General features: G+C 47.0%; 4 protein-coding genes across 6 annotated transcripts in view; 3 read left to right on the top strand and 1 right to left on the bottom strand.

Moving 5' to 3' along the window:
- Positions 1-1,022: 1,022 nt before the first annotated feature.
- Positions 1,023-8,808, top strand: LOC132591802 (vomeronasal type-2 receptor 26-like). The gene is made up of 6 exons (XM_060272241.2): positions 1,023-1,351; positions 3,261-3,552; positions 4,442-5,245; positions 5,808-6,035; positions 7,343-7,469; positions 7,907-8,808. The coding sequence occupies exons 1-6, from the start codon at positions 1,137-1,139 to the stop codon at positions 8,806-8,808; spliced, it is 2,568 nt and encodes an 855-aa protein (XP_060128224.2). The 5' UTR covers positions 1,023-1,136.
- Positions 8,809-8,814: 6 nt separating this feature from the next.
- Positions 8,815-14,287, bottom strand: LOC118081376 (uncharacterized). Its single transcript, XM_088664159.1, has 2 exons — positions 13,706-14,287; positions 8,815-12,485 (listed from the first exon to the last, which is right to left on the bottom strand). Exons 1-2 carry the CDS (start codon positions 13,721-13,723, stop codon positions 11,268-11,270), a joined length of 1,236 nt encoding a protein of 411 aa, XP_088520285.1. The 5' UTR covers positions 13,724-14,287; the 3' UTR covers positions 8,815-11,267.
- A 17,801-nt stretch (positions 14,288-32,088) lies between these two features.
- Positions 32,089-40,597, top strand: LOC118080171 (vomeronasal type-2 receptor 26-like). 2 transcript variants are annotated; one of them, XM_088664155.1, is made up of 5 exons: positions 32,089-32,427; positions 33,687-34,490; positions 36,496-36,723; positions 37,964-38,090; positions 39,508-40,597. In XM_088664155.1, the coding sequence occupies exons 1-5, from the start codon at positions 32,089-32,091 to the stop codon at positions 40,407-40,409; spliced, it is 2,400 nt and encodes a 799-aa protein (XP_088520281.1). In that variant the 3' UTR covers positions 40,410-40,597. The 2 variants fall into 2 exon arrangements, with proteins under 2 accessions (XP_088520281.1, XP_034960990.2); XM_035105099.3 differs by lacking the exons at positions 32,089-32,427; positions 33,687-34,490 and adding an exon at positions 35,817-35,991 and having other exon boundaries at positions 36,491-36,723.
- Positions 40,598-53,889: 13,292 nt separating this feature from the next.
- LOC118080170 (vomeronasal type-2 receptor 26-like) overlaps positions 53,890-60,948 on the top strand; it is an 8,603-nt gene continuing 1,544 nt past the window's right edge. The window contains exons 1-3 of one of the 2 annotated variants that reach the window (XM_088663838.1): positions 53,890-54,175; positions 56,891-57,685; positions 60,006-60,132. In XM_088663838.1, the coding sequence (XP_088519964.1) occupies positions 54,029-54,175; positions 56,891-57,685; positions 60,006-60,132 (1,069 nt within the window). In that variant the 5' untranslated portion in view covers positions 53,890-54,028. Of the gene's footprint in view, positions 54,176-56,890; positions 57,686-58,086; positions 58,315-60,005; positions 60,133-60,948 lie in introns of those variants that run through there. The other variant, XM_035105098.3, reaches the window with a different exon arrangement.

Raw genomic sequence — 60,948 nt, 5'->3', positions numbered from 1 at the left:
ATTTCATGCTCTTTATTGCAGCTTGTAAAACAGTGGTTGATTCCCCCCCCAAAAAACCTCGGGCTTTTATATACATTATTTACACAATGAGCGTAGCTGTCAAGCTTTCCCTTTTCTCGCGAGGAAGCCTATTCAGCATAAGGGAATTTCCCTTTAAAAAAAGGGAGAACTTGACAGCTATGACAATGAGTCCCATCTGATTGGCTGATTCTGCTTCCCTCCTGGAGCCTGATTGGTCTTCTCCTGCAGGCCAATCAGTTGTCTAGGATCCTACCTGTCTATTGTTCTAGGACAGGCATCCCCAAACTGCGACCCTCCAGATGTTTTGGGCTACAACTCCCATGATCCCTAGCTCCCTAGCTAACAGGACCAGTGGTCGGGGAAGATGGGAATTGTAGTCCAAAACATCTGGAGGGCCGAAGTTTGGGGGGTGCCTGTTCTACCGGTAGGATCCAAGCTTAGTACATAACAGTAGGGCAGGGCTTACCTCCCCCCCCCAAAAAAAATATTTTATTCAAGTTGGCATCTCTGGAACCAAGAATGAAGTTGGCTTTGCGTACGTTCCTATATCTGTATTACATACAGCACCAAAGTTGGTTACTAAGAGTTCCCAGTGCAAAAGACTGAAAGGGAACAACTTTATGCCCCTGATCACCAAAGTAAGCTTTCGAAAGTATTTCCTCCATTGCAAAGTTTGCCAGGTCCACTGGCCCATCTCGACCCTGAAACCCCGTTGGTGATTTCTCGAAAACATGTTTTCTCTCCAGCTCTGCACCTGCCCAGGGAGCCAAGCAGAGAACCCACGAGGTTGCAGACAGAAAACTTCTTCCCCCATATAATTATCAAAATCATAGTGGTGTATTCCTCTACTCACACCAAATCTTGTGGGATTCCCCCTGAGACCAATAATCTAAACTTCAGAATCAAGGAGAAAATGAGTCAACATCTTGTAAGAAGAAGAATGATGCCACAAATGCTTCTCAAAATATTAAGCATCACTGAGAGACTGGCCTGAGGTTCAGGGCAGGCAGGGACTGTGGAGGTGGGAAGCTTTTTGTCGCTAGCTTTAGCTCTAAATCCGTGGCTAGAGCCCAGGTGGGCCACTGAAGTCACTGTTTGTCACGGTGACTGCTAGGATGATATCACTTTTGCTGCTAGTGCTGCTGCTTTTGCCCGAGGCCGTCTGTGGGACTCAGGCGAGGAAATGCTCTGGGAATCTGATGCGGCTTCGAAATGAACCAGTGAATTATTACAAGCCGGGGGACCATCTCATTTGTGGGATCATCTCACCCAAAACTGCTTTATTTAAACCATACAACTTCTCTCAGCCCCCGTTAACCATGATTAACGAGTAAGTAACTGCATACCACCTGATTGCTGGGGGGAAAACATCAAATCAGTTAGCTGTTCATAACTTTCATGAGTTAGTGTCCCAGATGTGGCTCACCTTATGTATTGAGAGTGAGGAGACAGAGGTTCTCTCAGAGAGATTTATTTTTGTTTTTGTTTTTTTGTTAATGATATATGCAACCTTAGAGTCATAGAGTCATAGACTCATAGAGTTGGAAGAGACCACAAGGGCCATCCAGTCCGACCCCCTGCCAAGCAGGAAACACCATCAAAGCATTCTTGACATATGCCTGTCAAGCCTCTGCTTAAAGACCTCCAAAGAAGGAGACTCCCCCACACTCCTTGGTTGCAAATTCCACTGCCGAACAGCTCTTACTGTCAGGAAGTTCTTCCTAATGTTTAGGTGGAAGCTTCTTTCTTGTAGTTTGAATCCATTGCTCCGTGTCCACTTCTCTGGAGCAGCAGAAAACAACCTTTCTCCCCCCTCTATATGACATCCTTTTATATATTTGAACATGGCTATCATATCACCCCTTAACCTTCTCTTCTCCAGGCTAAACATACCCAGCTCCCTAAGCCGTTCCTCATAAGGCATCGTTTCCAGGCCTTTGACCATTTTGGTTGCCCTCCTCTGGACACGTTCCAGCTTGTCAGTATCCTTCATGAACTGTGGTGCCCAGAACTGGAAACAGTACTCCAGGTGAGGTCTGACCAGAGCAGAATACAGTGGTACTATTACTTCCCTTGATCTAGATGCTATACTCCTATCGATGCAGCCCAGAATTGCATCTAGCAATCTATACCCTGCTAAGGAGAAGGCACTGCAGACTGAAGATTTCTTCTCTAGTGCCAAGCATAAACCCACCACATCCTTAAGACACCCCCCTCACTGCTGTGGCTGTCAGTGAATTTCACTGACAGAAGGGAGATGCAGGGAAATGGCTCAAGAAGTCTTTAAGGCCATCTGGGGGTTTCCTTCAGCTAAGGACTCCATTGCCCATAACAAAGGGTGAAAGTTACATTACTCTTTGGTCAGCCACTTAGAAGTAAATCCCAATAAGCAAACTGGAGGTCACTCCCAGTTAAGTGGAACCCGGGAAATCTATAACATCCTTTGATCAGCTTCCAAGCATATCGCAAACTTCTGAAATAAATTTGGTTCTGTTCTTTGAAAGCTGCGGACCTTCTATCCCAAACTATAAACTCTCCAATGTTTTTGGGAAGTGGCAAATTAATATCCAACTTGCAACCAGGGCCTTCTTTGGAGGTCTTTAAGCGGAGGCTTGACAGCCATATGTCAGGAATGCTTTGATGGTGTTTCCTGCCCTTGTGGTATCTTTCAACTCTATGATTCTATGATTCTGTATTTGTCCCCCAATAAAACATAGGAACAATTATTTGAGGATGCACTGCTTCGAGGCGCATTGTAAGGGGGAGGGCTTATAGGGAACAGCCCCCCCTCATCAGGTCGAGTTCCTCTCAGAGCAGCAAGTCCAGTAGCGGATCAGATTACAGGAATCAGGAAGTAGAGAGAGGGGGGGAAGAGGCTCTGACAGCATGAGAGAGCCTCAACACCGAGTAGGGAAGGAAGCAGCTGGGGAGGAAATGACAGGAGAGCAGTCATAAGGATGGCCCTCCCCCCCCCCCCGGACGCCTGAATTGAGGCGCACGGCACCCCATAGGGCGAGAGGGAGGCGCTTTGGGGTTCCCAAGCTGTTATGTTGGGCGCGAAACAGAAAGAACCCATTGCGAGGTTCTGACTCGGACTAAGCAGATATGTTTTCCAGACTCTTTGCACTGTAAATAAGATGCACAATAAAAACACCTTCAAGACAAGCAAGTGTGGAGCGTCGTTACTCAAGAGTAGCCACAAGCAGCCTGTCACAACTGCTGTATTTAATGCTTTGCAGTATCTCAGAACAGAAGTACTGGCACATCCTGTCTTTTTTGCTTGCTGTTCAGGAGATTAATCTGGATCCTTCAATTCTACCCAACACCACTTTGGGCTACAACCTCTTTGAAACCTATTTCGATGGCAGAGTGGTTTCCAATGCAATGCTAGATGGATATTGTGGTGGGGAAAGCAATATTCCAAACTACAACTGTGGAAGACGCAAGAACCTCTTGGCTGTTATTGAAGGGGCTGGATCGGACATTTCTACCCATGTTTCTAGCATGTCGGGCATCTTCAAAATCCCACAAGTAGGTAGGGACTAGGATGGTCACCAATCAGGGAAGCTACAGTGGTGGATTTCCTGCATTGGAGGGACCTCTGAGCTCCCCTTCGACTCTAGGACTCTCCATTTTTGGATTCTCCTAAAATCTATATATATATATATAAATGTAAAAGGTCCATGTTTGTGTTTTATGGCCTTTCTCCGCAACCGCTTGACTGATTGCGTTCAAATTTGGACACAACGTCACATGCTACCGTAATATCCGATGGTTTGCGTACCGTTTGTGTAGACAGATGTCAAACCTACGGCAGGTAAAGCAGGTAAAACCCACTGTTTCCGAACACAAAACTCAGACAGCCGGGGATTCTGGGAGCACAGGAGATGTTGCACAACAGCGGCCTCTAGTGGCGACTACACTGGTACTGCAGGTAGGAAATTTTCTCTCTCCACAACATCTCAGCTCGGCTTTGCAGACTAGGCCGAGTAGAGGTGGGGGCTCTCCTGGGTGGGAGATGAGGGGAGGAGGGGGCGGGAAAGGTCATGGCTTGGGAGAGGGTGGGGCCAATCACAGGGATGAGCCACAGCAATGCGTGGCGGGCCAGCTAGTGATTTATAATAGCCTGATAGAAACACCCTGAAGCTGGTTTAGCCTATAAGTCCATCTAGTCTAGCATCCCATTTTCAGCCAAGCAGAAGCCACTTCTGGGAAGTCTGCAAGTGCAGTCTGAGTGAAAAAGCCACTTTTCCCACTTTTGATTCCCAACAACTGGCTTTCAAGACCATGGTGCCTTCAACAGTGGAGGGAGAACATGGCCCTTGCGGCTAGTAATCATGGATAGCCTTCTCCTCGTCAAGTCAGTCCCTTTTTTTGCTTGTTATTAACATATATCTGATATTCTTCCTTTCCTCGCTAGGTCAGTTATGGCTTTGCTCTTACTGATAAAACTCACTTCCCTTTTGCCTACCAAATGGTTCCCAAAGAAGAAATTCAGTACTGGGGGATTGTCAAGTTGCTCCTGCATTTCAGATGGACATGGATTGGCCTTTTTGCTCCAGACAATGACAGTGGAGAAAGGTTCTTAAGTTCCTTAACACCTATGATGATCAGCAGTGGAATCTGTGTTGCCTTCTCAGAAAAAATACAGCAAAGGACTCTGTATCAAATTTCAATACTGAGTGAGCCACCTGTTACGCGGAGAAAAGTCAATGTATTTGTCTACTATGGGGACGCTTCCAATAGATTTGACCCAATCATCATGGTACAAAGGATACTTAAGAAGGTACAAACTTGGGGGAAAGTCTGGATCACAACAGCTTTTCAGGACATCAACATGAACTTATCTTATGGTATTAATACCTTCATGTATATCCACGGTTCTTTGTCTTTCATAATGAAGACTAGAAAATGGACAAAATATGACTACTATAAGCCACGGTCTGGCATAACACTACAGTTCTGGGATGAATCATTTCATTGTTTATGTTCGGAGGCTGTATTGCCCATGAAAGGTTGGATAAGATGCACAGAGAAAGAGAAACTGAAGGTTCTTCCCCAAGAGGAGGTTGAAAGGGCCCTGTCACAAGACAGCTACACTACTTACAGCAGTGTCAAAGCCGTGGCACTTGCCTTAAATTCTGCCTATTCTTCCAGATCCAAGCAGGTGTTGATGATGGGTAGAGGGGACAGGTTGGGACTTGAACGACTGCAGCCATGGCAGGTATTCCTCCCCACCCCTTGAATCCTGGTCCTGCACCCAGAATCCAATCCAATCCAATTGCCTCACCCGTGCCAGCATTTCCAAGGGATATCTAAATTGTATTTCTCCTATGCTATTTGGCTTGCCTTGGTGACATCGGAAGACATTCCATGGTTCAGTCATCATTCTCTAGTGATAAATTAAGAATGCAACTCAGCTTTCCCCCAATTCTCCACACACACCCCTACTTCCCTAAACTTCCTCTTCTGTTTTTTTTTGGGGGGGGTATCTTGTTAATTTTGATGATCTGATATGTTGGAATATGATAAAAATGTAAAATCCAATAAAACTATATATATATATATATATATATATATATATATATATATATATATATATATATATATATATTGTAAAGAATGCAGCTCAGCTGTGACTGTCAAAAGCCAACAACATTATTCCTGTGAGTCCAGAAGTGCACTAGCCCTAATTTGGAGGAGACCAGAGTGAAAAGTGAAAAGAGATCAAGTATCCAATAGACTTCCATGTTTTCTCAGTTATGTTTTTTCTCCTGTCAGTTCAGCTCCACCCTTTCTTAAGAAACATCCAGTTGTTTAACACCTCCAGGAGCGGATTGTATTCGGATGAGAATGGAGAGCTGGCAGCTGACTATGATATTGTGAACTGGGTGCTGTTTCCCAATAAGTCTCAAGGCAGAGTGAAAGTCGGGAGCTTAGAGAGACAGGCAGCCTCACATTTAAAGCTCACCATTAACACAGAAGCCATTGTGTGGCCCTTGCAGTTTAAAGAGGTAAATGAATTTTTTATGTGCTTCTTTCCCGCTGAGATTTATTAAACCCAAATTATTTACAGGGTTTATCTATAATAATAATAATAATAATAATAATAATAATAATAATAATAATAATTTATTATTTATACCCCGCCCATCTGGCTGGGTTTCCCCAGCCACTCTGGGCAGCTTACAACAGAAAAATGAAATAAAACAATTAAACATTAAAAGCCTCCCTAAACAGGACTGCCTTCAGATGTCTTCTACAAGTCTGGTAGCTGTTTTTCTCATTGACATCTGATGGGGGGGCATTCCACAGGGCAGGCGCCACCACCGAGAAGGCCCTCTATATGATGCTGTAAATTATTTTATTTTATTCATATGCAGACTATAATCTAGGCCTCACCTGCCCCACCCAAATTCGCACCATAAACTCTACAGTGTTGGGGAAATTGATTTGAACTGGAAAATTTGGTAATTTCCCACCAAGCTGGAGCTCAAACTGCATGCTGGAGTGGGGTTGGGTCCCATACACTGTCCCCAACCTAGTTTCCCCATGAGTCACTTTAAAGCCCTTTTTAAAAGCATTTTAAATTTGTGAAAATAAACAAGGGCAAATAATGGGTTTTTTTGTGAGAGTGAATAGTATTACAGTGGTATCTCTGGTTAAGAACTTAATTCATTCCGGAGGTCCGTTCTTAATCTGAAACTGTTCTTAACCTGAGATACCGCTTTAGCTAATGGGGCCTCCTGCTGCCGCCGCGCCGCTGCCACACGATTTCTGTTCTCATCCTGAAGCAAAGTCCTTAACCTGAGGTACTACTTCCGGGTTAGCAGAGTCTGTAAACTGAAGTGTCTGTAACCCGAGGTACTACTGTAACTCTATATGATATAAATCTGCAAGATCCCAGTGGCATCCTGATTTGATTGGTGATGAAAAATGCTGTAACAATAACCAATAACATGCATCCCTGACCATCCTTGTTTAACATTTTTAATGAAGTTTCCATGCTCCGACATCCAGACATTTTTCTGCATAAAGTCATCAATCACCCTCTGGCTCAGTGCCCTCTACCCAGTGCCAATAAAAACTGCACAGATTCCCTTTTCTTAACACCTGTTTCCTGTCCTATCAGGCCTCTGATATTTCCTTCATCCTTTGCTCTGCCATTGTTGGAGCAGCAAAAGTTGTTTCTAAACTAGATACCGTACTTGTGCATCAGCAGTATTTACCTGGGGGGGGGGTTTAGGGTCCCTCCACACCTCATGGCTCAATTCCACATCTCTAACCCTTTCCCCTTGATGCTCCTTCGCTTAATTGCCAGATTGTGCCTTGTGCCAGGTGTACTGAAAGCTGTCGCCCTGGATATGCCAAGGTAGTTCAAGAAGGACAACCGGTTTGCTGCTATGCTTGTGCACTGTGTGCTGAAGGGACAATCTCCACTCAAGAAGGTGGGTGACGTAGAGGGGAAGGGCATTCCTTGGGAGAATATGAAGAGATTTACTCAGAGATCTAAGAGGCCAGCATGTTGAAAACCATCAGAAAATACAGGGAATAAAGAGAAGGGGGATTAGAGAGGGAATTTGCTATATAAACAAAATGTAAATGTAAAAAGGCACAAGGAGAATAATAGAATCAGAGTTAGAAGGGACCCCGAGTCCAAACCCCTGCAACTAAAGGAAGCTCAACTAAAGCATCCATGGCAGATGGCCATCCAACCTCTGCTTGAAAACCTTTAAGGAAGGGGAGCCCACAAACTTCCAAGAGAGTTCGTTCCACAGTTGAACTGTACTTTCAAGCGTATATATTTTGGAATGTAGCAGAACACGTAATATTATGGTTCTAAGCTTCATGTTAGGACTACTGAACGCTCTCCTCTTCCTTTCAGATGCAGACTATTGCACCACATGTCCAGAAGATCAGCACCCAAACGAGCACCAAAATCAATGTGTCCCCAAGGTTATCACCTTTCTTGCCTATGAAGAACCTTTGGGGATCACATTGGCTTCCTTTGCCCTATTCCTCTCCTTAACCATGGGCTTTGTTTTCGCCATCTTTGTTAGATACATGGAAACTCCCATAGTCAAAGCCAATAACCGAGACCTCTCCTATATCCTCCTCTTCTCCCTTCTGCTTTCCTTTTTGTCCTCCTTCCTCTTCATCGGCCGCCCAAGGAAAGCGACCTGCCTTCTCCGTCAAACAGCCTTCAGCATCATCTTCTCTGTTGCTGTTTCTTCTATGTTGGCAAAAACCATCACGGTGGTGCTGGCCTTCCTGGCTACAAAGCCAGGGAACAAGGTTAGAAGATGGCTTGGGAAAAGTCTGGCCAACTCCATTGTCATTGCCTGCTCTAGTGTCCAAGTTCTCATCTGCACCATCTGGCTGGGGACCTCTACCCCATTCCCAGTCTCTGACATGCACTCCCAGCCTACAGAGATTATCCTGCAATGTAATGAAGGGTCTGCTGCCATGTTTTATGGTTCCCTCAGCTATATGGGCTTCCTGGCTGCCATCTGCTTCACAGTGGCTTTCCTAGCCAGGAAACTGCCTGGGTCCTTCAATGAAGCCAAGCTGATCACCTTCAGCATGCTGGTCTTCTGCAGTGTTTGGGTGTCTTTTGTTCCTACCTACCTGAGTACAAAGGGCAAATACATGGTAGCTGTGCAGGTCTTCTCCATCTTGGCCTCCAGTGCTGGGCTTCTGGGCTGCATCTTCATTCCCAAGTGCTACATTATTGTGCTGAGAGCTGATCTGAATACGAAGGAGCATGTCACAATGAAATCGAAGTGAGACATCTTATTTAAGATATCTTTATTTTCATTGTCCCCTTGCGGGAACAACGAAATTACTCTTCTTCTTTTTAAGATTGAAGAGATTATTTTTTGATGTTCGTGTTAGCTGCCCTTTTTAGCAAGCAGTTCTCTTAAGTTGAGATGCCACAAACTGGACCTGAGGCCTTTATTCACCATTAAATTATGATGTTAACTAAATGAAGCCTCTTATTCTCAAAATTTCCAGTTATGCGGATAGATTTGACTTTAAAATATTTCTTTCTTAAACCCTGTTCAGCTGATGGGCTGTCGATGAAATGTGTGGGGTCAGGCCACTGTCTAATTTACTCGTCACAAGCATGTCAGAAGATAGATGCTCCTTTTTCCCTGGTGGGGGAGGGAGAAACTGGACAGAAGTAGCTTGGCAGCGAATTTGAAAGGGAATCCCTTAATCAGAGGAAGAGTGGAGAGATGAGGACTTACAGCCTTAAGTGATGATACTGAGCATTAAACAGCTCAGGATCACAATACTTCATGGACCACTCTCTCCTATGAACCTATCTGGACCCAGAGATCATCATCTGAAGCCCTTCTTCGTGTGGCTCCTCCAGGAAAGGTCCAGAGCAGGCATCCCCAAACTTTGGCCCTTAAGATGTTTTGGACTACAATTCCCATCATCCCTGACCACTCGTCCTGTTAGCTAGGGATCATGGGAGTTGTAGGCAAAAACATCTGGAGGGCTGCAGTTTGGGGATGCCTGGTCCAGAGGGTGGCAACAAGAGAACAGGCCTTTTCTGTGATGGCTCCTTATTTGTGGAATACCCTCCCCAGGGAGGTTCGGCTGGTGCCTTCATTATTTATAATTTAGGTGGGGCCTACAGGGGGGTCTGAAGGAGGACTTTGAAGGCCCATTTAGGGCCTACAGGGGAGTCAGAAGGGGGACTCTGAGGGCCCATTTCACAGACTAAGCCACAGGGGGCCTACAGGGGAGTCTGAAGGGGGACTCTGGGGGGCACATTTAAGAGACTAAGCCACAGTGGGGCCTACAGGGGAGTCTGAAGGGGGACTTTGAGGGCCCATTTAAGAGACTAAGCCACAGTGGGGCCTATAGGGGAGTCTGAAGGGGGACTCTGAGGGCCCATTTCACATACAAAACCGCAGTGGGGCCTACAGGGGAGTCTGAAGGGGGACTTTGAGGGCCCATTTAAGAGACTAAGCCACAGTGGGGCCTACAGGGGACTCTGAGGGCCCATTTAAGAGACTAAGCCACAGTGGGGCCTATAGGGGAGTCTGAAGGGGGACTCTGAGGGCCCATTTAAGAGACTAAGCCACAGTGGGGCCTACAGGGGACTCTGAAGGGGGACTCTGAGGGACCATATAAGAGACTCAGCCAAAGTGGGGCCTACAGGGGACTCTGAAGGGGGACTTTGAGGGCCCATTTCACAAACTAAGCCACAGTGGGGCTTACAGGGGAGTCTTGATTATTGCACCTTATACTGGATTTTTAATACTTCGACCATGAGATGTTGTAAACATTTGTAAACATTTTTAATCCCGTTGTATATGTAAAGGTTGTTGGTGCATATACATTTAAATATTTGCTCTTCACAGTTGTTTACCTTTTCATTGTTTTGCATTTCAAAGACTAAGCCACAGCATCGCGTGGCAGGGCCAGCTAGTATATCTATAAATCAAAAGAATAGATGAGGGGCTCAAAATTACCTTGGGCATATAAGGAGGTGCTTTCAGTCTTTCTGTGTCTTCATGCAATTATAACAGTGGGAGTGATGCTGCTATTCCTATACAGTGGTACCTCTACTTACGAATTTAATGCGTTCCGAACACACAAGTCGAAAAAATTTGCAAGTCGAATCCCATAGGAATGCATTGGGAGAAAAAAAATTGTAAGTAGAAGCAACCCTATCTAGAAAAAATCCTATCTAAACCGCATCCAAGATGGCGGACGGAGCTCCGTTCGTAAGTAGAAACATTCGTAAATAGAGGTACCACTGTAGAAACATTTCCAACTCCCTCCCCCAAACACCAAAACCAGCTCACTCTCAGTCCGTCCTCATTCAGAAGCAACACTCCAGACTCACACACTCCCCCTCCCTATCGAACAGTACATTCAATATTATATTATGCTTACTATTGTGAAATGTTACCCTCATTACTTTAAAAACATGTCTAGACAATGTTACATACAAACAACAGAAGCTCACATACGCTGCATGCCTTTAAGATGGAATTCCTGTCACTTACGTGAAGGAAAGTGTCCATTCAGAGAGAAAGAGGTTCTACACTTTAAAAAGCGTTCCATAATAACCAAAGCAGAATCTGCAATCCTTCTATTTAAACCATTTCCCTTCTTTGAGTTAATTCATGGCTTGTAGAGTTTCCACTCCTAGAGCTCTTACCCCTCAGAGTCTTTAGGGGATTTGTAAGACTTCCACTACAACTGAACCTCTATCCACTTCCCTAACACTTATATGGTTTCTCCCCAGTATGAATTTGTTGATGTTTTGTAAGACTTCCACTCTGACTGAAGCTCTTTCCACACTCCATACATTTATAAGGTTTCTCCCCTGTGTGTGTTCGATGATGTGAATTCAGTTGCCCACCCATACAGAAGCTCTTTCCACACTGCATACATGTAAATGGTTTCTCCCCAGTGTGAGTCCGTTGATGAATTCTAAGATGTCCACTCCTACTGAAGCTCTTTCCACACTCCATGCATTTAAATGGTTTATCCCCCGTGTGAGTTCGTTGATGAATTCTAAGATGTCCACTCCTACTGAAGCTCTTTCCACACTCCATACATTTAAATGGTCTCTCCCCAGTGTGAGTCCGTTGATGAATTCTTAGTGCTCCACTATAAGGGAAGTTCTTTCCACACTCCATACATTTAAATGGTTTCTCCCCAGTGTGAGTCCGTTGATGAATTCTTAGTGTTCCATTCTCCGTGAAGCTCTTTCCACACTCCATGCATTTAAATGGTTTATCCCCCGTGTGAGTTCGTTGATGAATTCTAAGATGTCCACTCCTACTGAAGCTCTTTCCACACTCCATACATTTAAATGGTTTCTCCCCAGTGTGAGTCCGTTGATGATTTCTTAGTGCTCCACTATAAGTGAAGTTCTTTCCACACTCCATACATTTAAATGGTTTCTCTCTTGTGTGAGTCCGTTGATGAATTCTTAGTGTTCCACTCTGACTGAAGCTCGTTCCACACTCCATGCATTTAAATGGTTTATCCCCCGTGTGAGTCCGTTGATGAATTCTAAGTTTTCCACCCTCTGTGAAGCCCTTTCCACATTCCATGCATTTAAATGGTTTCTCTCCTGTGTGAGTCTGTTGATGAATTCTAAGATTTCCACTCTGACTGAAGCTCGTTCCACACTCCATGCATTTAAATGGTTTATCCCCCGTGTGAGTTCGTTGATGAATTCTAAGATGTCCACTCTGACTGAAGCTCTTTCCACACTCCATGCATTGAAATGGTTTCTCCCCCGTGTGAGTCCGTTGATGAATTCTAAGGTGTCCACTCTGACTGAAGCTCTTTCCGCACTCCATGCATTTAAATGGTTTTTTAACAGCTTCTTCATTATTTGCATTGAAATGCCCCCCCAGATTTCTGACGGCCTTCTCCATTGTCGCCTTTGGAGGGTGAAGGGGGGAGGAAATCCTATTTGTTTTCTAGGAAGAAAACAAAGGAATATTACACACATCAATCAACATCTGCTCTTATTATAACATCTCATACATTCTCTCCTGCCCTCCATATGTTCCAGATTTTTAAGAAAGGCAAATGAAATAATGTTAAATAATTGTAATGCATCATCAGCCTTTCATAACCCTTAATCAGCGTTAAGGAAGCAGCATTATCTTAGAAGACGCTTGAACTGTGGAGTTTACTTTTTATTTAAAAAAGTGGTTTCTCATAGGAAAGGGGGCTGCTCTATGTCCATGAACCTGCCCACTATTCATCAGGGTCCTAAGTTAAATTAATACAATTTTGTGCACTGGAAGCAACATTAGTGCTTCTAGAAGCAAGAGAAGTCTTGGAAGCTACAGTAGTACCTCAGGTTATGAACTTAATTCGTTCTGGAGGTCCGTTCTTAACCTGAAATCATTCTTAATCTGAGGTACCACTTTAGCTAATGGAGCCTCCCGCTGCCGCCGCCACACAATTTCTATTCTGAAGAACCTTCTACCTGGGAGGAGATGCCAACTGCAGAAGCCTCTCTTTGGAGGAAGGCCACACAGAAGGAGATGTTGTACTTCATCAGAAGAAGACCTGGACCCTTTCTGACCTACCTCCCGGTAAGAAGGCCATACGAAGGAAGTGGGTGTTTCAGATTAAGAAAGGGGCAGAAGAGGAAGTGCAGCGCAAGGCTTTTCTCAACGCTATGGGGAAGATTATGATGAAGTCTTTGCGCCAGACTCCGCCCATGTGCTGGAGGGAATGGTGGACAATACCATCAGCTCCGCTTCAACGGTGTTTTTCGGTGACTGTCTTGGGAGTAAGCAGCCTCCCTTACCCCTCCCGGGATGACGGGAGGGGCCGCTGGCCCGCAGATGCCCCTTAACCCACCCGGACCCTGCGGGGGTGGGGTGGGGTCTGGGCTGAGCACCCATTGGAGTGCACTCCTGGAAGCCACCCAACAGGAACATGGGTCCCATTACTTGTAATTTTAATTAGAGGAAAGTTTTGGGCATGCCTCAGATGATGAGTGAAAATTTATTGCTTATGGACACAGCCCTGAGTAGCAGAGAAAACTATTTGAATTACGGCCACTGAGAGATAAGAGGGAACATCGCAGGAAAGGAATGAAGATGGATTATCTGGAGAATCCGAGACGCCTTACAGGGAAGTGCAACCTTTTTTGTTTTTTCTTATATAATATATCAAATACCTTTCCTGGACGGAACATCGGACTTGATCTAGAGCAGCAGGAAAATAGAAAGGATAAACTGTGTGGACATGGAATATAAACAAATATGAAAATGGAGGAATTATATATATCTTGACAATTTTGCAAAAACCTCCCTTAAAATCCTGGTCCTGGTTGAGATGCTTCAAGATTTGAGACTTTAATGAGGATTTAAGATCTGTGTCGCAGTTCGTAATTAAGAGAAGATGGCTCTGGAATGGAATGCAGCTAAAGGCGGGGAAGAAGCCAATCGGTATTTCAAGAGGAGTGATAATATTTGACTGGCTGAATCTCCGCTGGAAAAGCTGCAATTCTATTTTTGGAGGAGCCATGGAGTGGAATTTGGACATAATCTGAAGTTTTTCTAATGAGTAATTTATTGCCTCATTAGAGCTTTGCCAAAACATTACAACAGTCCAAGCACGCTTCCTTATCTGTGCCACTCCTGGCAAAGAAATGCAGAATTTTCTCCTTCACAGCGGAAGGTATGTTGACCACAGAGGGCAACACACAAATAAATCACAGAGGACTATTCTTTCCTCTAAGCTAAAGTCTTTTATTTACACATTATAAATCCTGGCGAGCGGCGAGCAGATTGCAAAAACGAAACCTAATTACAGCACACAGAGAACAAAGAGAACAGATTCCCGTATGTAACATGTAACGTAATCCCCCCCTGCTCCCTCCTCCCAGTGGCCAGACGTCACACAGCAAGCTGCTTAACCCTTTAGCTGCTAGCTCTGATACTCCTCACACATAATTTATGATTTAAATGGTATTAGGGGCCAGCGAACAGAGGGAGTTTAAAGACAAAGTCCACACAGAGACAGAAAATATTTGGATAACATCCGGCTTGCAACATAGACTCAGAGGCCAAAAAAAGGATTGTAGATTTGGAAAATACGTGAAGTTTATATCAGAGGCTGTTTAATAAGGGACAAATTTTAAAAAGCAATTGGTATTAGTGATTAGCAGGGAGCTCTGGAAATCTGAGGCATGGGAGTCCGAAAAATTAAATATAATTGGCTATAATTGGAATGTTTTCTTTAATTGGAATTGTATAATTAATTTGGATGTCTAATATAAAATGTAATTGGGAATCATTTCAATGTGATTTGATGTGTTTTAATTGGAAAATTTAATAAAAATAATTTTGAAGTCTTTGCGCCAACTGTGAGGTACAGCAGCGTAAGAATGCTTTTGAGCATTGCAGCCGCCAAGCAAATGGAAATGAGGCACATTGACATTGCAAGTGCCTTTCTTCAGGGTGAAATTTCAGAGGTTTTATGAAACCACATGAGGGACATTTAGTGAGCAAACTGCAAAAGGGACTTCATGGACTTGATGCTAGAGCCTGGAATCAGAAATGGACCATTTATTTTTCATACATTTTAGCTTTTGCTGATGACTCGATTCTTGCCACAGCAAATGAGACTATGCACAGATTGTGAAACACCTAAGTAAAGAAGTTGAGGTCAAGGAACTGGGAAAGATCCAGAACTACCTCGGAATCCAAGTTGAAAGAAAAGAAGATGGGTCATTTATTCCAAATCAACGGCAAAAGATCCTTATCCAGAATTTGCAAATGCAAGATGCACTCCCAGTTGCAACGCCCATGGCTACTGACTTCTTAAAGAATCAGCAGGATTTGAAACCATTACCTGACAACATAGAATACAGGTCAGCAATTGGTAGACTTTTGTATCTTGGTACCACTTGGAAACCTGACTTAGTTAATGCTGTGGGAATTATTAGCAGGAAGGTAAATGCCCCCCCCCCTGAACAGGACTGTGTGGGTGTGAAAAGGGGGGTACGGTATTTGAAGGGCACAATGAATAGTAAATGGAGGTTGCCAGATGTTAGTAATCCTGAAAAGTTTGGGTATATTGATGCATATTGGGCCAGATGTACCACTGACTACAAATCCACAGGTGGATATGTATTTATGTTTGAGGAGGGATTCAATAAATAAATAAAAATAGCAATTGTAGTAATAATTACACAGGTGGGGGGGGGGGACCATTAGCAATCTTTCCAATCCCTTAAATCCCACAGGCATGAGAACTGATACAGTGGCAATAATGGAAACCTGGTAGAATGGAGAGGAGTTGGGCACAGGTATCTCTGGGTAGGAACCCTTTAGATGCTTCTCCCCAGAAACACGGGCATGTGGGTGAGACTGTAGTTGCCAAGACAGAAGCCTCAAAGGGCGGAAAGAATAAAGTGGGCTTCCTCCCTTTCCTCTCTCCCCCCCCCATGGTTAGATTCCCTATAAGAGCCCCCAGCGCCCCAAGCAGGAGCTGACCTGGGACTTCTGGCAGGGCAAGGACTGAGCTTCAAGGGAGGAGAGGGTGGGTGGATCAGGCCTCCTGTTCAGGGATCTCTCCGTGGTCTACTCAAAGGAGATTCCTGGGCAGGAGGGAGAAGTCAAGGCAGGCAGCCCCCAAGTCTCTCTCTCTCTCTCTCTTTCCCCACCTCCTGCCAATGCTGGCTTCGATTCCACCTCCATGGATGCTTCCCTCCCTCCCTCCCTCTGCCCCCCAACTTCCTCTGCCCTCCACCGACCCCCCAGTCTGCCCTTCGCCCAGAGGTTTCCCTGGCCGGCTCCCCCTTCGCCCTGCCCACCAATTCTCTCCCAATCTAGCCTACCTCTCCATGGACCTTTTGAGGCCCTAATCTCTCTGAGTTCTAAAAAAGGTCAGCAACTTTGGTCTGCCCTTATGCATCTTCACTTCATTAAATCTGGCTCTCTTTGACAAAAGTTTGCCCCCCCCACCCGCTCTAGACAAGAGGGACCCACCAAGCCTTGCCCCAGAGATGCCTGCCAGGGGGAACCCAGAACATGCAGAGGGATGCGGAATGGAGGCCTCGCTTCAAGTCCCAGCCCTGCTTGGGGATGGGGGTCCTGGCGGGGGGGGGGGGAGCAGGGGAGCTGAGCACCTCTTGACAGCTGAGCATCTCCTTGCGCTGCAAAGGAGACCTTGCAATGCAAACCCTGCCGGTGCTCCCTCTGCAGAAAGGCCCCCCTGAACCCCCATAGTAAAAGGCAGGAAGGCTGATTTCTTTTGGGGGGAGGGGCTTGCAATGAGAACCCTGCGAATGGAGGGTCCCCGATCTGCAGCAGGATTGCATGGATCGGGGCCTGTTCAGATAGCGCCCAGGAAGGGAGTTGTTCTTGGGGGGTGGGTCTCTGCCCCCTTTCCTCCCTCCCTCCCCCCACAGCTCTATCTCTTTGTCCTCCCTGCTCCCCCCTCCCTTGCTCGCTCTTCTCTTCCCATTTCCTTTCCCTCTGGGGGAGGGACTCCTTTATCCCAGCAGGGCCTGAATCAGCCCCTCCCCCGCTCGACTGATCCACAGAAAGGAGAGGGAGGGGGAAATCCCTTACTTGCCTTTCATTCCCCCCCCCCCGCCCCAAATCCTGACCTCCCTTCCCAACAGTCCTGTTTGCAGATTCGGGGGGGGGGGGAGGAAAAGCGCATCTTTATCTCTCTCCCGCCCCCCACAATATATATAGATATATATATATCTATATATATATATATATTTTGCACCTCTTATATATATATATTTTGCACCTCAATATATATATATTTTGCACCTCTTTTTCCTCCTCCTTTGCAGACCTGCTCCTCTTCCGGGAATGTGGATGGAGGCCCCCTCCTATCCTTCCTGCCTCTCTAGGAAGCGGAGCTCACTGACCCTTGGGGAGGAATGAGTGACGCCCCCCTCCCTCCCAGAAGACACAAATTCTCCTCCTTTCAAACAAGCTCTGAATATCCTGTTTCTTTCCTGATAATCTCCCAGGTTCGATCCCTGGAGGCGGCAGGGAAAGAGACCCCCCCCACCTCCCAAAAAGTCCTTAATCTCTTTTCATCCCTTCCCAGGAGGGGGATCCGGTCATTTCCCCACCCATTTCCCAACGTGGGGGAGGCAGGGCTGTGACGTATGGTGTCCCCGTTACAACAGCCCTGCAGAGTAGACCGGAGTTGGGATGCGGGTTTGGGGCTTGGAAAAGTGACTTACGACAACCCTAAATGGTGTTCTCCCTCGCCATTATATCTATCATCTATCTATCTATCTATCTATCTATCTATCTATCTATCTATCTATCTATCTATCTATCTCTTCTATCCGCTTATTTTATGTGAGCTGCTTGGAAGACAGCTTTGGTTCAAAGGCAAGATTGAAATACAATGGTTTTCCCTGTTCGCAACAAAGAGATATTCCACCACCCTCCTCTCCTTGGGCTGGCGATCTCCAGATCCAGGGCTCTCCCCCTTCATTTCCCCTTCTCCCCACTGCCCCTTTGAAGAGCCATAGCATCACAGAATATGATAACTAGAAGGAGCTGAAGAGTCATAGGAACATAGAGTTGGAAGAGACCACAAGGGCCAACCAGTCCAACCCCCTGCCAAGCAGGAAACACCATCAAAGCATTCTTGACATATGCCTGTCAAGCCTCTGCTTAAAGACCTCCAAAGGAGGAGACTCCACCACACTCCTTGGCAGCAAATTCCACTGTCGAACAACTCTTAATGTCAGGAAGTTCTTCCTAATGTTGAGGTGGAATCTTCTTTCTTGTAGTTTGAATCCATTGCTCCGTGTCCGCTTCTCTGGGGCAGCAGAAAACAACCTTTCACCCTCCTCTATATGACATCCTTTTATATATTTGAACATGGCTATCACATCCCCCCTTAACCTTCTCTTCTCCAGGCTAAACATACCCAGCTCCCTAAGCCGTTCCTCATAAGGCATCGTTTCCAGGCCTTTGACCATTTTGGTTGCCCTCTTCTGGACACGTTCCAGCTTGTCAGTATCTTTCTTGAACTGTGGTGCCCAGAACTGGACACAGTACTCCAGCTGAGGTCTGACCAGAGCAGAATACAGTGGTACTATTACTTTCCTTGATCTAGATGCTATACTCCTATTGATGCAGCCCAGAATTGCATTGGCTTTTTTAGCTGCTGCATCACACTGTTGTCTCATGTCAAGTTTGTGGTCTACCAGGACTCCTAGATCCCCTCGGAACTGTTGTCTTTCAGGATCCCCCACGAATCTAAGCCACATTACTGTAATGTAAACATTTATCCCAAGAAAATAAGGATGTTTTAAAGGGTAGAGGTAAAGGGCCCCTGGCCATTAGGTCCAGTCGTGGACGACTCTGGGGTTGCAGCGCTCATCTCGCTTTACTGGCCGAGGGAGCTGGCGTACAGCTTCCAGGTCATGTGGCCAGCATGACTAAGCCACTTCTGGTGAACCAGAGCAAAGCAATGGATTCAAACCACTGACCTTCCGATTGGCAAGCCCTATGCTCAGTGGTTTAGACCACAGTGCAACCCACGTCCCATTAAAGGGTAAAGGTAAAGGGCCCCCTGACCATTTATCCCAATAAATATCCCAAAATAGGATGTCCTATTTCATTACTACTCCTCCTCGGTGCGGGGCTGCCGAGGGGGGGAGAAGCGGAGCATCGGATGGCTTACTTTTCACCGGCTTACCATCACTGGCTTACCATCTCACCGCTTACTTTTTCCTGTAAATATCATTTGCAGTCGTTTACAGTCAACAGCTATCATCAGTCAATCACCCATTTCCACCACCCTTCTGAGTGATACCCCCTGCCCACCCTTTATATATAAGCGTCTGGGGACTTCTATTCCAGTGTATCTGAAGAAGCTCATACCAAAATAAAAAACCAGGTGCTGCTGGAAGGAAGTTTTTGATTTTGTTTCGCCTATGTCAGACCAATACGGCTACCTACCTGTAGTTAAAATACAGGTTAATACAATTTAATTTTTTAAAATGCAGCCTCATTTAAAAATGGCCCAAATCAAAACCATAAGAGAGGAAAACATAGGGGTCAGACTGAGTCCAGGCGGAACAGCTCCATCTTGCAGGTCCTGAAGAAAGATGTAAAATCCCGCAGGGCCCTGGTCTCCTGTGAGAGAGCGTTCCACCAAGTCGGGGCCAGGACTGAAAAGGCCCTGGTCCTAGTTGAGACCAATCTAAACACCTTATGGCTCGTGATCTCCAAAATGTTATTCTTTGTGGACCTTAAGATACACCGTGGGGCATACCAGGAGAGGCGGTCCTGTAGGTACGAGGGCTTTAAAGGTCAAAACCAGCACCTTAAATCTGATCCTGTACTCCACTGGAAGCCAGTGCAGCTGGTAAAACACTGGATGAATATGGTCCCGCAGCAGGGACCCCATAAGGAGCCTCGCTGCGTCATTCTGCACCCGCTGGAGTTTCTGGGGCAGCTTCAGGGGTAGCCCTGTGTAAAGTGAGTTACAATAATCAAGCCTGTAAGTGACCATCACATGGATCACTGTGGCCAGATCAGGGTGAGAGTGGTAAGGGACCAACTGTTTAATGTGGCGGAGATGGAAAAATGCCACCTTAGCTGTGGCTGCAACCTGTGCCTCCATGGAAAGGGAGGCATCGAAGGTTACACCCAAACTCTTGACAGAAGGCGCTGGCACTAATTGAGCCCCCGCAAGTGATGGGAGTTGGCCCCCCAACCCCATGTCGTCCCGACCCAGCCAGAGGACCTCTGTCTTCGAAGGACTTAACTTCAACCGGCTCCCACCTAGCCATCCAGCCACAGCTTCCAAACACCTGGTCAGTGTGTCCGGGGCCGAGGCAGGGCGGTTGTCCACCAGCAGATAAATCTGGGTGTCATCAGCATATTGATGACAACCCAGCCCAAAACTCTGGACAATCTGGGCAAGGGGATGCATAAAGATATTTAAAAGCATTGGGGGAAGGACTGTGCCCTGCGGGACTCCACACACCAAGGAGTCCCGCGGCCACAACTCCTTCCCTAGCGCCACCCTCTGTCCCCGACCTGAGATAAAGGGGCGCAGCCATTGTCGGACTGTGCCCTGAATCCCCACGTCGGCAAAGCGGTGGTCTAAAAGTTTGTGATCGACCATGTCGAAGGCTGCTGACAGAGCTAAAGGAATCAGCAGTCCCGACCCGCCTTGATCCAGCTGTCTACGGAGATAATATGTTAGGGCGACCAGAGCTGCCTCGGTCCCATAACCAGGGCGAAAGCCGGACTGAAATGGATCCAGAGCCGAAGTATCATCCAGACACCAACGCAGCTGATCGGCAACCGCTCTCTCAATTACCTTACCCAGGTAGGGAAGATTCAAAACCGGGCAATAATTGGAAAGATCTAAATAATAGGTGCTTTCAGTCTTTGTGTGTCTTCATGGTTCCATTATTGCAATCATAACAGTGGGAGTGATGCTGCTGCTCCTATAATATTAACTCTGCTTCCAAAGCAACACCTCCAGTCTCAGCTCCACTTTGGGCAACTCTCCATTCCCATATACAAACATTTCCAACTCCCTCCACCAAACACCAAAACCAGCTCACTCTCAGTCTGTCCTCATTCAGAAGCAACACTCCAGACTCACACACTCCCCCTCCCTATCTAAAAGTACACTAAATATTATATTACGCTTACTATTGTGAATTGTTACCTTGATTACTTTAAATACATGTCTAGACAATGTTGCATACAAACAACAAAAGCTCACATACGCTGCATGCATTTAAGATTCATTTCCTGTCAACTAGGAGAGAAACAGGTTCTACACTCTAATAACCAAAGTATATTCCACATTCCTTCTATTTAAACCATTTCTCTTCTTTTGATGGCCTGTAGAGTTTCCACTCTTAAAGCTCTTAACACTCCGAGTCTTTTGATGGTTTGAAGACATCCACTACAACGGAACCTCTATCTAATTCCCTAGCACTTCTATGGTTTCTCCCCTGTATGAGTTTGTTGATGTTTTGTAAGAAGTCCACTCTCTCTTTAAATAAAAATAAAAAAATAAAAATTTCCCAACTACAAACCAATTATATCATATCAATTATTTCAGATTATACAAATACATATCAATTAAACCAAATATTATGTTAAATCATAATTATTTTTATTTATTTATTTTTGGACTTCCCATGCTTCAAAGTCTGGGGATTCTGAGTAACGCTACTCCCTGCCATCCTAGTCCAAATTTCAAAATCTTATCATTATAATCCATTATAGTCCAGATCTTTCCCCAGCAATTCTTCTAGTTGTTATCATCCTCTTTTGTCGCAGCTTTTGAGATAGACATCAAGCGAGATTTAACACAAAATCATTCTTCCTGTGTGGGTTTTTTGTCCAGTCCAGCCTCCCCATAAATCCTCCTTTTACAAACTGGAGTGCTTCTCCGGCCGCTCCGACATTCAAGCACGAGCAGACGCCATCTTGAAGATCTCAGATATCGTATTCCAGCTTCTCCTCAAAAAGTCCACCGATTGCAGAAATGCAGCTTTTTCAGGCGGGGAACAGCCAAATAGAAATATTCACACTCTTCTTATAACAGATTTATGGCTCCCCCGCCCTTTAGCTGCTCTCTGCCTCCTGAATCTTCAATTAGGCAGCTCTTATCTTGTTCGAATTCAAAGTGCGTCACGGCTCATAAATCCACTTATAACTGTCCAGAAAGTATTTAAGCGAGATCCAGTGAAAATATAACCAGCTGGGGAGGTTTTGCTCTTGCATACTTAGCAGAACAGCTTCCAAAAATATACAGAATGTCAATCTTCTATTATAGAAACTCCAATAGCCAGACAGTTTATTTCCTAATTTCTTCTTTGTTCAAAATATTGAGGACCATCCATCCAGGGAAGGTGGTTAGTGCTTCTTAAGGTACAGAAAATAAAAAGTTTCACTTCTCTTTTCGTTCCGTCCAGATCATTCCCCCCCCCCTTGATGTGGTATTTCCTCGATTCTCTTATCACTCAGAAGCTGGAATTCCTGGCAGTATCTTCTCCCCAATCTTTTGAAGCATGTCCATGAATTTTAATCCAATTATTTCTCTTAAATCATGGAACTCGCGCCTGGGCCGAGCACCCATGGGGGCCGGAACTCGGGGGATTATTGGTTTTTGTTCTTATTTCTATTATGTATTTTGTGGGTTTTTTATATTGTGATTTTATGTTGAGAACTGCCCTGGGATGAAGGACGTTATACTACTACTAAAACAAAATAAAAAAAATCCTTCCAGTAGCACCTTAGAGACCAACTAAGTTTGTCATAGGTACATAGCTGCCAAGTCTCCCGTATTCCCCAGGAAACCCCCGTTTTTCCAGCTGTTCCCAGCCGAAAAAACGGATTTATTTTTCCCCTGGTTTATTCTGGTGTGCCGGCCATTTTGGAACTGGGCGGAGCATGCTCAGAAGTGACTTTTGATGCTGCTCTGCCCAGTTCCAAAATGGCTGCGGCGCAACTTCTGGTGCGGTGGACATTTTGGAACAGGGCAGAGCAGCATCAAAAGTCGCTTCTGAGCATGCTCCACCCAGTTCCAAAATGGCGGCAGCGCTACTTCTGGTCTGCTACTTGCGGTCCGATCCCTTATTTTTCAGGCAGGAACTTGGCAGGTATGCATAGGTATGAGCTTTCGTGTGCATGCAGACTTCTTCAGATACACTGAAGCGTGCATGCACACGAAAGCTCATACATATGACAAACTTAGTTGGTCTCTAAGGTGCTACTGGAAGGAATTTTTTATTTTGTTTTGACAGTGTCAGACCAACACGGCTACCTACCTGTAACTAATACTACTACTAATAAATATAAAAATAAAAATAACATACATCCAGTTTTCATATTCATACTAAGCATGCCCTCCTCCTTAACACATAATAATACTCCTTCAGGAGATACATTTTCTTACTGTCAGCAGGCCCTTCTTTGTGTGCCTCCTCTAGGAGAGGTCTGAAGGATGGCAGCACAATAACAGGTGTGTGATTGACACCAGAATGATTATTAAAGTGGTCTGGTAGGTAAACGACCCCTGGGCATTTAAGTCTAGTCATTTGTCCACAGCCGACGTCTGTCTGCAGACCACTTTCCAGGTCATGTGGCCAGCATGCCTAAACTGCTTCCAGCTCACAGGACAATCTGTGACAGACGCCAAAGCACACAGAAACATTAGGAGACGGCTGCACATGAATAGTTCACTTTTTAAATAATAAGAAATGCATGTCACCGGGGGGGGGGGGTGTCAGGATTTTAGAGATCCTTAGGTGGGGCATGGCCAAAAAAGGTTGGGAACTACTGGTCTGAAACAAAGAGCATTTTCATCCAGCCTAATGTGAAAGTGTTTCATTACCACAAAGTTTGCCAAGTTCACCTGCTCCCTCACAGGTCCATGTCAGACAATGGAGCCCCATTGGTGATTTCTCAGAAACACATTTTCTCTCTAGCTCTGCACCTGCTCATTGCACCATGCAGAGAGCCCAAGAGGTTGCAAACAGGAAACCTCTTCCCCTTTATAATTATCAAAATCATAATGATTCCTCTCTTCACACCAAAGCTCTAGGAATTTCCCCTGAGACCTATATTCTAAGCATCACAATCATGGGCAACGTGATGTAACGTGATGTGCTATTGCTGTATTGTTTTGATATTCGATTGGAAGCCGCCCAGAGTGGCTGGGGAGACTCAGCCAGATGGGCGGGGTACAAATTTAAAATTATTATTAATATTATAACTTCTTGCAATGAGCTTGGAAGAATAACTGCGACATAAATACCTCCTAGCCTACGCTTCTCAAGATAATAAGTAAATATCTTGCAGCTGAGAGCCAGGTCTGGGATGGAGGGCAGGCAGGGACTGCGCACATGGGAAATTTCCTCTTCCTACCTTTAGGTCTGAATCCGTGTCTTGAGTCCAGTTGTGTCACTGAAGTCATAAGGGAGGACACTTGCCGCTGACATTGCTAGGATGATATCCCTCCTGCTTCTGCAGCTGCTGCTGCTAATGCCACAGGCTGCCTGTGGGACTCAGGCGGGGAAATGCTCTGTGAATCTGATCTGGCTTCAGAATGAACCAGTGAATTATTACAGGGCAGGGGACCACCTCATTAGCGGAATCATCTCACCCAAAGCTGCTGTGTTTGAGGAACACCTCTTCTCTCAACCTCCATTAATCAGGCCTCGTGAGTAAGTACCAGGATCCAACACTGCCCCACCTGTGCATAGACTGTTCCCAGGTACCAAGGACAGCCCTTAGTTTCTGATACCCCATGTCAGGTTCTCTCCCGATATTGAGTGTGATGGCTCCTCATTTCATATGAGTTGTTTATCCAGCATTCATTGTGGTTTGCTTGTACAAAGCTTAAACAACCCTTAAATTATATCTTAAATTAATTTAAGATACTATTTTAATATCTTATATTAAAATATTATCTTATTATATCTTAAATTATATCTTAAATTAATTAAACAACACTTAAATTATCAAGCATTCTTTCTGATTTGTTAGGTCCTTTGGAGCTCTTCACAATCTCTTTTTGTGTTACTGACCCTGAAGAATCTACCATCATCAGCAAACTTGGCCACTTCACTGCTCAGTCCTAACTCTAGATCGTCCATGAACAAGTTAACAAGTGCCTGTTTCTCTTACCCAGTGTAAAAGGTTGAACATTCAATTTCAACATAGGAAGATGCATGAAGCCACAACTTTTTAACACACCCTTTGATCAGCTGCCAAGCATTTCACAAACCTCTTTAAAAAGTCGATTTTGTTCTTTAAAGACTCTCTGAACAATAACCTATCTGCTGTTTTTCAAAAAGTGGCAAATAACTATCCAACTTGTAGCCATGATCTGTATCTCCCCCCCAATAAAAACATAGAAACAATTACCCAGAGATACCCTGTTTTGAGGTGCTGGGAAGGCCTTTAGAAAGAATATGGCATTTTGTTTTCACTGAATGGATAATGGCAGCCTGTCACGAGTGTTTCATTTGATGCTTTGCAGTATCTCTGAAGAGAAGTATTGGCACATTCTGTCCTTCTTGTTTGCTGTTCAGGAGATTAATCAGGATCCTTTGATTTTACCCAACATCACCTTGGGCTACAACCTCTTTGAAACCTATTTTGATGGCAGAGTGGTTTCCAGAGCACTGCTGGACGGGCATTCTGGTGGGGGAAAGAATGTTCCAAACTACAGCTGTGGAAGACGCAAGAACCTCTTGGCTGTTATTGAAGGGGCTGAATCGGACATTTCTACCCATGTTTCTAGCATGTTGGGCATCTACAAAATCCCACAGGTAGGAACCAGGATAGTCACCAGCCAGGGAAACTACAGTGGTGGATCGATTGGACTATGTGAACCCTGAGCTCCCTTCCTACTCTAAGGATTCTCCATTTTTTGAAGGATCCCCTTAAAACTATTTACAATAGGCTCAAACTTGCCTGAGGTGCCTTAGAGCCAGTGTGGTGTAGTGGTTAAGAGCTGTATACTTGTAATCTGGGGAACCGGGTTCGCGTCTCCGCTCCTCCACATGCAGCTGCTGGGTGACCTTGGGCTAGTCACACTTCTCTGAAGTCTCTCAGCCCCACTCACCTCACAGGGTGTTTGTTGTGGGGGAGGAAGGGAAAGGAGAATGTTAGCCGCTTTGGGACTCCTTCGGGTACTGATAAAGCGGGATATCAAATCCAAACTCTTCTTCTTGTTGTTTATTTTCACATATTTAAAATGCTTTTAAAAAGGGCTTTATTTTTAAAAAGTGACTCATGGGGAAACTAAGTTGGGGACAGTGTATGGGACCCAAATCCAAACTCTCATTCTTCTTCTTCTTAAGAGCATAAGCATCTGGATCAGGTTATAGGTCCATCTATTCCAGCATCCTGCTTTCAGAATAGCCTACCAGAAGCCACTTTCAGGAAGCCTGCAAATGGACCCAAGCGCAACATCACTCTCCCCATTTTTGATTCCCAACAACTGGAATTGAGAGGCAGACTGCCCTCTGGCTAGGGATCATTGGTAGTCTTATCCTCCCTGAGTCTACCTACTCTTCTCTGAAGGCCATGAAATTTGTGGACATATTGACATCTTGTGGGGGCAAGTCCACAGTTTGACTATGCACTTTGAAGAAGCATTCTAAATCCTCCAAGATTCAGGTTTATTGGATGGCCTTAAGCCCTAGTTTTATGAGATACAGAGAAAATGGTCTTTTTATCCTTTCTCCACACCATGAATACTGTTATGTACTGAGCTGAATCCTAGAACAATAGGATTCAGAATCAGCGGGAGCTACCCAATCCAACTCCAGGTGGAAGTGAATCCGCAACCTGATTGGCCTGCTGGAGCAGCCAATCAGGCGGCTGGCAGAAGTGAATCTGCTACCTGATTGGCCTGTAGGAGCAGCCAATCAGGCTGCAGGCAGAAGTCAATCCACAATATAATTGGCCCACAGGTGTAGCCCTGAAGTAGCCAATCACGCAAGGCCCATTGTGTAAATAATGTATATAAGCAGATGGTTTTGGGAAAAGAGCCATTCGTCTTCTCTTCTCCTCCTTGATGACTATGAGCTGAATAAAGAGCATGAAATTCACTCTCGACTCCGAGTATATTTCACTGGCGACGAGGGTGGGATCCTGCTGAGCTGACCGCCACCACGCACTGCACCGCAGCACCGCCACCTGCTGCACCGCTGCATCGCACCGTGCATCCAGGCTTCAGCTCCAGGACCCAAGGAACCCAGAATGGCAACCGACAGCAGCTTCTTGCCATTCAAACCAGCATCAGGAGACTGGGAAGGGTACGCCGCCCGTTTCAACTTCCTCCTGCAAGCGAAAGAAGTCACCAACGATGCCATGAAGAGGGCGACATTCTTCAGCGTCTGTGGAGAGGAGACGTTTGAAATCGCCCGGGCTCTCCTTGCACCTAGAGATGTCGCTACCGTCTCTTACAAAACAATAATGGAACGGCTGAAGGAGCACTTCTCACCACAGCCCTCGGTGGTAGCTTGCCGAAATGCCTTCTACGCAAAGCGGCAAGCCCCGGGGGAAACCATAACTGGGTTTGTGACCTCCCTCCGCCAAGCCGCCCGGTTATGCAACTTCTCAGAATTGGAGAACATGCTTCGTGACCGCCTCGTCGGTGGCCTGAGGGACGAGATGTTGCAACGACGCCTCTACGCCAAAAAAGACCTCACGTTCCAGATTGCTCTGGAGGAAGCCCTGGCAACCGAAGCCGCCGAGAGGTCAACGCAAGAGGCACGACCGGCCCCGCCATCCCAACCGAGGGTCTACCACGAAGACCTCACCGACGAATCCGAATCTGACAGGGAGGAAGTACACAGAGTACAGCGGCGCACTCAAGCAGCACACACACCACAGCAGCCTCGACGAGAAGGAGGGAACTGTGCAAGCTGCGGGGAGAACCACGAGAGGAGGACCTGTCGTTTCCGCAACGCAGAGTGCAGGCAGTGCAGAAAATTAGGACACATCGCCCGGGTGTGTCGGGCTCGACTCACACGTCGACAAGCATCAGATGACCAACCCAGGAGCCCCAGCTCACACGGCACCATGCACCAAGGCAACTCGACGGAGATCACGGACTACCAGGTATTCCAGTTGCCCCATCCCAGCACAGAGAAAATTTATATAGAGGTACAGATAGAGGGAGCCCCATGCCGCATGGAGCTGGACACGGGTTCAACTCTATCCATAATCTCGGCCCGAACATTAAGGGAACTGTGCCCTAATGGGGGTCCCAAACTAAGGCCGGCCCCATTCACCCTCCGGGACTTCCAGAAGCGTAAGGTCCCTACTATGGGGGTGGGGACCTTCAGGGTGCAATATCGAGGGCGAAAGCAACAATTGGACTTGCTGGTAGTTAAGGGCCCCTACGTTAGCTTACTGGGACTGGCATGGTTTGGACCTCTGGGGCTAGCCGTTACCGGGGTGAACCGCACTAGCTTACAAGTGGACGTGGACGCCATATGCAAAGAGTTTCCAGGGGTTTTCGATGGGGCATTGGGACGATATACAGGACCCCCCATTGCCCTACAGCTAGACCCCGCTGTACGACCCATCAGGCACAAGGCCCGCCGGGTCCCGTTCGCCCTGAAACCCCGCATAGACGAGGAATTGGACCGGCTCGTGGAGCAAGGAGTGCTGGAGCCGGTGCCCAACGCCCCCTGGGAAACTCCAATTGTCACACCCGTCAAGCCTAACGGTTCGGTCCGCATCTGTGCAGACTACAAATGCACCATAAACAAGGCTCTCACGGCCCATGCATACCCAGTGCCAGTGGTCAGCCATGTCCTCGCCACCCTGGCTGGGTCAAAAATCTTTGGCAAACTGGACTTGGCCCAAGCGTATCAACAGTTGCCTGTGGACGAAGCCACAGCAGAGGCTCAGACGATTGTGACGCACAGAGGGGCATTCAGAGTAAAGCGGCTGCAATTTGGCGTTAGCGTGGCACCAGGCATATTCCAGAATCTAATGGACTCTCTCCTTAAAGGGATTCCTGGCGTCACCCCCTTCTTCGATGATGTACTGATCGCCGGGCCCACACCAGAGGAATTTGAGGACCGCCTCCGCTCCGTCCTGCACCGTTTCCAGACGGCGGGCCTCAAGGTGAAGCGGGAAAAGTGTTTACTGGGAGTGCCGCAGGTGGACTTTCTGGGATTTAAGGTGGATGCAGAAGGGGTCCATCCAACCGGTGACAAGGTACGGGCCATTTGTGAGGCCCCAGCGCCCAAGAGCAAGCCCGAACTTCAGTCATTCTTGGGACTATTGAACTTTTACCATGCCTTCCTTCCCCATAAGGCAGCGGTAGCGGAGCCCCTACACAGACTCCTAGATAAAAGGGCCCCTTGGGTGTGGGGCCAGCGACAAAGGGCCGCATTCCAGGCAGTCAAGGACTTGCTCGTCTCGAACTCGGTCTTAGCACACTTCGACGAGAGGCTGCCAGTGGTGCTGGCATGCGACGCCTCTCCCTATGGCATCGGCGCTGTCCTGGGACACCAACTCCCGGATGGAAGAGAGGTGCCGGTGGCATACTTCTCCCAGACGCTTGCTGCAGCTGAACGAAACTACTCACAGATTGACAAGGAGGGTCTGGCAATCGTGAAGGGCGTAAAAAAATTCCATGATTTCTTGTACGGGCGGCCCTTTACCATAGTGACTGACCACAAGCCGTTGCTTGGCCTGTTTGCCCCTGAGAAGCAGACCCCCCAAGTGTTGTCTCCACGTGTCCTCAGGTGGTCAATTTTCCTTGCCGGCTACCAGTATGCACTAATCCACCGCCCTGGGAAGGCGATGGGCCACGCAGACGCCCTCAGCAGGCTACCACTACCAGAAACAGGCCCCGACCCAGCGCCTGCGCAAGAGGTTATGACCCTGGAGCTGCTTCCCGACCGACCCATTCAGGCACAAGAAGTTGCGCACCATTCCACAAAAGATAGGGTCATCTCCCGGGTCCTGGACTGGGTGTGGCGAGGATGGCCCAGCAGCAGCCCCGGGCCAGAATTCGCTGGCTACACAAACCGCAAACATGAACTGTCGGCCCACAAGGGGTGCCTGTTATGGGGAAGCAGGGTTGTTGTTCCCCAGCCCCTCCGCAAAAGGGTCCTCACAGCCCTACACGAGACACACCCAGGGGTAGTGAGGATGAAGGCCCTTGCCAGGAGTTATGTGTGGTGGCCGGGGATTGACAGAGAGATAGAGGCCTGGGTCCAACACTGCCAGACCTGCCAAGAATCCCGCCCGGATCCCCCAAGGGACCCAGTCCAGCCCTGGGAGTCCGCCCGACATCCATGGTCACGCTTGCACGTGGACTTCGCTGGCCCCTTCCAGGGAAAAACATTCTTCATAGTGGTGGATTCCTACACCAAATGGCTGGAGGTCGCACTGGTACCATCCACTTCTACGGCGGCAGCCATCCGGGTACTACGTAAGCTGTTTGCGACCCACGGGCTCCCTGACACCCTCGTCTCGGACAATGGAACCGCATTCACGTCAGAGGAGTTCCAGACCTTCACAGCGCAGAACGCCATCCGCCACATCCGCTCAGCACCATTCCACCCTGCCACCAATGGCCAAGCGGAGCGCATGGTGCGGACCACCAAGGACAGCCTCCGCCGCATGACACAAGGGGACTGGGAATACCGCCTTGCCGCATTTCTTCTAGCACAGCACAGCACCCCAAGCACAACGACGGGCCGGAGCCCAGCTGAATTACTAATGGGCCGGCGCCTTGCAACTAGACTGGACCGACTTCACCCCGACAGAGCTCAGGATGAGGTAGTGGTGGGGAAAGGCAGGAACCCCCGGACATTTGTGGCCCAGGACCCAGTGTATGCAAAGAATTTTGGGGCAGGCCCAGCATGGGTACCCGCCACAGTCACCAAGGTGACCGGTCCCGTGTCGTACAAGGTACTAACGGAAGGGGGGCAATGTTGGCGCCGCCACTGCGACCAGCTACGGCGACGATTCCCAGGAGGAACCCGGGAGGAGAGCGGGACAGAGGGGTCCCAAGGGGACAGCAGGGCAGTGAGGCCTGTAGAGCGAGAGGGGTGGGCAGGGGAAGCAGAAGCAGTAGGCACAGAGGGGCGCCCCGAGGCTGGAAGGACACCGGAACCAGAGCTACAACCTAGTGGTTCAGTGGCGCCAGACCAGACAGCCCCGGCACAGCCGGCAGCCTCGGAACACGAGCCAGAACCAGAACCCCTGACCAAGGAACACCCCAGGCCACAACGCACACGGAGGCGGCCAGCAGACCTTGGGGACTACGAATGCAACTTCCCGGGCAGGACTGGAACTTAGAGGGGAGGGGTGTTATGTACTGAGCTGAATCCTAGAACAATAGGATTCAGAATCAGCGGGAGCTACCCAATCCAACTCCAGGTGGAAGTGAATCCGCAACCTGATTGGCCTGCTGGAGCAGCCAATCAGGCGGCTGGCAGAAGTGAATCTGCTACCTGATTGGCCTGTAGGAGCAGCCAATCAGGCTGCAGGCAGAAGTCAATCCACAATATAATTGGCCCACAGGTGTAGCCCTGAAGTAGCCAATCACGCAAGGCCCATTGTGTAAATAATGTATATAAGCAGATGGTTTTGGGAAAAGAGCCATTCGTCTTCTCTTCTCCTCCTTGATGACTATGAGCTGAATAAAGAGCATGAAATTCACTCTCACTTCACTGCTCAGTCCTAACTCTAGATCGTCCATGAACAAGTTAACAAGTGCCTGTTTCTCTTACCCAGTGTAAAAGGTTGAACATTCAATTTCAACATAGGAAGATGCATGAAGCCACAACTTTTTAACACACCCTTTGATCAGCTGCCAAGCATTTCACAAACCTCTTTAAAAAGTCGATTTTGTTCTTTAAAGACTCTCTGAACAATAACCTATCTGCTGTTTTTCAAAAAGTGGCAAATAACTATCCAACTTGTAGCCATGATCTGTATCTCCCCCCCAATAAAAACATAGAAACAATTACCCAGAGATACCCTGTTTTGAGGTGCTGGGAAGGCCTTTAGAAAGAATATGGCATTTTGTTTTCACTGAATGGATAATGGCAGCCTGTCACGAGTGTTTCATTTGATGCTTTGCAGTATCTCTGAAGAGAAGTATTGGCACATTCTGTCCTTCTTGTTTGCTGTTCAGGAGATTAATCAGGATCCTTTGATTTTACCCAACATCACCTTGGGCTACAACCTCTTTGAAACCTATTTTGATGGCAGAGTGGTTTCCAGAGCACTGCTGGACGGGCATTCTGGTGGGGGAAAGAATGTTCCAAACTACAGCTGTGGAAGACGCAAGAACCTCTTGGCTGTTATTGAAGGGGCTGAATCGGACATTTCTACCCATGTTTCTAGCATGTTGGGCATCTACAAAATCCCACAGGTAGGAACCAGGATAGTCACCAGCCAGGGAAACTACAGTGGTGGATCGATTGGACTATGTGAACCCTGAGCTCCCTTCCTACTCTAAGGATTCTCCATTTTTTGAAGGATCCCCTTAAAACTATTTACAATAGGCTCAAACTTGCCTGAGGTGCCTTAGAGCCAGTGTGGTGTAGTGGTTAAGAGCTGTATACTTGTAATCTGGGGAACCGGGTTCGCGTCTCCGCTCCTCCACATGCAGCTGCTGGGTGACCTTGGGCTAGTCACACTTCTCTGAAGTCTCTCAGCCCCACTCACCTCACAGGGTGTTTGTTGTGGGGGAGGAAGGGAAAGGAGAATGTTAGCCGCTTTGGGACTCCTTCGGGTACTGATAAAGCGGGATATCAAATCCAAACTCTTCTTCTTGTTGTTTATTTTCACATATTTAAAATGCTTTTAAAAAGGGCTTTATTTTTAAAAAGTGACTCATGGGGAAACTAAGTTGGGGACAGTGTATGGGACCCAAATCCAAACTCTCATTCTTCTTCTTCTTAAGAGCATAAGCATCTGGATCAGGTTATAGGTCCATCTATTCCAGCATCCTGCTTTCAGAATAGCCTACCAGAAGCCACTTTCAGGAAGCCTGCAAATGGACCCAAGCGCAACATCACTCTCCCCATTTTTGATTCCCAACAACTGGAATTGAGAGGCAGACTGCCCTCTGGCTAGGGATCATTGGTAGTCTTATCCTCCCTGAGTCTACCTACTCTTCTCTGAAGGCCATGAAATTTGTGGACATATTGACATCTTGTGGGGGCAAGTCCACAGTTTGACTATGCACTTTGAAGAAGCATTCTAAATCCTCCAAGATTCAGGTTTATTGGATGGCCTTAAGCCCTAGTTTTATGAGATACAGAGAAAATGGTCTTTTTATCCTTTCTCCACACCATGAATACTTTTACAACTCTATCATGTCTCCTCTGCTCTCTAAACTAAAAAGATCTGAAAAATTTTAACCTTTCCCCATAGGAGAGTTGCTCCAAACCAGGAATTCCCAAGCTTGGGTCTCCAACCTTTTTGGGACTACAATGCCCACCAATGCTAACTAGTGATGATGGACATTGTAGTCCAAAAACAGCTGTCTTTAACATGCTTTTGGTGGATTGTGGTGCATGGGGGGGGGGGGGGTAGCCTGCCCCTCACTGACATGGCCTGAACAGAGGTTGAGTTATTTTCACTTGTTATTAACATACATCTGATATTCTTCCTTTTCCTCACTAGGTGAGTTATGGCTTTGCTCTCCATGATAAAACTCAGTTCCCTTTTGCCTATCGGATGATCCCAAAGGAGAAAACCCAGAACCTGGGGATTGTCCAACTCCTCCTGCATTTTGGATGGACGTGGATTGGAATCTTTGCTCCAGACAATTATAATGGAGAAAGATTCATCAGTTCCATAACACCTCTGATGCTCATCAGTGGAATTTGTGTTGCCTTCTCAGAAAAAATAGTTTATCAGAATCTATACCAAATCGCCATGCTGAATGAACCACCTGTCATGTGGAGAAAAGTCAATGTATTTGTCTACAGTGGAGACTCTTCCAATACTTTTGGCATCATCATTAGGGTCCAAAGGATACTTGAAAAGATACAACCTGGGGGGAAAGTTTGGATCACAACAGCCTTTCCGGACATCAACATGAACTTGTCTCATGATATGAATACTTTCCTGTACACCCATGGTTCTTTGTCCTTCATAATGAAGACTAGAAAATGGACAAAATATGACTACTATAAGCCACGGTCTGACACAACACTATCGTTCTGGGGCAAATCATTTCACTGTTTATGTCCAGAGAATGTGTTGCCCATGAAAGGCTGGACAAGATGCACAGAGAAAGAGAAACTGGTGATTCTCTCCCAAGAGGAGACTGAAAGGGCCCTGTCTCAAGACAGCTACGTTACTTATAGCAGCATCCAAACTGTGGCACTTGCCTTAAGTTCTGCATATTCTTCCATATCCAAACAGATGTTGATGGTGGGTGGAGGAGACAGTTTGAGGCTTCTAAGACTGCAGCCATGGCAGGTACAGTATTCTCCTTTTGCAACATGATGGTGCCTCCTCACAGATCAGTCTTATGTGCTCTTCTTTTTAACTTGTTCACAAATCATCTAGAGTTGTGCGTGAAAAGTGAGGAAGCTAAATGTACTGATGATACCCAATTGTTCTGGGTGGTTAAGAGTAAGAGGGGTTGAGAAGAGGCTCCAAAAAGAATCTTTTTCCAAATGGAATGAACGGGCAGAAAAATGGCAAATTCAATTCATTCTAAGCAAGTAGAAAAATATGTGTATTATGAGAATGGTATTAAGATCATGGCCACTGGTCCCATCACCTCCTGGCAAATAGAAGGGGAAGAAATGGAGGCAGTGAGAGATTTTACTTTCTTAGGCTCCTTGATCACTGCAGATGGTGACAGCAGTCACGAAATTAAAAGACGCCTGCTTCTTGGGAGAAAAGCAATGACAAACCTAGACAGCATCTTAAAAAGCAGAGACATCATCTTGCCAACAAAGGTCCGTATAGTTAAAGCTATGGTTTTCCCAGTAGTGATGTATGGAAGTGAGAGCTGGACCATAAAGAAGGCTGATCGCCGAAGAATTGATGCTTTTGAACTATGGTGCTGGAGGAGACTCTTGAGAGTCCCATGGACTGCAAGAAGATCTAAGCTATCCATTCTGAAATAAATCAGCCCTGAGTGCTCACCAGAAGGACAGATTGTGAAGCTGAGGATCCAAGACTTTGGCCACCTCATGAGAAGATAAGACTCCCTGGAAAAGATCCTGATGTTGGGAAAGATTGAGGGCACAAGGAGAAGGGGACGACAGAGGATGAGATGGTTGGACAGTGTTCTCAAAGCTACGAACATGTGTTTGACCAAACTGCGGGAGGCAGTGGAAGACAGGAGTGCCTGGCGTGCTATGGTCCATGGGCTCACGAAGAGTCGGACATGACTAAACGACTAAACAACAACAAGGAATGGCTCTGCTTGCATAATTCTCCTAAGGGTGCACATTGAGCTTGTGCATGCAATGATCCTGGCTCTGCTCATTTACAAAGTCTGGCAGGCAGTGGCGGAGCTTCATGCTCCAGCACCTGGGGCAGGGGCGGGGCTAGCACCCATTCTGGGGGTGGGGCACGCCTCCTGGAGGGGCGAGACGTGCATTCCATTCCAGGGCCGTGGCGCGCCTCCCGGAGGGGCAGGGCACACGTTCCGGGGGTGGGGCACGCCTCCCAGAGGGCCGTGGCACGTGTTCTGGGGGCGTGGCATGCCTCCCGGAGGGGCGTGACACACGTTCTGGGGCAGGGCACGCATTTTGGGGGCGGGGCAGGCGCTCATGGTGGCGCCCCTTGGAGCCCGCTGCTCGGGGCGCCCCGCCCCTTCCACCCCTATCTTCCTACGCTCCTGCTGGCAGGAGAAAAGGGAGGACTTAAGAATGGATCTCAGCTGTTACTGTGGAAAGCCAACAGCAATCGATTCCTATGAGTCCAGAAGTGCACTGACCCAAGATGACCAATGGTTTGGAAGGTGTGCCTTATGAGGAGTGGTGGAAGGAGCTGGGCCTGTTTAGCCTGGGAATGAGGAGACTGAGAGGAGATATGAAAGCCAATTTCAAGTATCTCAAGGGCTGTCCCATGGAAGAGGGAGCTAGCTTGTTTTCTCCTGTAGGGTAGGACTTGAACCAATGGCTTAAAGCTACAAGAAAGGAGATTCCAACTAAACATCAAGAAAAGACTTTCTAACAGTAAGAGCTGTTTGGCAGTGGAATGCTCTCCCCCAGAAGGTTGTGGACTCACCTTCCTTGGAGCTTTTAAAGCAGCGGTTGGATGCCCATTTGTCATGGATGCTTTAGCCGAGATCCCTGCATTGCAGGGGGTTGGGCTAGATGACCCTTAGGGACCCTTCCAACCCCACAAGTCTATGATTCTGTGATCATAATTCATAGGAGACCAGAGTGCACTGTAAGTAGAGCTGAGGTATCCAATAAGCTTCCAGGTATTATTAATTCTTCTTTTTCTCCTGTCAGTCCAGCTCCACCCTTTCTTAAGGAACATCCAGTTGTTTAACACCTCCAGGGGCGGATTGTATTCGGATGAGAATGGAGAGCTGGCAGCTGACTACGATATTGTGAACTGGGTGCTGTTTCCCAATAAGTCTCAAGGCAGAGTGAAAGTCGGGAACGTAGCGAGACAGGCAGCCTCACATTTAAAGCTCACCATTAACACAGAAGCCGTTGTGTGGCCCTTGCAGTTTAAAGAGGTAGGGGGGAAGATTTATGTGTGCTTCATTACCCTGTCACATTTGTTAAACTCAAATAATTTACTCTATATTATACAGGAAATTATTCCTATGCAATTCATTTGCAGGCTAATCTAGGGCTGATCTCAAAGGCCTCCCCCGCCAATTCTCAGCATAAAAAGAAAATTAATTTGAATTGGAAAATCACTTTGAGGGTGTGGGGCTTTATTTTTACATTTAAGTGGTGCACACATTTTATAAAATAAATAAATACTTAATGAAATAAATACATAAAATGTGGTCATTTTCTATCACTCCCCCCCCCACACACACACATACACACCCTTAAAGGTAGAGCAGAAACTGCATGCTGGAGTGGGGTCCTATGCAATGTCCCCAACTGCGCCCCCCCATTAGTCACTTAAAAAAACAAACCCAGCCTTTTAAAGTATGCATTTTAAATATGTGAATAATGTTTTAAGTGAGTGAGCAGTATAATATATATATATATATATATATATATATATATATATATATATATGTATATGTATGTGTATGTATATGTATATGTATATGTATATATATGAATGATGCAAAATTGCATAAAACCAAATGGCATCCTGGCTTGGTGGGAGCTGGAATATATAAGCACTGAGCCTCTTGGACTTGCCGATCAGAAGGTTGGCAGTTCGAATCCCTGCGATGGGGTGAGCTCCCGTTGCTCTGTCCCAGCTCTTGCCAACCTAGCAGTTCGAAAGCACACCATGCAAGTAGATAAATAGGTATGGCTGTGGCAGGAAGGTAAACAGCGTTTCCGTGCGCTCTGGTTTCCATCATGGTGTTCCGTTGCGCCAGAAGCGGTTTAGTCATGCTGTCCGCATGACCTGGAAAGCTGCCTGTGGAAAAACGCTGGCTCCCTTGGCCTGAAAGCGAGATGAGCACCAAAACCCCATAATCGCCTTTGACTGGACTTAACCATCCACGGGTCCTTTACCTTTACCATTATATCATCAGGCCTGCGATCTTTCCTCTGCTCTGCCATTGTTGGAGCAGCAAAATTATATACACCAGAGTTGTTTCAAACTAGGTACTTGTGTATCAACAGTTTTTACCTATCACCTTTGTAATTCAAGAAATCTTTAATAAAAAATACCTTTAAAAAACAGTATTTACCTATAATGGAGTAGGGTCCTCTTACACCTTATGACTCACTTTCACATCTCTAACCCTTTCCCCCAATGCTCCTTCACTTAATTGTCAGACCATGCCTCGTGCCAGGTGTACCGAAAGCTGTCGCCCTGGATATGCCAAGGTGGTTCAAGAAGGACAACCGGTTTGCTGTTATGTTTGCGATCCATGTGCTGCAGGGACAATCTCCACACAGGAAGGTGGGTGACTCAGAGCTCGTCTACATTTACTTTTTGCCCCATGCTTTCTTAGGCACATATCCATGCTTTCCAAGTCAGTGATTGTCATTTGCTCTGATTCAATGCTAAAATGCAGGTTTCCTCTCGGAAAGCACAAGGGATGGAAAAAACCATGGATCATTTTGTGCGTAGAAAGGTGGAACAAAATGAATTCTGGGCGAGTCCTAAGTATTGTTCCTCAGTTGCGAAACCATCGTGCTTTAAACAATGATTGAGTGTAAACAAATAAACAAATTAGTTTTATTTAAGAGGTGCTTCCTCATTTGTTGAACCTCTGGGTAGGGAATGAGTGAACACTGGACAGCGTTCACAAAAGTACTATACTTTGCTGCTGCTTAATCATAAGCACTACCACAAATAGTTAATTCTAGCTCCCTCCTATGTTAATAACAGTGAGAGATGTATCTATTAGCACATGAATATATTTGGTCATGTTACCACGCACCATCTTCAGTGCAGGCGACTGTCACAATTGGAGCAGTATATTTTGCCCAAAATGGGAAGTCTGAGTCACAATGCTTAGAAATAGTGTGTGATTGTTGTTCTCAGGCATTTCCAGCCATCTCAAATACGTTGCCAAGAATGAGCCAGCTCCTAGTGGAACTTTACAGCTGGCTGCAGAACAGAGAGGGATAGATCTGACGTAGGCTGAACAGCGGCCAGTGCCCAGTGCGCCTCCTTCGGACATTGGAATGCAGGTTGCCTAGGGAATGACTAAGAGCAGGCTGAAACACAGCCAAAGCTCTCAGGAAGCTCAAACAGGCGCGAACATTCACAGAGATAGTTTGTCGGAAAAGGAAGAGGCTGGAGCTGAGCCAATAAGTCCGAGTCGGCATCAAATGGGAGGGCTGCTAGACAGGAAGCCAAACAAGAGACGTAAGGGGCGACAGTCCAATATATTCTGTAGACACAGGAAGGAGTCTTCAGAAGGGTCATCTTCAATGATAGTGCCAGTGGCTTTGTTAGAGTCGCCCGGAGCTATCTGTTTGTTAGGGTTTGCAATAAACCCTCCCTTTTAACTACTTACGCTTAATATGTTATCAAGCTGGGAACCTGGACACCTGACATTGGTCCTGCAGAAAGAAAGTGTGATAACTTGTTTCTCGATGAATTGAATAATGTGAGATGAAATAAATAACATTTCAGGACAGAAAGCACAGAGAGGGTCTTATGGATGCTGCTGATTTCATTCCCACCCTACTTTATATATTATTTGGACAGATGAATATCAAAAGATATGAGCCTGATTCTACTCAGCTTATTCTGGAGTATAAACTATCATGCTGAAACATATATATTATGGAATGTAACAGAATACATAATATTATAGTTCTAAGCTTCATGTTAGGACTACTGAACGCTCTCCTTTTCCTTTCAGATGCAGACTATTGCACCACATGTCCAGAAGATCAGCACCCAAACGAGCACCGAAATCAATGTGTCCCAAAGGTTATCACCTTTCTTGCCTATGAAGAACCTTTGGGGATCACTTTGGCTTCCTTTGCCCTATTCCTCTCCTTAACCATGGGCTTTGTTTTTGCCATCTTTGTTAAATACATGGAAACTCCCATAGTCAAAGCCAATAACCGGGACCTCTCCTATATCCTCCTCTTCTCCCTTCTGCTTTCCTTTTTGTCCTCCTTCCTTTTCATCGGCCGCCCAAGGAAAGCGACCTGCCTTCTCCGACAAACAGCCTTCAGCATCATCTTCTCGGTTGCTGTCTCTTCTGTCTTGGCAAAAACCATCATGGTGGTGCTGGCCTTCCTGGCTACAAAGCCAGGGAACAAGGTGAGAAGATGTCTGGGGAAGAGTCTGGCCAACTCCATTATCATTTCCTGTTCCAGTGTCCAAGTTATCATCTGCACCATCTGGCTGGGCATCTCTCCCCCATTCCCAGAGTTGGACATGCACTCCCAGCTTGGAGAGATAATCTTGAAATGTAATGAAGGAACTGTTGGCATGTTTTATGGTGCCCTTGGCTACATGGGCTTCCTGGCTGCCATCTGCTTCATTGTGGCTTTCCTAGCCAGGAATCTGCCTGGGGCCTTCAATGAAGCCAAGCTGATCACCTTCAGCATGCTGGTCTTCTGCAGTGTTTGGGTGTCCTTTGTTCCCACCTACCTGAGCACCAAGGGGAAGTACATGGTAGCCGTGCAGGTCTTCTCCATCTTGGCCTCCAGTGCTGGGCTTCTGGGCTGCATCTTCCTTCCCAAGTGCTACATTATTGTGCTGAGATCTGAACTGAATACAAAGGAGCATCTCACAATGAAAACTAAATGAGGCATCTAATTCGTAATATATTCAGGAAGGAGCAGTTACAGCTTTTAAGGATAATACTATGTGTAATGCTATTGAATGCACCCTTCTTCTCCACCAGATATAGTTTGTGAATTTGGTACAGATCTTACTTTTTCTTGCTAGGTGTCTCCATCTGGTGTTATAATAATAATAATACAGTAATTATTATTATTATTATTTATTTATTTATACCCCGCCCATCTGGCTAGGTTTCCCCAGCCACTCTGGGCAGCTTCCAACACAAATATTAAAATACACTAATTTCTTAAAGATTAAAAGCTTCTCTAAACAGGGCTGCCTTCAGGTGTCCTATAAAAGTCTGGTAGTTGTTTTTCTCTTTGACATCTGGTAGGAGGGCATTCCACAGGGCAGGTGCCACTACTGAGAAGGCCCTCTGCCTGGTTCCCTGTAACTTGGCTTCTCACAGCAAGGGAACCGCCAGAAGACCCTCGGCGTTGGACGTCAGCGTCCGGGCAGAACGATGGGAGTGGAGATGCTCCTTCAGGTATACTGGACCGAGGCCGTTTAGGGTTTTAAAGGTCAGCACCAACACTTTGAATCGTGCTCGGAAACGTACTGGGAGCCAATGCAGGTCTTTCAAGACCGGTGTTATGTGGTCTCGGCAGCTGCTCCCAGTCACCAGTCTAGCTGCCGCATTCTGGATTAGTTGTAGTTTCCGAGACACCTTCAAAGGTAGCCCCACATAGAGCACATTGCAGTAGTCCAAGCGAGAGATAACTAGAGCATGCACCACTCTGGCGAGACAGTCCGCGGGCAAGTAGGTAATTCTAGGGATTCTCTGAACTTCTGCATGGAGAGAAAGAGCTGAAGCATAAACCAAAAAGATGTCACAGCTCAGGAGAGGATACCGATATTCCTGTTGGGTGATAATGCCGAGGCCGGTGCCTCCGTCCCAACACAGCATCGTCCAGGATTCATCTCTCTGGTCTTCTGTCATGCTGATGAGCACACGACAAGCAGAGTTCAAACAGAAGCTCAGCCTTGAGGAGTAACATCTAACCCTAATTTATTGCCAATTAAATCAAACGTAACAGAACAAAGAAAAACATGGCTTCTCTCTCTGTATTTCTTCCTCGGAGAGAGAACTGCAAAAGCAATAGCAATACAAAACGGAACAGCACATCTCAGTTTCCGCTCACAAGACTCCAATGATCAGTGCTGGAATGTAAACAGACATGTGACATGTAATAATCCCACACTTCTGCAGCTCGGGAAGAATGGAATTCTCAACAATCCTTTCCAACAGGGAAGGGCTGTAGCTCAGTGGTTAAACAGTGGATCCAGGTTAAATTTTTGGCATCTCCCAGGCTGGGCTGGGCAAATGTCCCCTGGCTGAAAAGAACCCCTGTGCACCTGTGATAGACACAATAGAGCTAGATGGACTAATGACTCAATAATAATAATAATAATAATAATAATAATAATAATAATAATAATAATAATTTATTATTTATACCCGCCCATCTGGCTGGGTATAAAACAAAATATTAAAATACAATGGTCTGTTAAATATTAAAAACTTCCCTAAACAGGGCTGCCTTCAAATGTTTTCTAAAAGTCTGGTAAGTTGTTTTTCTCTTTGACACCTGGTGGGAAGGCGTTCCATGGGGCGGGTGCCACTACCAAGAAGACCCTCTGTTGGTCAAATCAGACAGGCACAGGTAGGGTTGCCAGACTCAATAGGTTGCTTGGAAATTAAACAAAGGCTCTGCTGGTTTCTCTTTAAGGTTTCCAGACTCAAAAGAGAGCAGGGTAATTAAAGGCACAGAAGTCCTGTACACTATTGAGTGTGGCAACAGGAGAGGAGAGAGCCAGTCAGGAATCATGACCCTTAAACCCCACCTTTCATAATCTGAGGAGAAGGTTTGAAGGGAAAAATCACAAGGGTCTCTCCTATCTCAAGTTTCAAATGGGGTGCAGATTTGCTCTTTGTATTTTCTGCCAAGTTCAAAATACAACCTGGTGATGCAGAGATGCCAAGTTGACCACGAGGCCTTCAATTGATAAATAATAATAATAATAATAATAATAATAATAATAATAATAATTTATTATTTATACCCCGCCCATCTGGCGGGGTTTCCCCAGCCACTCTGGGCGGCTTCCAACAGAAAAATAAAACACAATAATCTATTAAGCATTAAAAGCCTCCCTGAACAGGGCTGCCTTCAGATGTCTTCTAAAAGTCTGGTAGTTGTTTTCCTCTTTGACATCTGTTGGGAGGGCGTTCCACAGGGCAAGCGCCACCACCGAGAAGGCCCTCTGCCTAGTTCCCTGCAACTTGGCTCCAAGCGGGAGATAACTAGAGCATGCACCACTCTTGCTAGACAGTCCGCGGGCAGGTAGGGTCTCAGCCTGCGTACCAGATGGAGCTGATAGACAGCTGCCCTGGACACAGAATTGAACTGCGCCTCCATGGACAGCTGTGAGTCCAAAATGACTCCCAGGCTGCGCACCTAGTCCTTCAGGGGCACAGTTACCCCATTCAGAACCAGGGAATCCTCCACACCTGCCCGCCTCCTGTCCCCCACAAACAGTACTTCTGTCTTGTCAGGATTCAACCTAAATCTGTTACCCGCCATCCATCCTCCAACCGCCTCCAGGCACTCACACAGGACCTTCACCGCCTTCACTGGTTCTGATTTGAAAGAGAGGTAGAGCTGGGTAGCGTCCGCAGCTCTAATGTGTGGTCTGCTGTGCTCCTTCATTTTCTGTCTTTCTTGTTAGCCTCCTGCAGTTTTAGTGGCTGACTGACAGACAGCAGTTCTCCTGAGGAACCTTTCCATAGCATCCAAATCTAATGAGGATTGTCTGTGAGTAAAGGCATAGCTGCCAAGTTTTCACTTTTCTCACGAGGAAGCCTATTCAGCATAAGGGAAAATCCCTGTAAAAAAGGGATAACTTGGCAGCTATGGTAAAGGAACCCTCTGAGGCACTCACTAGCAGCACAAGAGCTCTGCCAGCAAGAAAAGTGGCAGCTCTTATTTCTGAGAACATGAGCAGAGCTTATCCTGCTTGTGACATCATACATGATGTCATAATGCTGAGCTTGCATCTCTAGCTTAGGTCGCTTCCATGGTAACGCCAGGGGCCAATTTTCCTCTGCAACTGTGAGTGAGGAGGAGGCATTGGAATCAGAGAGAAGGGCTCACATTGCAGACTGGGCCTCAGTCCTGCTCTGCTGGCAGCAACATGGTGGAAGACTCAAGGACAAAAGGACCAGGATAAAATAATAATAATAATAATAATAATAATAATAATAATAATAATAATAATAATTTTATTTATACCCCGTCGTTCCCAGTCAAGACCGGGCTCAGGGCGGCTAACAACAAGAATATCAAAGCAAGCAGAAAAGAAACAATTCAATTAAAATGCAGATTAAATACAATGTTGAAATTCAGTTTTGAAATTAGGAATCTACAAGTGCAACCTCATTTAAATATCTGTAGGATAAAGCCTTAGGGGAGGGTAACACCGGGGTCAGACTGAGTCAGTCCAAAGGCCAAGCGGAACAGCTCCGTCTTGCAGGCCCTACGAAAAGATGACAACTCCCGCTGGGCCCTGGTCTCCTGAGACAGAGCGTTCCACCAGGTCGAGACTAGTACTGAGAACCTGGTCCTGGTCGAGGCTTAAACCTGACCCTGTACTCCACTGGGAGCCAGTACAGCTGGTAAAGTACTGGATGAATGTGATCTCGCAGAAGCAAGTCTCTGGACATGCGCAGAAGCGATTTCTGGCACTGCGGCCATTTTGGAAATGGGCAGAGCATGCGTAGAAGTGACTTCCGGTGCTGCTCTGCCCAGTTCCAAAATGGCCGCAGTGCAACTTCTGGTGGCGCGCCACTGCCGATCCCGGATTTTTCAATCTGGGAGTTCATAGAATCATAGAATCGTAGAGTCGGAAGAGACCACAAGGGCCATCCAGTCCAACCCCCTGCCGAGCAGGAAACACCATCAAAGCATTCTTGGCATGTGCCTGTCAAGCCTCTGCTTAAAGACCTCCAAAGAAGGAGACTCCACCACACTCCTTGGTAGCAAATTCCACTGCTGAACAGCTCTTACTGTCAGGAAGTTCTTCCTAATGTTTAGGTGGTGAAATATACTCGGAGTCGAGAGTGAATTTCATGCTCTTTATTCAGCTCATAGTCATCAAGGAGAAGAAGAGAAGACGAATGGCTCTTTTCCCAAAACCATCTGCTTATATACATTATTTACACAATGGGCCTTGCGTGATTGGCTACTTCAGGGCTACACCTGTGGGCCAATTATATTGTGGATTGACTTCTGCCTGCAGCCTGATTGGCTGCTCCTACAGGCCAATCAGGTAGCAGATTCACTTCTGCCAGCCGCCTGATTGGCTGCTCCAGCAGGCCAATCAGGTTGCGGATTCACTTCCACCTGGAGTTGGATTGGGTAGCTCCCGCTGATTCTGAATCCTATTGTTCTAGGATTCAGCTCAGTACATAACACCCCTCCCCTCTAAGTTCCAGTCCTGCCCGGGAAGTTGCATTCGTAGTCCCCAAGGTCTGCTGGCCGCCTCCGTGTGCGTTGTGGCCTGGGGTGTTCTTTGGTCAGGGGTTCTGGTTCTGGCTCGTGTTCCGAGGCTGCTGGCTGTGCTGGGGCTGTCTGGTCTGGCGCCACTGAACCACTAGGTTGTGACTCTGGTTCCGGTGTCCTTCCAGCCTCGGGGCGCCCCTCTGTGCCTACTGCTTCTGCTTCCCCTGCCCACCCCTCTCGCTCTACAGGCCTCACTGCCCTGCTGTCCCCTTGGGACCCCTCTGTCCCGCTCTCCTCCCGGGTTCCTCCTGGGAATCGTCGCCGTAGCTGGTCGCAGTGGCGGCGCCAACATTGCCCCCCTTCCGTTAGTACCTCGTACGACACGGGACCGGTCACCTTGGTGACTGTGGCGGGTACCCATGCTGGGCCTGCCCCAAAATTCTTTGCATACACTGGGTCCTGGGCCACAAATGTCCGGGGGTTCCTGCCTTTCCCCACCACTACCTCATCCTGAGCTCTGTCGGGGTGAAGTCGGTCCAGTCTAGTTGCAAGGCGCCGGCCCATGAGTAGTTCAGCTGGGCTCCGGCCCGTCGTTGTGCTTGGGGTGCTGTGCTGTGCTAGAAGAAATGCGGCAAGGCGGTATTCCCAGTCCCCTTGTGTTATGCGGCGGAGGCTGTCCTTGGTGGTCCGCACCATGCGCTCCGCTTGGCCATTGGTGGCAGGGTGGAATGGTGCTGAGCGGATGTGGCGGATGGCGTTCTGCGCTGTGAAGGTCTGGAACTCCTCTGACGTGAATGCGGTTCCATTGTCCGAGACGAGGGTGTCAGGGAGCCCGTGGGTTGCAAACAGCTTACGTAGTACCCGGATGGCTGCCGCCGTAGAAGTGGACGGTACCAGTGCGACCTCCAGCCATTTGGTGTAGGAATCCACCACTATGCAGAATGTTTTTCCCTGGAAGGGGCCAGCGAAGTCCACGTGCAAGCGTGACCATGGATGTCGGGCGGACTCCCAGGGCTGGACTGGGGCCCTTGGGGGATCCGGGCGGGATTCTTTGCAGGTTTGGCAGTGTTGGACCCAGGCCTCTATCTCTCTGTCAATCCCCGGCCACCACACATAACTCCTGGCAAGGGCCTTCATCCTCACTACCCCTGGGTGTGTCTCGTGTAGGGCTGTGAGGACCCTTTTGCGGAGGGGCTGGGGAACAATGACCCTGCTTCCCCATAACAGGCACCCCTTGTGGGCCGACAGTTCATGTTTGCGGTTTGTGTAGCCAGCGAATTCTGGCCCGGGGCTGCTGCTGGGCCATCCTCGCCACACCCAGTCCAGGACCCGGGAGATGACCCTATCTTTTGTGGAATGGTGCGCAACTTCTTGTGCCTGAATGGGTCGGTCGGGAAGCAGCTCCAGGGTCATAACCTCTTGCGCAGGCGCTGGGTCGGGGCCTGTTTCTGGTAGTGGTAGCCTGCTGAGGGCGTCTGCGTGGCCCATCGCCTTCCCAGGGCGGTGGATTAGTGCATACTGGTAGCCGGCAAGGAAAATTGACCACCTGAGGACACGTGGAGACAACACTTGGGGGGTCTGCTTCTCAGGGGCAAACAGGCCAAGCAACGGCTTGTGGTCAGTCACTATGGTAAAGGGCCGCCCGTACAAGAAATCATGGAATTTTTTTACGCCCTTCACGATTGCCAGACCCTCCTTGTCAATCTGTGAGTAGTTTCGTTCGGCTGCAGCAAGCGTCTGGGAGAAGTATGCCACCGGCACCTCTCTTCCATCCGGGAGTTGGTGTCCCAGGACAGCGCCGATGCCATAGGGAGAGGCGTCGCATGCCAGCACCACTGGCAGCCTCTCGTCGAAGTGTGCCAAGACCGAGTTCGAGACGAGCAAGTCCTTGACTGCCTGGAATGCGGCCCTTTGTCGCTGGCCCCACACCCAAGGGGCCCTTTTATCTAGGAGTCTGTGTAGGGGCTCCGCTACCGCTGCCTTATGGGGAAGGAAGGCATGGTAAAAGTTCAATAGTCCCAAGAATGACTGAAGTTCGGGCTTGCTCTTGGGCGCTGGGGCCTCACAAATGGCCCGTACCTTGTCACCGGTTGGATGGACCCCTTCTGCGTCCACCTTAAATCCCAGAAAGTCCACCTGCGGCACTCCCAGTAAACACTTTTCCCGCTTCACCTTGAGGCCCGCCGTCTGGAAACGGTGCAGGACGGAGCGGAGGCGGTCCTCAAATTCCTCTGGTGTGGGCCCGGCGATCAGTACATCATCGAAGAAGGGGGTGACGCCAGGAATCCCTTTAAGGAGAGAGTCCATTAGATTCTGGAATATGCCTGGTGCCACGCTAACGCCAAATTGCAGCCGCTTTACTCTGAATGCCCCTCTGTGCGTCACAATCGTCTGAGCCTCTGCTGTGGCTTCGTCCACAGGCAACTGTTGATACGCTTGGGCCAAGTCCAGTTTGCCAAAGATTTTTGACCCAGCCAGGGTGGCGAGGACATGGCTGACCACTGGCACTGGGTATGCATGGGCCGTGAGAGCCTTGTTTATGGTGCATTTGTAGTCTGCACAGATGCGGACCGAACCGTTAGGCTTGACGGGTGTGACAATTGGAGTTTCCCAGGGGGCGTTGGGCACCGGCTCCAGCACTCCTTGCTCCACGAGCCGGTCCAATTCCTCGTCTATGCGGGGTTTCAGGGCGAACGGGACCCGGCGGGCCTTGTGCCTGATGGGTCGTACAGCGGGGTCTAGCTGTAGGGCAATGGGGGGTCCTGTATATCGTCCCAATGCCCCATCGAAAACCCCTGGAAACTCTTTGCATATGGCGTCCACGTCCACTTGTAAGCTAGTGCGGTTCACCCCGGTAACGGCTAGCCCCAGAGGTCCAAACCATGCCAGTCCCAGTAAGCTAACGTAGGGGCCCTTAACTACCAGCAAGTCCAATTGTTGCTTTCGTCCTCGATATTGCACCCTGAAGGTCCCCACCCCCATTGTAGGGACCTTACGTTTCTGGAAGTCCCGGAGGGTGAATGGGGCCGGCCTTAGTTTGGGACCCCCATTAGGGCACAGTTCCCTTAATGTTCGGGCCGAGATTATGGATAGAGTTGAACCCGTGTCCAGCTCCATGCGGCATGGGGCTCCCTCTATCTGTACCTCTATATAAATTTTCTCTGTGCTGGGATGGGGCAACTGGAATACCTGGTAGTCCGTGATCTCCGTCGAGTTGCCTTGGTGCATGGTGCCGTGTGACCTGGGGCTCCTGGGTCGGTCATCTGATGCTTGTCGACGGGTGAGTCGAGCCCGACACACCCGGGCGATGTGTCCCAATTTTCTGCACTGCCTGCACTCTGCGTTGCGGAAACGACAGGTCCTCCTCTCGTGGTTCTCCCCGCAGCTTGCACAGTTCCCTCCTTCTCGTCGAGGCTGCTGTGGTGTGTGTGCTGCTTGAGTGCGCCGCTGTACTCGGTGTACTTCCTCCCTGTCAGATTCGGATTCGTCGGTGAGGTCTTTGTGGTAGACCCTCGGTTGGGATGGCGGGGCCGGTCGTGCCTCTTGCGTTGACCTCTCGGCGGCTTCGGTTGCCAGGGCTTCCTCCAGAGCAATCTGGAACGTGAGGTCTTTTTTGGCGTAGAGGCGTCGTTGCAACATCTCGTCCCTCAGGCCACCGACGAGGCGGTCACGAAGCATGTTCTCCAATTCTGAGAAGTTGCATAACCGGGCGGCTTGGCGGAGGGAGGTCACAAACCCAGTTATGGTTTCCCCTGGGGCTTGCCGCTTTGCGTAGAAGGCATTTCGGCAAGCTACCACCGAGGGCTGTGGTGAAAAGTGCTCCTTCAGCCGTTCCATTATTGTTTTGTAAGAGACGGTAGCGACATCTCTAGGTGCAAGGAGAGCCCGGGCGATTTCAAACGTCTCCTCTCCACAGACGCTGAAGAATGTCGCCCTCTTCATGGCATCGTTGGTGACTTCTTTCGCTTGCAGGAGGAAGTTGAAACGGGCGGCGTACCCTTCCCAGTCTCCTGATGCTGGTTTGAATGGCAAGAAGCTGCTGTCGGTTGCCATTCTGGGTTCCTTGGGTCCTGGAGCTGAAGCCTGGATGCACGGTGCGATGCAGCGGTGCAGCAGGTGGCGGTGCTGCGGTGCAGTGCGTGGTGGCGGTCAGCTCAGCAGGATCCCACCTTCGTTGCCAGTGAAATATACTCGGAGTCGAGAGTGAATTTCATGCTCTTTATTCAGCTCATAGTCATCAAGGAGAAGAAGAGAAGACGAATGGCTCTTTTCCCAAAACCATCTGCTTATATACATTATTTACACAATGGGCCTTGCGTGATTGGCTACTTCAGGGCTACACCTGTGGGCCAATTATATTGTGGATTGACTTCTGCCTGCAGCCTGATTGGCTGCTCCTACAGGCCAACCAGGTAGCAGATTCACTTCTGCCAGCCGCCTGATTGGCTGCTCCAGCAGGCCAATCAGGTTGCGGATTCACTTCCACCTGGAGTTGGATTGGGTAGCTCCCGCTGATTCTGAATCCTATTGTTCTAGGATTCAGCTCAGTACATAACAGGTGGAATCTTCTTTCTTGTAATTAATTGGCACCTATGACTAGCTCACAAGAAAGATGCATGCTTTTCCTTGACAGAAGAGGGAGACACTGGACAGAAATAGTGGCGGAAGGGGTTTGAAAAGGAAACAGTTGAAGGAAATCATCTTCCACCTTCGTACATAATAATTTCCCCTTTTAGACACAGTTTGTGAGTTGGTACAAGCCTTGCCTTTGCTCCTCAGCTTTCTCTTTCTTGGGTTACTTAATTCTAGCTGTATGCTTCATTGGGGAACTTGATTGGAAGTGCTACAGAATTGGCCTCCACCGTCACTTACGGACACATGGAAGACAATCTTACTTGGCTATGAGTGGTTACCGAAGAAGAAGCTGCAATAAACACTAATAATAATAATAATTTATTATTTATACCCCACCCATCTGGCCGGGTCCCCCTGCCACTCTGGGCGGCTTCCAACACACATTAAAATACGTTAAAATATCACAGATTAAAAACTTCCCTAAACAGGGCTGCCTTTAGGTATTTTCTAAATGTCAGGTAGTTGTTTATCTCTCTGACCTCTGATGGCAGGGCGTTCCACAGGGCAGGTGCCACTACCGAGAAGGCCCTCTGCCTGGTTCCCTGTAGCTTTGCTCGCAGTGAGGGAACCGCCAGAAGGCCCTCGGCGCTGGATCTCAGTATCTGGGCTGAACAATGGGGGTGGAGACGCTCCTTTAGGTATACAGGACCGAGGCCGTTTAGGGCTTTAAAGGTCAGCACCAACACTTTGAATTGTGCTTGGAAACGTACTGGGAGCCAATGTAGATCTCTCAGGACAGGTTATGTAGTCTCGGCGGCCGCTCCCAGTGACCAGTCTAGCTGCCGCATTCTGGATTAATTGCAGTTTCCGGGTCACCTTCAAGGGTAGCCCCACGTAGAGCACATTGCAGTAGTCCAAGTGGGAGATAACTAGAGCATGCACTACTCTGGTGAGACAGTCTGTGGGCAGGTAGGGTCTCAGCCTGCGTACCAGATGGAGCTGGTAGACAGCCTCCCTGGACACAGAATTAACCTGCACCTCCATGGACAGCTGTGAGTCCAAAATTACTCCCAGGCTGCGCACCTGGTCCCTCAGGGGCACACTTATCCCATTCAGGACCAGGGAGTCCCCCACACCCGCCCGCCTCCTGTCCCCCAGAAACAGTACTTCAGTCTTGTCAGGATTCAACCTCAATCTGTTAACCGCCATCCATCCTCCAACCGCCTCCAGGCACTCACACAGGACATTCACTGCCCTCACTGGGACTGATTTTAAAGAGAGGTAGAGCTGGGTGTCATCTACATACTGATGAACACCCAGCCCCAACCCCCTGATTATCTCTCCCAGCGGCTTCATATAGATATTAAAAAGCATGGGGGAGAGGACGGATCCCTGAGGCACCCCACAACTGAGAGCCCAGGGGTCTGAACACTCATCCCCCAACACCACTTTCTGGACATGACCCTGGAGAAAGGAGCGGAACCACTGTATGACAGTTCCCCCAGCTCCCAGCTCCTCTAGACGGTGCAGAAGGATGTTATGGTCAATGGTGTCAAAGGCCGCTGAGAGATCCAGCAGAACTAGGAAACAGTTGTCACCTTTGTCCCTAGCCCGCTGGAGATCATCAACCAGTGCTACCAAGGCAGTTTCAGTCCCATGTAAGGCCTGCACTCAGTTGGCCAGACTTCCAACCAATACGGTCATCATCCCACAAGAAAAAACTGGTCTTATGCTGACGGGCAGGACAGTGGAATGGGGCTACCCAACAGACATGTTTCTGCATAGTCCTGGGCAGGGTAGCAGGAGAGGGATGAATCCCCCTTCCCAGTTCATATATAGCCTAAAAGTAAAACCATTTCAATCCTGCCTCTTCTGCAAGTGTTTCTTCATTTCAAAGTTTGCAAAGTTCAGTCACACAACCCATCGCTGACCCATCTCAAACTCTGAAATCCCATCGGTGATTTCTTGCAAACATGTTTCCCCTCCAGTTCTGCACCTGCACAGACAGACCTGGCAGTTGCAGTGGTAAACTTTATTTCTCATATAATTATGAAAATTATAGTGATTTATTCTTCTCCTGAAACCAAAACTCCAGGGATTTCTCCAGAGCTCAGTAAACATCCACCATCAAGGGTCGTATGAGTCAACTTATCCCATGGATTGCAAAGTGACATAAACCCTTCTCAAAATTATAAATAAATATTGTTTATTAATAAGCCTGAGGTGAGATTTCGGGCAGGCTGGGTCTATGCCAGTTTATTCCACTGCCTTTAAATCTGAATCAATGGCTGGTCTGAATGGAGGTGACTGTCTCTGGTGCTGCTAGAATGATATCCCTGCTCCTGCTGGTAATGTGCCAGGCAGTCTGGGGGATGCAGAAGGCAAAATGCTCGTTCAATCTCTCCTTGTATTCACAGGAACCAGTGAATTATTATAGGTTAGGAGACTACCTTGTGAGTGGAGTCGTCTCTCCAAAACTTGCTGTATTGGAACCCTATGTTTTCTCCCAGCCACCTTTCATTGGGTTTCTTGAGTAAGTAACTACATGCTGAAGGAGGTGATTGCGCCCCACCTGCATTCTGACTGACCCCAGCTAACAGGGGGTGAAAGACTATATTGGTGTGAGTTGGGGGGAAGGTGTTGGGCAGCCAGGCCAGTTTCTTGATAATAATGGGTGGGTCACCCTCCCACAACTGGCTGGTAGGTAGGTAGAAAGATGAAGACACCTGGAGACACCTGGCTTGAGAGCAGTACATGTGAAAAGGATCTAGGAGTCTTGGTAGACCACAAACTGGACATGAGTCAACAGTGTGATGCAGCAGCTAAAAAAGCCAATGCAATTCTGGGCTGCATCAATAGGAGTATAGCATCTAGATCAAGGGAAGTAATAGTACCACTGTATTCTGCTCTGGTCAGACCTCACCTGGAGTACTGTGTCCAGCTCTGGGCACCACAGTTCAAGAAGGATACTGACAAGCTGGAACGTGTCCAGAAGAGGGCAACCAAAATGGTCAAAGGCCTGGAAACGATGCCTTATGAGGAACGGCTTAGGGAGCTGGGTATGTTTAGCCTGGAGAAGAGAAGGTTAAGGGGTCATACGATAGCCATATTCAAATATATTAAAAGGATGTCATATAGAGGAGGGAGAAAGGTTGTTTTCTGCTGCTCCAGAGAAGCGGACATGGAGCAATGGATTCAAACTACAAGAAAGAAGATTCCACCTCAACATTAGGAAGAACTTCCTGACAGTAAGAGCTGTTCGACAGTGGAATTTGCTGCCAAGGAGTGTGGTGGAGTCTCCTTCTGTGGAGGTCTTTAGGCATATGTCAAGAATGCTTTGATGGTGTTTCCTGCTTGGCAGGGGGTTGGACTGGATGGCCCTTGTGGTCTCTTCCAACTCTATGATTCTTAAATAAACCATATATCAAAAGCGCCTGGAACCCCTTGAATCTTGCGCCGCTCAGAGGTTTAGGTAAATTCAACAGCATTATCTGTTTCCCTGGTCAACCACTCTTCTTACTTTCGCCCTGAGTTTAGTGCAATGCTATTTTTCTAATGAAAGAGGTGTAATGGCCCCCACCTACCTACCAACAATGGCGATGGCACCCACCTGAGAGGTTCTGGAACTGAGTTCCAGTGAGCTCTGGCTGGTGGGGGGAAAAGCCCTGGTTTAGTGCATACGACGGCCGCACAGGAGCACAGTGCGTCATCAGGCAAATAATTTCTGATTCAAATCTTTCAGAAAACATGTGGGGTTTTTTATTTTTGATTTTCCCTTCCCTCTCTGAAGGACCCAACCCCTACCCTATAGCTACTGGTAGAGTTAGTGCCCCAGTTGTGACACTGTGAAACTGAATGGCAAATACTAGGGTTGCCATATTTCAATAAGTGAAAGTTATTGAGAGTTCTTGCTCTTTTGGGGGCAAAGTTGTTCAGCCTTTTGGCTAAATCTTTCAAAAAAAATGTACAAAAAATGTACAAAAACAAGATATTATACAAACATATGAAGTCATAGAGGGAGTGGTCCGTAATGTCTCATATCCAGGAACTCATATTCAAGTTATTCTAACAGGTCTCTCCTCAATGAGACATGGATGCCTGGAACAGGTGATATATTCAAAAGATCTTGAGCCCATTGAAGAAGTCTTACCAATTACCTGCAACGACACCCTCCTTATTATCATGTCTTAATTCTTGTACTTGCTTTCTTCGCTTATCTAATAAAGCAAAACAGTACATATTCCATTATACTTCCATTATACTCTTCATTTATTAAAGAAAGAATGTGGCATCTTGTTTCCACTGAGAGAAAAATGGGAGGTTGTCATAACTGTTTGTTTGTTTGTTTTGCTTGCTTGTAGAACTTCTCCTACAAGATACTGGCATGTCCTGTCTTTCTTATTTGCCATTCATGAAATCAATCAGGACCCCAATCTCTTACTCAACATCACCCTCGGATACAACCTCTTTGACACCTATTTTGATGGCAGGCTGGTTTCCGCTGCCATGATAAACCTGCGTTCTACTGGAGAAAAGAGTGTTCCAAACTATTTCTGTGGAACAAGGAAGAATGCATTGACTGTTATTGAAAGGGCTGAATCTGACATCTCCATCCAGATTTCAAGCATGGCAGGCATTTATAAAATCCCACAGGTATGGACTTGGAGATTCCATAATAGTGGATGGTTTCTTTCGATGCCTCCCACTTTTCTTTCTCCCATCCGGACGTCGGTACAGGACTCCATATACTAAAAGGTCTAGGCACAGGAATACCAGTAGCATTTTTCCTTGTGCCATCAAATTGTTGAATCTGTAGTTGTGGGTTGAAGGGAGGTCAGTTGGTGGTATGGGGTCTTTTCAATGTGCTGTTGTATTGTGAGGTTGTATGAATAGTGGTTGTATGAGGTACTTTCTTATTTTCTTTACATTGCAATGTAGTTGAAGGAAAATTCCAAGTATGGTTGATACTTGGCCAATAAATTATTCTATTCTATTCTATTCTATTATTCCTGATGGAATTGTCTGTATTTGTGCCTTCGATATTTCAGCTGTAAGAAACTTCCACCCATCTTGGACTCCCTTCTCTGGGCTCTCACCCAGTAGTTCCTTAAGCTTTTTGAAATCAGCCTTCCTCGTGCAGAGTGCATATCCCTTTCCTCTGTATAATGAAACCCAGGAACATGACGATTGCCACCCCCCTCAAGCTTCCCAATACTTGCCAATTCATGGCGCAGTTCCTCCCTGCTAGTGAGAGCCAAGTCCAAGATAGATGATGATCCCCTTGTTGTTTCTTCCACCTCCTTGGAAAGGAAATTGTGAGTGGGGCAATGGAAGCATTGGTTGGACCTTACATTCTTGGCAGGGTTTGAGTTCCAACAGATATTGGGATGGTTGAAGTCTCCCATTACTATTGTATCTCTCCTTTTTGAATGCATTGATGATAATCTGCTCTAGGAAGGCATCATCCAAGTCTTCAGTCCGGCTTGGAGGTCTATAATTCTGTTCATAAGAAGAACAAATATTTTACAGCACAAGAGAGATTTAATCAATGCTCTTAATGTTTCTCATATGTTTATACATTGTTATACGTTGTTTGGTTTTGTAAAAAAAAGTTATTTCACACACACACAAAAATAAGAATATTAATAAATAAAAAATAGAATGATCATCCAAAGAGATGTTTAAATCTTGTCCACCCTGCATAAACATATGTAGAACTAATTATTATTATTTTTCAAATCAATTTTTATTAAATTTCTCACTTACAACCAATTATATCATACCAATTATTCCAAATTATACAAATGCATATCCATTAATCCCAATATTATGCCAAATTATAAAAATTTCTTGACCTCCCACGCTTCAAATTCTGAGGAATTTTGAGGGTTCTGATCATCGATAATTACTGCCTTTCTAGTCAATGAAATCCAAATCTTTTCCAATCATTGTAGTCCAAAAATAATCCAGATCTTTTTCAACAGTTCTATTGCAATCCTTCGATCTTCTCACAGCCTCTGAGGTGTTCTCAAGCGAGATTAAATATATGTGGAACTAATTAAGAGGGTGAGGACAGCAGACGAAGAGAGAAGCCCAGAGAGAAGGCACAACCAGGAATTTACTCAACACAAAAAGTATATATAGACAGACCAGGAGGGTCTGAGAGAATTCGGAGTTGAAACAAAGCTTATATAAATAAAGTTGCATGTTTTATAATGCTCCTACTTGATTCTGAACGATAATCAACACCACTTGAAATGCAGGCACAAAGTCTCTGTCCATCCACAAGCCTATGCCTTAGTTTAGCAGATTTTTGAATGATATTCAATACCATCTCATGAAAGTGATGTTTCTCCTAAGTATTCAAGACACTCCCCCCCCTTCTCTCTGGACACACACACAGAAGCTAGTGTGCTGAAGAAGAACAATATATAGCCTTAAAACCACCATTTACAGTGGGCTCAGTGAAGGTAAGGAGGAGGTTCAGCCCTCATCATAGCTGCCAAGTCTCTCGTTTTTCACGGGAAACCCCAGGATTTTAATCCATTTCCCGCTGTTATCCCGAATAGAAAAAAATCCCAGAAAACCCCCAGATTTCCTACCTGCCAGGGAGGCTCCATTTCAGGTGCCGCTCTGCCCATGTCTGGGCACTAGAAATCAGGCAGCGCCGGCACCGGAAGTTGCTTCTATGCATGTCCAGAAGCAACTTCTGGTGCCGCACCGCTGCTGATCCCGCATTTTTCAACAGGAGACTTGGCAGCTATGGCCCTCATAGTGGTGTCCTCAAAGATACTTCTTTTTTATCTGTTAGTGAAATGAAAGGTTATCCATTACTCATCCTCCGCTGACAAGTTGAACTCTTTCAGGTTTTTGTTTCTTATGAACAGATGTTGTTGTTTAGTCGTTTAGTCATGTCCATGACCCCATGGACCACTGCACGCCAGGCACTCCTGTCTTCCACTGCCTCCCACAGTTTGGTCAAACTCATATTGGTGGCTTCGAGAACACTGTCCAACCCTCTCATCCTCTGTCGTCCCCTTCTCATTTTGTCCTCCATCTTACCCAACATCAGGGTCTTTTCCAAGGATTCTTCTCTTCTCATGAGGTGGCCAAAGTATTGGAGCCTCAGCTTCAGGATCTGTCCTTCCAGTAAGCACTCAGGGCTGATTTCATTCAGAATGGATAGGTTTGATCTTCTTGCAGTTCATGGGACTCAAGAGTCTCCTCCAGCACCATAATTCAAAAGCATCAATTCTTCGATGATCAGCCTTCTTTATGGTCCAGCTCTCACATCCATACATCACTACTGGGAAAACCATAGCTGAAAGGGTATGATCATATACCTGGTATTCTTTCTTTCCTCACTAGGTCAGTTATGGTTTTGCTCTTGATGATAAAATTTGCTTCCCTTTTGTCTACCGGATGATCCCAAAGGAAGAAATCCAGTACAAGGGGATTATCCAACTTCTCCTGCAGTTTGGATGGACGTGGATTGGCCTATTTGCTCCAGACAATGACAATGGAGAAAGGTTCTTGAATGCCTTGACACCGTTGATGACTAGCAGTGGAATTTGTTTTGCCTTCTCGGAAAGAATACAACACCAGACAGTGTACCAAATGAATCAACTACCTGCCAGGTGGAGACAAGTCAATGTATATGTTTATTATGGGGACTCATATTATGATTTTATGCCAATATTCCACATACAGGAAATATTTGAAAATTTACAAACTGGGGGTAAAGTCTGGATCACAACAGCTTTTCCAGACATCAACATGAATTTGAGTTATGATATTGATTTCTTCATCTACACCCATGGTTCTTTGTCCTTCACAATGAAGACTAGAAAATGGACAAAATGTGACCACTATGAGCCATTCTCTGACAAAATACAACAATTTTGGGAGGAATCATTTCACTGTTCATGTCCAGAGAATGTGTTGCCCACGAAAGGCTGGACAAGATGCACAGAGAAAGAGAAACTGAAGGTTCTTCCCCAAGAGGAGATTGAAAGGGTCCTGTCTCAAGACAGCTACGTTACTTACAGCAGTGTCAAAGCCATGGCACTTGCCTTAAATTCTGCCTATTCTTCCAGATCCAAGCAGGTGTTGATGATGAGTAGAGGAGAAAGTTGGGGACATGGAAGACTACAGCCATGGCAGGTATTCCCTTTTGTTAATTGCAACCCACTGTCTAATTCTGGAATCATTGTCCTTCACTTACACGGCGCCCCAAATCTGTTGCTTCAAGTGGCTGGCTTCACCCTACCTGATATTAGAATACGACCTTAGGGTTCACACTGAGTTTTTATATGTGATGAAGCTGGCTCAGCTGATCTCCAAAATATTGAAGGAGAAAGTGGTGTGTGTGTGTGTGTGTGTGTGTGTGTGTGTGTGTGTGTGACAATTTAAGAATGAATCTCAGATTTGACTGTGGAAAGCCAACAGCAGTCAACCACTATGAGTCCAAATGTGACACTGGTCCCAATCCATAGGAGATTAGAGTGCAATATACAACCGGCTTCAGTGCTTTCTTAATGCTGGTGTTTTCTCTGTCATCCCAGCTCCACCATTTCTTAAGGAAAGTCCAGTTGTTTAACACCTCCAGGGGTGGATTGTATTCGGATGAGAATGGAGAGCTGGCAGCTGACTATGATATTGTGAACTGGGTGCTGTTTCCCAATGAATCTCGTGGCAGAGTGAAAGTTGGGAGTGTAGAGAGACAGGCAGCCTCACATTTAAAGCTCACTGTTAACCCAGAAGCCATTGTCTGGCCTTCACATTTCAACAAGGTAGGCAGAATGAATTGATTGCCTGTCCCTTGGTGGTATACAGGTGAAACTTGGAAAATTAGAATATCGTCGAAAAGTGCATTTATTTCAGTAAATGCAACTTAAAAGGTGAAACCAATATATGAGATAGACGCATGACATGCAAAGCAAGATATGTCAAGCCTTTATTTGTTGTAATTGTAATTATTTGTCGTTAGGCAGGTCAATTATAAATGGGATGTAATTAATGAAATGTAATAGCGATGTTTATTTTTGTTTATTTTTGTATTGTTGTAACTATTTGTTTTATTACTGTGGAATCTCCAAAAGAAAGCATTTGTAAAAATTTAAAGAAAAATAAAAAAATAAAAAATTGCATTACTAAAATTAATGCACTTTTCAACGATATTCTAATTTTTCGTTTCACCTGTATATTAAGCTCAAATAATTTACAGGGTTTATTCTTTATGATTCAGAAAATGAACTTATTCCTATCCGATTGATTTTTGCATGACTCTAGGGCTGATCTCAGGGATTATAGAATGAGCAGAGAGCCTTTTCAAGTTTATGTAGCTGAGTTATCTACTTGAGCATGTGTTTTGCTGTCTTTCCATTCCATTGTGGACTGACCGGAGGAATACATTTGAAACAGGGATTTCCATCCGGTGATCTCAATGTCCCACTTGGATTTCACATGACTGGATCACTGCCGCTATGGTTTGAATGATTATGAGCAATGCAACAACACTCCCGGTAATGTGGGCAGTTTTTTCCAGTCTGTGGATTATCCTTCAGCAACACATACACTTGTAGACATTCTTTTCTCTTTATTGAATGAAGGAACGTTTGGATGGAACTTGGTTTTGAGACATCCCATATTGCACTTGAACCTGATTTTGGTATTGAGTACATTATGTAAAAGCTATATTTAATGAAATGGAAACTTATTTTTACATTTTGTCTTTGGAAATTTCTATATAATTGCATACAGAGTTGTGTGAGCTGTGTTTCTTTAATGTAATATGTGCATGATCTGAGTGGCAACTGGACACTGGATTCCAAAAGTCACCAGTCACCCTCTGACTCGGTGCCCTCCTTCCAGTGCCAATAAAACTGTCAGATATTCCCTTTTCTTAACAACTATTTCCTCTCCTAGCTTAGTATCCAACACATGATCTTTCCTTGGCCCTCTGCTCTGCCATAATTGGAGCAGCAAAATTATGTATGCCAAAGTACTTTCTAAGCCACAGGTCAGCAAGGTTTACCTTGCCTGGGCCGGATCAGTCCCGCGGAGATCCCTCCGTGGGCCGGATAGCATGCCCAAATGAGTGCAAGCGCCTGCGGTTTCTGGAGTCTGTGCATGCACACCCACGATTTTCGGGGTCTGCGTCTGCACAGATGTGATTTCTGGTGCCGCAGAAGCGAGTCGCCATGCCGCACTGCGCCGGTTTAGCGCAGCGTGCCAGGACTCGCTGAGCGGGCAGCTCGGTTCTGGGGCAGCTCGTGGGCCGATTAAATGGCCTCCGTGGGCCGCTTCCAGCCTATAGGCCGCACGTTGCCGACCACTGTAAGCCATGCACTAGTCAAGTGCATCAACAATATTTACCTAAAAGGGAGGGGGGTAGGGGAATCCATTAGGGTCACTCCAAACCCTATGACTGACTTCCATACCCTAACAGTTTCCCTTCAATGCTCCTTCACTTTATGGTTAGACAATGCCTCACGCCAGGTGTACCAAAAGCTGTCAACCTGGATATGCCAAGGTGGTTCAAGAAGGACAACCGGTTTGCTGCTACGCTTGTGCTTCGTGTACGGAAGGGACAATCTCCACCCAGGAAGGTGGGTGACTCCAGGGGGGGAGGGAATTCCTTGGGAGAACAGAAATAGGGCAGAGACCACATAACACCGGTCCTAAGAGACCTACATTGGCTCCCAGTACGTTTCTGAGCACAATTCAAAGTGTTGGTGCTGACCTTTAAAGCCCTAAACGGCCTCGGCCCAGTATCCCTGAAGGAGCGTCTCCACCCCCATTGTTCAGCCCGGACACTGAGGTCCAGCGCCGAGGGCCTTCTGGCGGTTCCCTCACTGCGAGAAGCCAAGTTACAGGGAACCAGGCAGAGGGCCTTCTCGGTAGTGGCACCCACCCTGTGGAACACCCTCCCATCAGATGTCAAGGAGATAAACAACTACCTGACAGGTAGGTAGCCGTGTTGGTCTGAGTCGAAGCAAAATTAAAAAATTCCTTCAGTAGCACCTTAAAGACCAACTAAGTTTATATTTTGGTATGAGCTTTCGTAGAAGTGTGCATGCACACGAAAGCTCATACCAAAATATAAACTTAGTTGGTCTTTAAGGTGCTACTGAAGGAATTTTTTTATTTAACTACCTGACATTTAGAAAACAGCTAAAGGCAGCCCTGTTTAGGGAAGTTTTTAATCTGTGATATTTTAATGTATTTTGGTATTTGTTGGAAGCCGCCCAGAGTGGCCGGGGAAACCCAGCCAGATGGGCGGGGTATAAATAATAAATAAATAAATAATGATAATCCAATAAAAGGCTGACAATGAAAACAGTAAGAGAAAAAAAGAGAAAGGTGGAGAGGGAAGCTGTGCCCATCAAAGATGCACGGAGGAGAGGTGGATAAAAATGGGCACT

The sequence above is a fragment of the Zootoca vivipara genome, chromosome 2 (assembly GCF_965207765.1).
Source record: "Zootoca vivipara chromosome 2, rZooViv2.hap1.1, whole genome shotgun sequence".
NCBI lineage: Eukaryota > Metazoa > Chordata > Lepidosauria > Squamata > Lacertidae > Zootoca > Zootoca vivipara.
Note: the sequence above shows the minus strand (reverse complement) of the source record. Positions and strands in the feature narration are given on the sequence as shown.

Bases quoted from the DNA above. Each gene is read 5' to 3' on its own strand.
- LOC132591802 (XM_060272241.2), top strand. From the start codon at position 1,137: ATGATATCACTTTTGCTGCTAGTGCTGCTGCTTTTGCCCGAGGCCGTC. The intron at 1,352-3,260 runs GTAAGTAACTGC...AATGCTTTGCAG, and splicing joins CCGTTAACCATGATTAACGA to TATCTCAGAACAGAAGTACT. The intron at 6,036-7,342 runs GTAAATGAATTT...CTTAATTGCCAG, and splicing joins GGCCCTTGCAGTTTAAAGAG to ATTGTGCCTTGTGCCAGGTG.
- LOC118080171 (XM_088664155.1), top strand. From the start codon at position 32,089: ATGGATAATGGCAGCCTGTCACGAGTGTTTCATTTGATGCTTTGCAGT. The intron at 36,724-37,963 runs GTAGGGGGGAAG...CTTAATTGTCAG, and splicing joins GGCCCTTGCAGTTTAAAGAG to ACCATGCCTCGTGCCAGGTG. The intron at 38,091-39,507 runs GTGGGTGACTCA...TTTTCCTTTCAG, and splicing joins GACAATCTCCACACAGGAAG to ATGCAGACTATTGCACCACA.